This window comes from Pinus tabuliformis, chromosome 9 (assembly GCF_031772625.1).
Source record: "Pinus tabuliformis cultivar Carrire ecotype Pingquan chromosome 9, CPIR1, whole genome shotgun sequence".
Taxonomy (NCBI): domain Eukaryota; kingdom Viridiplantae; phylum Streptophyta; class Pinopsida; order Pinales; family Pinaceae; genus Pinus; species Pinus tabuliformis.
This window is the reverse complement of record NC_142307.1, coordinates 1,599,754,723-1,599,826,811: the sequence shown is the minus strand read 5'-3', so window position 1 is coordinate 1,599,826,811 and position 72,089 is coordinate 1,599,754,723. Positions and strand designations below refer to the sequence as shown.

Here is a 72,089-nt window from a genome sequence, read left to right as displayed (position 1 = left end):
ACTTGGCTCTGATACCACCTGATATGAAAATGGGGCTCTTAAGGCTTCCTGTCTAACTTACACAAACCTCTCCCACTTCCAAAGCTTTAAATTTTCCAAAGTCTTCATGATTAACCAATGCAGAATTAAAAATGTGCTTGAAATAGGTGTATGTTTGTGTTTAATTTTTACTGTTAAGTGCTATAATTACTATTGCTTATGCTGATATTTTAAATACAAAGAATAGTAAAATGCAGCAAGTAAAACACACACATAACAACAATATTAATTTGGAGTTCACCCAAAACTCTTGGGCTATGTCTCCGTGAGCTCTAGTCAACTCAACTAGGCTCTCTGGGATTATGGTAGCAGTTCTTTTACAAGTATTTGACTCAACTCCATCGGTTTACACAGAACACGATGGGCTTACTTTACCATCTCATCCCTAGCTCTGAAGTTCTCGGCTTTCTGTCTCTGGCTTTCGCTTTGGCTCTTGGCTTTGGCTCTAGATTTTGGCTCTGACTCTGGCTCTGGCTCTTTCTCTCTGGCTCCGGTTCTGGCTCTCGGCTCTTGCTCTGGTTCTTCTGCTCTGGCTATGACTTGTGGCTCTCTGCTCTAGCTTCTTGGCCCTCTGCAACCTTCAGCTCTCTAGCTTTTCGGTGCTCTAGTTCTCGGGCTCCCTGTCCCTTCACTTGCTCTCCAGCCTTCCATGCTCTCATGGCTCTCTATAGCTCGATCATTCAGGTTCTTTGTCCCTTCCTCATCCCGAGGAAACATCCTTGGGAAATTTTCCTCCAACCTCTAGTGGCTTCTCTTTGCCTCTATCAGCTCTGTGGCTATGGGATGTTACAACGTGAGCTCTCGGGCTCCATTGTCTGTCCAGCACTGCCGACTACTACATTTTTGCCAACGCCTTTGCATCTCAACACTACCTTTATTTTGGCCCTCTGGCTTTGGATCTCTCTGCAACTTCTGTAGCTCAAACTCCGCAGGCTCCCAAAACCGTCTCCCTCCTTGCCTTGCATGGCCCTCTCACTTTTGAGGCAGTCTTTCAGCTCTGCGGCTTCCTATATGTTCCTCTTCTTGCAATCATGAGGAATCATTCTTTTGGCGGCTCTGCATCTCTTCGACTGACCCTCTATCTTCCTCTCTATGCAATCATCCCTATGTCTCTGTGTCTCTTTGACTGGCCCTCTGGCTCACTAGCTCTGTGGCTCTGCGCGTTACATAATGCATTCCTATTCAACATGCATCATTGTTTCACAATGCTCATTTACAGCGTGGCGCAAGGGATGGAGGCCGTTACAAAGAAAATACATAGGAAAAACACTATCAGGCATGAAATCCAGACATGAAGGTCCATTAAATCGCCCCTCAAATCCCTATCGGGTCCGCCTTCCATAGCACATCGTAATCGCTTCGGCGGCATGGCCAATGGCCAAGAATCCATTAAACGGGAAATATATTGAAAAGTCTAAATTTTGGGATTTCAGAAATTATGAAATCGGGCTTATGGTCCCTATCGGGTCTGGCCTTTATCGCTAGTAGTGAGTCGCACTGCCCAACGACCAAGTGTATAGGGGACCACTAATCTCCCGATCGCCAATCACCTCGATTTCTGATCGCTGATATCGCAATCGCTAATCGCTATGGCATTGTCGCAGGGGTCTGGGTTCTGGTGCTTTTCTCCTCCGATCGTCGATCGCTTTAATCGCTCATTTCAAGTCACATTGGCATAAGGTATGGTGCTTTACCCATGGATTTGTGCGATGCGATAAACACAATCGCTCATCCCAATTCCTTCATAGCTGCGCTTTAAGTCCTTCCCTTTGGAATAATTACGATGCGATATTTCCATTGCTCCATTGGAAAAAGGTTGCCAATGCGATTTCTTTAAGGAACTTACATTAAAAACATATTCTCCCTTAAAGACCAATTTAATAATAAAATGCCTCCTTTTCTAAGGAACAAAGGGGAACTTCTTTTTATGATAACTCCTTCATCTGAAGTCCGTTTTCGCCCATTCAAGTTGCGTTGGATTCAAAATAAGGAGATCTTTGCAATGAGACTATTTCTGAGAGCATCCTGCGACTTTCATTTTCCTCTTATTTACAAAGGATGTGTGCCATTTGGCACATTTCACCTCTTATATGAAGTCTTTTAGACTTAGAGGTTTATCCAAGATCCATTTTTTGATCATCAATATTGGGTATGACCCCACTAATGTTAAAGTTGTAGAGGACATCATCAAGAAAAATAATGCAGACATTACAATGCTTAGGAAGGAGCTCAAGTTACCTTCTATAGAGGATCCTCAAACCAAGGAGATAGAAGAAAGCGAGCAACATAAAAAACAAATTATCAAACCAATCATTGAGCAGAATATACAAATAAAGAATATGGAGGAGCAGATAGAAAGCTTGTTCAAGGAAAAGGAAGTGTCTACACAAGTGGCCATAGCTCCAATCACAACTATACCCATCACAGTTGCAGGGTCAGCATGAGAATCAACATCAGCAACAACATAGTCTACATCAACAATAGGTGATCTAAATAAAGTCATACAGGAATTGTCTCCCTAGAGAAAGGAAAATGGAAAACTTCGAAAAAAATTCAAAAATATGGAGGCACAAAAATAAACAATGACACTCTTTATTTAGAGGAGATGCATAAGACCCACAGACTGACCAGGAAGATTGAAGAGTTGGAAAATGAGTCATTGATGACTCGGACCTTAGCCCAAGCCAAGGAAAACATTTGGGCAGATATAATTCAAGCAATAACTGAAGTTTGGCCCTCAATACAAATGATTTTTGAACAGGAAGAGCTTATTACTAAATGCCAGACAACTATTGAAGAAGTCATATCAACACTTAAACAAAATCCATATGAAGCCACAGATATGATTAAAATGCTGAATTCAAAAACCAGAGCTGAATTAGAAGGGATTCATATTGTAGACAGAACATAAACCATTTTAGAGAATAAGAAAGTTTTGCAAAAGAAGAATCTTATGACTTAGTTGGATACAAAGTGCCAGACTCTGAGCACTGTTGCCCAGAGATTTTATTTTAAGTTCAACTTGCTTAATTAAAGAGGATTGCCAGGACTAGTAGCATGAAATGACAGATTGATCAGTTTGGAGGAATATTGCAAAAAGATTTATACAATTGTAGCGGACAAAGCCAAATTTGCAGATATCAAAGGTCACCTTACAGGGAAGGCTTTCTTAGAGGCTTTAAACTTTGATCTAATTATCAAGCATGAAATTAAACATATCTTTGTAAATAAGCCTACTTTTGAAAAGTATACAAAGTTGGATGAAGTTTATAGAAAATTAATTAATCTTTCTATACCAAGTGAAGAAAGATGGGATCACTTGTGTGAAATCATTGGGTAACTTTTACCTCCAACTGGAAAACAGCGAGGCAACATGACCCAGATCATCAACAACTTCCTTCAATACAGTGCCAACAAATCAACAGTTTTTTTGGATTCCTATATTTTTTACTATTTTTGTAATTTGTTAAGGATGTTTATAGAAAATCAAGTGTTTTTGTATAAATAAGACCTGATTCAAGTTATTAACAATTGAACACTTGGATGAGCTTTTCAAAGCAGAATTGTAATCAAACTGGAGATTTGCTTCGAATTAATCAAAGGATTATGGATTTTCCTCAAACAGTTTGTCTCCTTGTGAATATTTCTCATGTTTTCATTTCATTATGTTATTCTTCATGTATTTAAGTTTTAATGAAGAACTATGGGTAGCATTAAATTGAACATCAGTCTATCTTAAATCCCCTGTGAAGTTATAATTAATATTAGAGATTAGTTTGTAAGACTATCTATTATTATAAACTCCTCTACATTTATAAATTGTGACACCCATCTTCATAGAATTAAATACATTTTGTTTGGGTTGTAAACATCGTTTACCTGCATCCTATCTCTTATAATTAGCTAAATACTCAATTTGAATATTTAGTGAGTTATAACTTTTTCAACTCTGCCATTCATGCAATTATAAATCAATTTATTGTTTAGAGACAAAGAATCAACCCTTTCATTATATTCAGCATTGTTAAGGTTTAAGCACCTGTCTTTAACTGTTCATAACATTGGTCATTCAAAAAACCTTAAAAGAACAAAACATTTTAGATGCTCTGGCATGATTAATTAACCTAGAATTATCTCAGAGGACAACAAGGCCAACAAGGGGTTTAAACTTTTGGGCTAAATATTTTGCTAGAAGATATGTTGGCCCTCCTAAAGTGTTGACAATTGGTCTCATGGGAGCTCCCTCCTTATGGATCTTGGGAAGCCCATAGATCCTAGAAGTGATAGCGCTACTCTTGATGAGTTTATGGGTAAAGGAACCAACAATGCTGCTGGATTTTATGGCAAGAGCAATTGTTCTGGAGATCTTCTTTAAGAGATCCTTATTAAGCTTCCTGTCTTCTTCTCTGTTTTAGACTTAGAGGTTTATCCAAGATCCATTTTTTGGATCACGCCTTCCCACTAAAAGAACTTTTGGTCTCCAAAAGACTGACATATTGATCTGAACAATACACGAGAGTAACTTACCCTCTTCTTTTAGCCTCCCTACACTTGCCTTTGCATAGTGCCTCTAAACCAAAGTTTCTGACCACTTCCCTTCTTGGATGGGTTAGTCTTCCTGGGACGAACTATCTTCCTCCTTGCCTTCCTGCAGAACTTCTGCTAAAATGGTCATAGAAGGTGGTTTGAACTTCTTTGCCTTGATCGTTGATCCAAGGTGGCTCAAACAAATATGAAGTTCATCTTCTCCACAAAACTTTCATTTGTACCTGTTTGAAAGGATGCCAACAACAACTGTTAACAACAACAGGCATACAAACAACAACTGGATGGACTAACTCTACTTCAACAAAAGAAACAGGTTTCACATCTTTTGAACACCTCCATGTCTTACATCTGCATACAAATGATGGACTAGATAACAAGCCCACAAATCATGGCTTTAAACAAATGACCCTTCAAGTCAAGCATGTAGAAAAAGGCCATTAGGACTCTTTTTCAAAAGATGAAACTTTCATCATCATCTCCAACTTGGAGACCAAGTTAACTTCACCTGAGTCAACATTGCATTACATGCATGTCAAAGCAATCAACCCTGCAAGTTAATTACACATACATGTTCAAATACAGGAAATCATTGACATCCCTATGTTCATGCATCTCAGGCTCATGCATGTATTTCATCCCTCAACTTCCACTTAAGCACACTGCACTTTTGAAGCTGAAATGAAATATAATGTTTCATCCTTCAACTTTCACTTAAGTACACTGTACTTTTGAAGTTGAAATGAACATAATGTTGCAGCAACAAAGTGAGTCTTCTACTCAAGCTTTTTCCATTCACCAACTTGGTAAAATCCTACAACTTGCATTCCATCAATAAGACAACCAATCCTTCACTACCCAAACACCTTTCAAACAAGCAATCTTTGCTCTGTCCATCAAGCATGCTGTTATAACCTTCTTTTGAAGGTGGGGTTAACCAAACCTGGCTCTGATACCACCTAATCTGAAAATGGGGCTCTTAAGGCTTCTTGTCTAACTTACAAGAATCTCTCCCGCTTCCAAAGCTTTAAATTTTCCCAAGTCTTCATGATTAACCACTGCGGAATTAAAAATGTGCTTGAAATAGGTGTATGTTTGTGTTTATTTTTTACTGTTAAGTGTTGTAATTACCGTTGCTTATGTTGATATTTTAAATACAAAGAACAATAAATAATGCAGCAAGTAAAACACACACATAACATCAATATTAACTTGGAGTTCACCCAAAACTCTTGGGCTATGTCTCCGTGAGCTCCAGTCAACTCAACTAGGCTCTCTGGGATTATGGCAGTAGTTCTTTTACAAGTCTTTGACTCAACTCCATCGGTTTACACAGAACACGATGGGCTTACTTTACCATCTCATCCCTGGCTCTGAAGCTCTCGGCTTTCTAGCCCTGGCTTTCGCTTTGGCTCTTGGCTCTGGCTCTAGCTTTCGGCTCTGACTCTGGCTCTAGCTCTTTCGCTCTGGATCCGGTTCTAGCTCTCGGCTCTTGCTTTGGTTCTTCGGCTCTGGCTGTGACTCGTGGCTCTCTACTTTGACTTCTTGGCCCTCTGCAACCTTCAACTCTCTAGCTTTTCGGTGCTCAAGTTCTCAGGCTCCCTGTCCCTTCGCTTGTTATCTAGCCTTCCACACTCTCGTGGCTCTCTGTAGCTCGATCATTCTGGCTCTTTGTCCCTTCCTCATCCTGAGGAAACATCCCTGGGAAATTCGCCTCCAACCTTTAGTGGCTTCTCTTTGCCTCTATCAGCTTTGTCGCTATGGGATGTTACAAAATGAGCTCTTGGGCTCTGGTCTCTGTCCAACACTGCTGGCTACTACATTTTTTCCAGTGCCTTTGCGTCCCAACATTGCCTTTCTTTTGGCCCTCTGGCTTTGGAGCTCTCTGCAACTTCTACAGCTCAAACTTCGCGGGCTCCCAAAACCATCTCCCTCCTCGCCTTGCGTGGCCCTCTAGCTTTTGAGGCAACCTTCCGGCTCTGCAGATTCCTGTATGTTCCTCTTCTTGCAATCATGAGGAATCATTCTTTTGGCGGCTCTGCGTCTCTTCGACTGGCCCTCTGTCTTCTTCTCTTGGCAATCATCCATATGTCTTTGTGTCTCTTCGACTGGCCCTCTAGCTCACTGGCTCTGTGGCTCTGTGGCTCTGTGGCTCTGTGGCTCACAATGCTCGCTTACAGCGTGGTGCAAGGGATGGAGGCCGTTACAAAGAAAATACATAGGAAAAACACTATCAGGCATGAAATATGGACGTGAAAGTCCATTAAATCGCTCCTAAAATCCCTATCGGGTTCGCCTTCCATAGCACATCATAATCACTTCGGCGGCATGGCCAATGGCCAAGAATCCATTAAACGGGAAATATATTGAAAAGTCTGAATTTTGGGACTTCAAAAATTATGAAATTGGGCTTATGATCACTATCGGGTCTAGCCTTTATCGCTAGTGGTGAGTCGCACTGCCCAGCGACAAAGTGTATTGGGGACCACTGATCTCCTGATTGCCGATCACCCTGATTTCTGATCGCCAAATCGCCGATATCGCAATCGCTAATCTCTATGGCATTGTCGCAGGGGTCTGGGTTCTAGCGCTTTGCTCCTTTGATCGCCGATTGCCTTAATCGCTCATCGCATGTCACATTGGCATAAGGTATGGTGCTTTACCCATGGATTTGTGCAATGCAATAAACACAATCGCTCATCGCAATTCCTTCATACCTGCGCTTTAAGTCCTTCCCTTTCGAATAATTGCGATGAGATATTTTCATTGCTCCATTGGAAAAAGGTTGCCGATGCGATTTCTTTAAGGAACTTACGTTAAAAACATATTCTCCCTTAAAGACCAATTTAATAAGAAAATGCCTCCTTTTCTAAGGAACAAAGGGGAACTTATTTTTATGATAACTCCTTCATTTGAAGTCTGTTTTCGGCCATTTAAGTTTCGTTGGATTCAAAATAAGGAGATCTCTGCAATGAGACTATTTCTTAGAGCATCCTGCGACTTTCATTTTCCTTTGGTTTACAAAGGATGTGTGCCATTTGGCACATTTCACCTCTTATATGAAGTCTTTTGGACTTAGAGGTTTATCCAGGATCCATTTTTGGATCATCAATATTGGGTATGATCCCACTAATGTTAAAGTTGTAGAGGAAATCATCAAGAAAAATAATGCAGACATTACAATGCTTAGGAAGGAGCTCAAGTTACCTTCTATAGAGGATCCTCAAACCAAGGAGATAGAAGAAAGTGAGCAACATAAAGAACAAATTATCAAACCAATCATTGAGTAAAATATACAAATAAAGAATATGGAGGAGTAGATAGAAAGCTTGTTCAAGGAAAAGGAAGTGTCTACACAAGTGGCCATAGCTCCAATCACAACTATACCCATCACAGTTGCAGGGTTAGCAGGAGAATCAACATCAACAACAACAGAGTCTACATCAACAATAGGTGATCTAAATAAAGTCATATAGGAATTTTCTCTCTAGAGAAAGGAAAATGGAAAACCTCGCAAAAAATTCAAAAATCTGGAGGCACAAAAAATAAACAATGACACTCTTTATTTAGAAGAGATGCAGAAGACCCACAGACTGACCAGGAAGATTGAAGAGTTGGAAAATGAGTCATTGATGGCTCAGACCTTGGCCCAAGCCAAGGAAAACATTTGGGCAGATATAATTCAAGCAATAACTGAAGTTTGGCCCTCAATACAAATTAATTTTGAACAGGAAGAGCTTATTACTAAATGCCAGACAACTATTGAAGAAGTCAGATCAACACTTAAACAAAAGCCAGATGAAGCCACAAAATGTTGAATTCAAAAACCAGAGCTGAATTAGAAGGGATTCATATTGTAGACAGAACATAAACCATTTTAAAGATTAAGAAAGTTTTGCAAAAGAAGAATCTTATGACTCAGTTGGATACAAAGTGCCAGACTCTGAGCACTGTTGCCCAGAGATTTTATTTTAAGTTCAACTTGCTTAATTAAAGAGGATTGCCAGGGCTAGTAGCACGAAATGACAGATTGATTAGTTTGGAGGAATATTTCAAAAATATTTATACAATTGCAACGAACAAAGCCAAATTTGCAGATATCAAAGGTCACCTTACAGGGAAGGCTTTCTTAGAGGTATTAAACTTTGATCTAATGATCAAGCATGAAATTAAACATATCTTTGTCAATAAGCCTACTTTTGAAAAGTATACAAAGGTGGATGCAGTTTATAGAAAATTAATTAATATTTCTATACCAAGTGAAGAAGGATGGGATCACTTGTGTGAAATCATTGAGTAACTTTTACCTCCAACAGACAAACAGCAAGGCAACACATTTTGGGCTCAGATCATCAACAACTTCCTTGAATACAGTGCCAACAACTCAGCAGTTTTTTTTGGATTCCTATATTTTTTACTATTTTTGTAATTTGTTAAGGATGTTTATAGAAAATGAAGTGTTTTTGTATAAATAAGACCTGATTCGAGTTATTGACGATTGAACACTTGGATGAGCTTTTCAAAGCATAATTGTAATCAAACTGGAGATTTGCTTCGAATTAATGAAAGGATTATGGATTTGCGTCAAACAGTTTGTCTCCTTGTGAATATTTCTCATGTTTTCATTTCATTATGTTATTCTTCATGTATTTAAGTTTTAATGAAGAACTATGGGTAACATTAAATTGAATATCAGTCTATCTTAAATCCCCTGTGAAGTCATAATTAATATTAGAGATTAGTTTGTAAGACTGTCTATTATTATAAACTCCTCTACATTTATAAACTGTGACACCCATCTTCATAGAATTAAATACATTTTGTTTGGGTTGTAAACATCGTTTACCTGCATCCTTTCTCTTATAATTAGCTAAATACTCAGTTTGAATATTTAGTGAGTTATAACTTTTTCAACACTACTATTCATGCAATTATAAATCAATTTATTGTTTAGAGACAAAGAAACAACCCTTTCATTATATTCAGCATTGTTAAGGTTTAAGCACCTATCTTTAACTATTCATAACATTGGTAATCCAAAAACCTTAAAACAACAAAACATTTTAGATGCTCTCGCATGATTAATTAACCTAGAATTATCTTAGAAGACAACAAGGCCAACAAGGGGTTTTAACTTTTGGGCTAAATATTTTGCTAGAAGATATGTTGGCCCTCCTAAAATGTTGACAATTGGTCTCAGGGGATCTCCCTCCTTATGGATCTTGGGAAGCCCATAGATCCTAGAAGTGATAGGGCTACTCTTGATGAGTTTATGGGTAAAGGAAACAACAATGCTGCTGGATTTTATAGCAAGATAATTTGTTCTGGAGATCTTCTTTAAGAGATCCTTATTAAGTTTCCTATAGCTCCCGTTGTTACAAAGGTGATCTAACATCTTTCTCTGGTAATCCTCCTTATCAAGGACAACTACAACCCCACCTTTGTTTGCTTTAAGAACAACGATGTCATGATTCTTGTTCAAAGATTTAAGGGCATCAAACTCTTGCTTGCTAATATTGTTCTTGGGATTTTTGCCTTTCTTAAAATCACAACATAAGGTTGTCTAACAATATCCTTAGTGTTATCGAGTAAACCCCTAATCCCATATTCAATATCACAAATAATCTCTTCTTAACCATTAATCCTATAATTATATGATGGATTTAATACTATTGAATTTTAAATTTGCATTATCCACTCACACAATTTGAAGCAAAAACTACATTTTCAAATTATAAAATATCTTAAGTTGATTAGATAACTACAACCCCACCTTTATTTGCTTTTGAGAACAACGATGTCATGATTCTTGTTCAAATATTTAAGGGCATCAAACTCTTGCTTGCTAATATTGTTCTTGGGGGTTTTTTCCTTTCTTAAAATCACAACATAATGTTGTCTAACGATATCCTTAGTGTTATCGAGTAAGCCCCTAGTCCCATATTAAATATCACAAATAATATCTTCTTAACTATTAATCCTATAATTATATCATAGATTTAATACCATTGAATTTTAAATTTGCATTATCCACTCACACAATTTGAAGCAAAAACTACATTTTCAAATTATAAAATATCTTAAGTTGATTAGATTAAATATTTACAAAGTAATTTAATTATTAAAAGTGTTTTTTTTTTTAAATATATCTCCCTATTAATTTTATTTAAAACAATTAAAAAAAACTGAAACGCATTGGTAATATTGCCTTTCAATGCCTCTGCACTTTTCGGCCGAGTACCACGCCGAAAAACCTCTCACCAGTTGAACTGTCGCTCAATTTAATTAAGGCTCGTTATATGTCGGTTCGTGTGATAAATGTCGCTATTTTGTCTTCACATATAGAAAAATCCAACAATCTAACAATCCCCGGTTGTGCAGAAACTTGGACGTCTTATAAAAACAACAAAATAAGGGTCCAAGACAAGATGCCCTTCCAAGACAGGATGCGGGATGGGCGAGGCCGCATGACATTTATGACCGAATAATAAAAATATCTCATGCTTGACCCGACTCAGGCCTGGAATTTCAAATTTTTTTTGCCTGTCAAATTAAAATTTGATGACGTTTTTGTATTTTTTTTACCCTTCTTTTTACGTTTTAACTAAATATGTGAGTGTCACAGAAAATTCTATTTTAATAATTTTTGTAAATTTATTCCACAACACATAATAAGTCATCAAATGGACGATGATAATCACTGTTGTTTATAATGTTTCTTGTTAGATTGAAATTACAGATTTGCAGTTTATCATATTTATAGCTCAGATTTATGGTGGGGCCATTTAAACAATAAAATCTTTGCAAAAAACTTACAATCCACGGACTATAAATAAATTATCTAGTGAAATTATAAATAAATCTTGGACTATAAATAAATCATCTAGAGAAAATACAGAAAAGTTATGTAATAATAAACAGTTATTATACTTCATTAAAAGTCAAACTTTATAGAGAAACTACAAATTTTTTTATCAATAGGAATATTTCAATACATAGATCCTCCCTTAAACATAAACTTGAAGAATTTTCAAAGGTCAAGAATCCAAGGATATGCATACCGGTTCAAAAACGGTTTCAATGTCGGTGTCGATACTAGTTTCATCCGCGTTTGAATCTAGCTCCCCTGCAGTTTATCCCCTGCAGTTTAAAATGGGGATTGAGATATAAAATATTTCGACTTTAATGGCTTTCAGCAATGAAACATTGGAAGTTGGAACAAGGATCGTTGACAGAGAAAATACATACAGGTAACCATGGTTGCCTCCAGAGAAGCCAAGTGCTCTACAGAAAGGTTGATGGGGATCTTAACACTTCGTTTGTGGCTGCTTCTGTTCCCAGTACGTTTCCCTTACGCTTGAAACACACAAAAGGTCAGACAGTATATTGATAAAGAAACATGCAGAAAATAATTTTCTTGTGGGTTTCCGAAAGTTTCAATATCGTGAATGATTGATTAAACCAGAGAAGCTTCAATCATGGGTTATTATATTTCCGCTGAGAAATAATGAAAATATTAAGGGATACTCATCATGCATGCATTCCCTTCTGAGACTAAAACTGACCTCGTTGTAGCTTCGATAGTCCCCTTGCTCAGTCCTGATAATTTTACTTCCCTTCGCTGATTTGGGCATGTTGTAACATAGAAGACGAAAGCGATTAATATAGCACTCACCTGTCCAAATTCCACGACTCTTCGTGGCATTGAAATCCTCAAGGCTCCTGTCAATTAGCACGCATTATAGCAGGTTTAGTGGGAAATAATTCAATACCATTTGGCAGCGGTGAAATTTTCGATGCGCCTGATGCGCCTGTCAACTACCACTAACCTGTCTGAACCTGCTGCAATTGCCACGAATTATTCTCCTTTGCCTGCAGTTGCAACGAATTAGAAATTCCAAGATAAAGCGCTATTAAATGATGGCTCACATGTCAAAACTCTTCTCACGCGGAATCGACAACCCTTATCCCTATTGCAGAGTCGTTGAAACTTGAACCTGTTGCCAGGGCTGTTCGATCCCACCATCTCTGTCACCGTTTATATTGAAGGACGTTTGGTTTATTACCGGAATTGTTTATGGTCAGAAACTCCGAAAATCTCAACTGTACCATCATCAGACCCATACTCCCGGTGGTGAACGTAATCCAGACCCATACTCCCGGTTACAGATATTATAAATATTTACGTTTTCTTTATGAAAGTGGACGTCAAAATGACGGATTGGAAAAGTATATCGCACGTCAGGTTTGACGTGGAAGATTTTTTTGCTGCCGTCAAATACGTCCTAAAATCAAAAATACGTCCCACAGGACGTCAAATTCCAGGCCTGACCCGACTCATTTCCATAATTGTGTGCGTGCCGTGGATTCCTGCAAACTAGCGCCCGCCAATTTCCGTCAACACCACTACCGCGCACACGTTCGTAAGCGGCGGCCAGGAAATATCGTCTGATTCAGACATCGGAAATTGCAATGGAAAATACTGTTAAACATGCAGCGGATGTTATGCGATTGGGATTATAAATATTACCCACCTCGCTCCCTATTTCTGAGTGTAGAGAGTCGGGGAAGAGTGCCTACATTGCTCAGCTTTATTTGTTCAAAACAAAAAAAAATTGTCGGAGATCCTTCCCTAATTCTCATTCCACTATAATGCATACTATGGTTTCTGCGAAAGCAAATATGGACACAGAAATTAGAAAAAAAATTGGAGATGAAATGGATTGTTCCATTGATGCATCCACGTGTGCTACTGCTAAACTTGTTGGAGTTGGGTCCGCAAACAAGTTCATGAACGGTAATAGCTATACCAAATCAAACCAAAAGCCATCTGATGCTTTGCTACTACCTATGGGAATGACGAACAAGTTGTTCTTCATCATGTTTTTCACTGCCTCCTATTTTCTGATGAGGAGATGGAGGGAGAAGACGACAACTTCGATGCCTCTTCTTCATGTGATGAGTCTTGGGGAGATGTTGGCCATTTGTTGGAAGAATCACCACACCTCTATAGAATCCGTAATTTCCACCCTGGGGATCCTAGTTACTGGCTTGTAATGTTTACCAATACCTGCGGGTTTTGGTGTAACGTCAAACCTCCACATGGTATCAGAGCACAGGGATTTGTAATCAGTGCACAAGCAATTTTATTTGCAGGTTCAAAAGATTGAAGCAACAACAAAGAATGGAGTTTAAATTGGAGTTTCCACAATCGCCAATTCTCACTCCATATAATCATTTCGAATGGAAGCCAAATATTCAACTTCATCTCAGAAGGATTATCCACAAATCATGCCTTTAAACAAATGACCCTTCAAGTCAAGCATGTAGAAAAAGGCCATTAGGACTCTTTTTCAAAAGATGAAACTTTCATCATCATCTCCAACTTGGAGACCAAGTTAACTTCTCGTGAGTCAACATTGCATTACATGCATGTCAAAGCAATCAACCCTGCAAGTTAATTGAACATACATGTTCAAATACAAGGAAACCATTGACATCCCTGTGTTCATGCATCTCAAGCTCATGCATGTATTTCATCCCTCAACTTCCGCTTAAGCACACTGCACTTTTGAAGCTGAAATGAAATATAATGTTTCATCCTTCAACTTTCACATAAGTACACTGTACTTTTGAAGCTGAAATGAACATAATGTTGCAGCAACAAAGTGAGTCTTCTACTCAAGCTTTTTCCATTCACCAACTTGGTAAAATCCTGCAACTTGCATTCCATCAATCAGACAACCAATCCTTCACTGCCCAAACACCTTTCAGACAAGCAATCTTTGCTCTGTCCATCAAGCATGCTGTTATAACCTTCTTTTGAAGGTGGGGTTAACCAAACTTGGCTCTGATACCACCTGATCTGAAAATGGGGCTCTTAAGGCTTCTTGTCTAACTTACAAGAATCTCTCCCACTTCCAAAGCTTTAAATTTTACCAAGTCTTCATGATTAACCAATGTAGAATTAAAAATGTGCTTGAAATAGGTGTATATTTGTGTTTATTTTTTATTGTTAAGTGTTGTAATTACTGTTTCTTATGCTGATATTTTAAATATAAAGAACAATAAATAATGCAGCAAGTAAAACATAACATCAATATTAATTTGGAGTTCACCCAAAACTCTTGGGCTATGTCTCCGTGAGCTCCAGTCAACTCAATTAGGCTCTCTAGGATTATGGCAATAGTTCTTTTACAAGTCTTTGACTCAACTCCATCGGTTTACACAGAACACGATGGGCTTACTTTACCATCTCATCCCTGGCTCTGAAGCTCTCAACTTTTTGGCTCTGGATTTCGCTTTGGCTCTTGGCTCTGGCTCTACCTCTGGCTCTAGCTTTCGGCTTTGACTCTGGCTCTAGCTCTTTCGCTCTAGCTCTGGTTATGGCTCTCGTCTCTTGCTCTGGTTCTTCGGCTCTGGCTATGAGTCATAACTCTCTGCTCTGGCTTCTTGGCCCTCTGCAACTTTCAGCTCTCTAGTTTTTCGGTGCTCAAGTTCTCAGGCTCCCTGTCCCTTCGCTTGCTATCCAGCCTTCCACACTCTCGTGGCTCTCCGTAGCTCGATCATTCGGGCTCTCTGTCCCTTCCTCATCCCGAGGAAACATCCCTGGGCAATTCGCCTCTAACCTCTAGTGGCTTCTCTTTGCCTCTATTAGCTCTGTCACTATGGGATGTTACAACGTGAGCTCTCGGGCTCTGGTCTCTGTCCAACATTGCTGGCTACTACATTTTTGCCAGCGCCTTTGTGTCGCAACATTGCCTTTCTTTTAGCCCTCTGGCTTTGGAGCTCTCTGCAACTTCTGCAGCTCAAACTTTGCGGGCTCCCAAAATCGTCTCCCTCCTCGCCCTGCGTGGCCCTTTGGCTTTTGAAGCAGTCTTCCAGCTCTGCGGCTTCCTATATGTTCCTCTTCTTGCAATCACGAGGAATCATTCTTTTGGCGGCTCTGTGTCTCTTCGGCTAGCCCTCTGTCTTCTTCTCTGTGCAATCATCCCTATGTCTCTGTGTCTCTTCGACTGGCCCTCTAGCTCATTGGCTCTGTGGCTCTGTGGCTCTGTGCGTTACATAATGCATTCCTATTCAAAACGCATCATTGTTTCACAATGCTCACTTACAGCATGGCGCAAGGGATGGAGGCCATTACAAAGAAAATACACAGGAAAAACACTATCAGGCATGAAATTTGGACGTGAAAGTCCATTAAATCACACCTAAAATCCATATTGGGTCCGCCTTCCATAGCACATCGTAATCACTTCGGCGGCATGGCCAATGGCCAAGAATCCATTAAACGGGAAATATATTGAAAACTCTGAATTTTGGTACTTCAAAAATTATGAAATCGGGCTTATGATCCCTATCAGGTCTGGCCTTTATTGCTAGTAGTGAGTCGCAGTGCCCAACGACCAAGTGTATTGGGGACCATTGATCCCCTGATTACCGATTGCCGATCGCCGGATCGCCCCGATTGCCGATATCACAATCGCTAATCGCTATGGCATTGTCGCAGGGGTCTGGGTTCTGGCGCTTTGCTCCTCTGATCGTTGATTGCTTTAATCGCTCATCGCATGTCACATTGGCATAAGGTATGGTGCTTTACCCATGGATTTGTGCGATGCAATAAACACAATCGCTCATCGCAATTCCTTCATACCTGCGCTTTAAGTCCTTCCCTTTGGAATAATTGCGATGTGATATTTCCATTGCTCCATTGGAAAAAGTTTGTTGATGCGATTTCTTTAAGGAACTTACGTTAAAAACATATTCTCCCTTAAAGACCAATTTAATAAGAAAATGCCTCCTTTTCTAAGGAACAAACGGGAACTTCTTTTTATGATAACTCCTTCATTTGAAGTCCATTTTCACCCATTCAAGTTGTGTTGGATTTAGAATAAGGAGATCTCTGCAATGAGACTATTTCTGAGAGCATCCTGCAACTTTCATTTTCCTTTGGTTTACAAAGGATGTGTGCCATTTGGCACATTTCACCTCTTATATGAAGTCTTTTAGACTTAGAGGTTTATCCAGGATCCATTTTTGGATCATCAATATTGGGTATGATCCCACTAATGTTAAAGTTGTAGAGGAAATCATCAAGAAAAATAATGCAGACATTACAATGCTTAGGAAGGAGCTCAAGTTACTTTCTATAGAGGATCCTCAAACCAAGGAGATAGAAGAAAGCGAGCAACATAAAGAACAAATGATCGAACCAATCGTTGAGCAGAATATACAAATAAAGAATATGGAGGAGCAGATAGAAAGCTTGTTCAAGGAAAAGGAAGTGTCTACACAAGTGGCCATAGCTCCAATCACAACTATACCCATCACAGTTGCAGGGTCAGCATGAGAATCAACATCAACAACAACAGATTCTACATCAACAATAGGTGATCTAAATAAAGTCATACAGGAATTGTCTCTCTAGAGAAAGGAAAATGGAAAACTTTGAAAACAATTGAAAAATCTGGAGGCACAAAAAATAAACAACGACACTCTTTATTTAGAAGAGATGCAGAAGACCGACAGACTGACCAGGAAGATTGAAGAGTTGGAAAATTAGTCATTGATGACTTAGACCTTAGCCCAAGCCAAGGAAAACATTTGGGCAGATATAATTCAAGCAATAACTGAAGTTTGGCCCTCAATACAAATGATTTTTGAATAGGAAGAGCTTATTACTAAATTCCAGACAACTATTGAAGAAGTTAGATCAACACTTAAACAAAAGCCAGATTAAGCCACAGATATGATTAAAATTTTGAATTCAAAAACGAGAGCTGAATTAGAAGGGATTCATATTGTAGACAAAACATAAATCATTTTAGAGATTAAGAAAGTTTTGCAAAAGAAGAATCTTATGACTCAGTTAGATACAAAGTGCCAGACTCTGAGCACTGTTGCCCAGAGATTTTATTTTAAGTTCAACTTGCTTAATTAAAGAGGATTACGAGGACTAGTAGCACGAAATAATAGATTGATCAGTTTGGAGGAATATTGCAAAAAGATTTATACAATTGCAGCGGACAAAGCCAAATTTGCAGATATCAAAGGTCACCTTATAAGGAAGGCTTTCTTAGAGGCTTTAATCTTTGATCTAATGCTCAAGCATGAAATTAAACATATCTTTGTCAATAAGCCTACTTTTAAAAAGTATACAAAGGTGGATGAAGTTTATAGAAAATTAATTAATCTTTCTATACCAAGTGAAGAAAGATGGGATCACTTATGTGAAATCATTGAGTAACTTTTACCTCCAACTGACAAACAGCGAGGCAACACATTTTGGACCCAGATCATCAATAAATTCCTTGAATACAGTGCCAACAACTCAACAGTTTTTTTTTGGATTCCTATTTTTGTAATTTGTTAAGGATGTTTATAGAAAATCAAGTATTTTTGTATAAATAAGACCTGATTCGAGTTATTAATGATTGAACACTTGGATGAGATTTTCAAAGCAGAATTGTAATCAAACTGGAGATTTGCTTCGAATTAATGAAAGGATTATGGATTTGCCTCAAACAGTTTGTCTCCTTGTGAATATTTCTCATGTTTTCATTTCATTATGTTATTCTTCATGTATTTAAGTTTTAATGAAGAACTATGGGTAACATTAAATTGAATATCAGTCTATCTTAAATCCCCTGTGAAGTTATAATTAATATTAGAGATTAGTTTATAAGACTGTCTATTATTATAAACTCCTCTACATTTATAAATTGTCACACCCATCTTCATAGAATTAAATACATTTTGTTTGGGTTGTAAACATCGTTTACCTACATTCTGTCTCTTATAATTAGCTAAATACTCAGTTTGAATATTTAGTGAGTTATAACTTTTTCAACTCTGCTATTCATGCAATTATAAATCAATTTATTGTTTAGAGACAAAGAATCAACCCTTTCATTATATTCAACATTGTTAAGGTTTAAGCACCTGTCTTTAACTGTTCATAACATTGGTCATCCAAAAAACCTTAAAACAACAAAACATTTTAGATGCTCTGGCATGATTAATTAACCTAGAATTATCTCAGAGGACAACAAGGCCAACAAGGGGTTTTAACTTTTGGGCTAAATGTTTTGCTAGAAGATATGTTGGCCCTCCTAAAGTGTTGACAATTGGCCTCAATGGAGCTCCCTCCTTATGGATATTGGGAAGCCCATAGATCCTAGAAGTGATAGGGCTACTCTTGATGAGTTTATGGGTAAATGAACCAACAATGTTGCTGGATTTTATAGCAAGAGCAATTGTTCTGGAGATCTTCTTTAAGAGATCCTTATTAAGTTTCCTATAGCTCCCGCTGTTACAAAGGTGATCTAACATCTTTCTCTGGTAATCCTCCTTATCAAGGATAACTACAACCCCACCTTTGTTTGCTTTTGAGAACAACGATGTCATGATTCTTGTTCAAAGATTTAAGGGCATCAAACTTTTGCTGTCTAATATTGTTCTTGGGAGTTTTTGCCTTTCTTAAAATCACAACATAATGTTGTCTAACAATATCCTTAGTGTTATCGAGTAAACCCCTAATCCCATATTCAATATCACAAATAATCTCTTCTTAACCATTAAGCCTATAATTATATGATGGATTTAATACTATTGAATTTTAAATTTGCATTATCCACTCACACAATTTGAAGCAAAAACTACATTTTCAAATTATAAAATATCTTAAGTTGATTAGATTAAATATTTACAAAGTAATTTAATTATTAAAAGTGTGTTTTTTTAAATATATCTCCCTATTAATTTTATTTAAAACCATTAAAAAAAAACGAAAACGCATTGGTAATATTTCCTTTGAACGCCTCTGCACTTTTCAGCCGAGTACCGCGCCGAAAAACGTCTCACCAGTTGAACTGTCGCTCAATTTAATTAAGGCTCGTTATATGTCGCTTCGTTTGAGAAATGTCGCTATTTTGTCTTCACATATAGAAAAATCCAACAATCTAACCATCCCCGGTTGTGCAGATACTTCGATGTCTTATAAAACAACAAAATAAGGGTCCATTAATAAAACAAACTTATAATATTAATTATTTTTATTTTTATTATTTTTTAATTGATTTAATACTTAAATGTTTAAGTTCATTTACAATTATTTCACGGCATTATAATTAATTCACATTTAAATAATTACACTCATTTACAATCACTATACCATCTTACAATATTTTTCCACATATTTTTTACACTGAAAAAATATGATTTTAGCCATTAATCAGTAAATAAATGTGATTTTAGCCATTAATCAGTAAATAAATGTGAAAATTAATCAGTAAACAAATGTGAAAATTCATAGTGGGAAAACGGATTGGTGTGAATGGTTGCAAAACTTAGGATTGAATCCTGCGCGCACCGAGTGGTGTAGCCTTAGTTATGCCCTTGTGATGCAGTAAGTTTACAATTTAATTAAATCACATTATATTCCATGAGAAAACCCTAGGAAGTGTAGAGTAATGGGCATTGATATGTCGAGAGGAAATATACATACAACTTATTGATTGAATATCTCATTCCCCATAATGGTTTTTCCTGCTCAATTGGTTAAATGACAATTTTCTATTTATCTCTTACAAGTTAGGGGAGAGATGTCTATTGTTTGAAGGGACCAGTGATTGTCATAGCATTGGTCTCACAAACCACTCGATATATTACTAATATTTAAATAAAAATAAATAACATTAAGTGCAAATATATTTTAAATTATGTTCAAAATTTGTTCATATGTTGACTAGTCCTACAACTTTCCATAAATTCTCTTTTTAATATTAATAGTACAAAACATCTTGTCCCAAGGAAAAAACAAATAAAACTATAAATTATCCCAAAATGGTCTAATCTACCAATACAAGTTACCTATCACTTCAACTCCCACTGAACTGAATTGGAGCTAAGTATCCCAAAGCACATTCCTACCTACAATATACAAAGTTGATAGATATTAGCCATAAATGTTGGGTTATTCAAAAATTTGACCCACTAAATTCAATAAATGACACCCAACCCATTAAATTATCCATTAAACAGATCAAAGCACAAGGGTCAATCATAAAGAATTCCTAGTTATTAGATCACATCAAAATCAATCGAGAACATATATTCAAATTTGAGAGATCACAATCCATATTAATTCTTGTTATAAATCAAATTCAATAGCAAATAACTATAAAATAACTTCAACCTTTGTTGAATTTGGATTTTAAACATTGAAACTATTATTGACCCTGGAAACATACCATGAGAGAGAGTGCACATTATATTCAGGTTATTTATTTTAGTTTTTGCACAATATAAATAGGTTATTTATCACAATATTTATTTCAATTTTTCATAGTGATTGATCTCTGTTCATACTGATTGAAGCGTAACAATATTTATTTCAGTTTTCCATATTGATTGATATTTGTTCAAGTCATTTACTATTACTCTTCTTATAGGTTTTTTTCCCAAGAAAACCTATATAGTATAAACGCACAAAATGTCACAGGAAGCCATGAAATCCACACAAAACATTGAACTGTAGAAAACGTTTATTGTTGCAGGTTGGAATAGTTAAGAGGAGAACAACTTAATAGATTAAGAGGAGAATCAATCAATTGACCATAATGCAGAAATATAGGACCTAAATTTAATAAGTCAAGTGAAAAAAATAATATTATCATAATTTATCTAGATATCTACTTATAATTAAATATGGCATTGGGATTATAAACATTACCCACCTTGCTCCTATGGCATTGGGATTATAAACATTACCCACCTCGCTCCCATTTCTGAGTCTAGAGAGTTAGGGAAGAGTGCATATATTGATCATCTTTCTTTGTTCAAAACAAAAATGTTTTGTTGTTGCTTCTTCCCTATTTCTCACTTAACTGTAATGGATACTATGGTTTCAACGAAAGTAAACATGGGCATAGAAAATAGAAAAAATAATGGAGATGAAATGAATTTTGCATTGATGCATCCACATGTGCAACTGTTAAACTTGTTGGAGTTAGACCTGCAAACAAGTTCATGAATGGTAATAGTTATACCAAATCAAACCCAAAGCCATCTGATGCTTTGCTACTGCCCATGGGAATGATAAAGAAGGTGTTCTTTATCATGTTTTTCAGTGCCTCCTATTTTCTCATGAGGAGATGGAGGGAGAAGAGGACAACTTCTATGCCATTGGGGAGATGCTAGCCATTGTTGCTCAACTTGGGGAGACGCTGGCCATTGTTTCTCAACTTGCCTCCTTCATATACTTAATCATATTTTTTGGCATTGATTATGTCCAGAATTTTATCACCACCTCCAAGACCAATGACAGTGAGGGTTCAGCTATTTGGGATGAGGAGTTTGATAAGGTGAGGAAGGAGGAGGTGGATGAGCCCATGAGCCCTATTCCCTATCTGCAACTAATTTCTAATGAAGAATTGGGTGTTGATGTTATGAAGCCTTACCAGTCTCCTCCTTCTAAAGTGCAACAACAACCAAAAGGGGGATGGAGAGATATTAAGATCATCGTTGGGTGATAATGAGGATGAAGATATTGTTGAAATATGGCAACAGGAATATTCTAATTTAATTTGTCCTTGAATTAAATTGTGAATTAAAATCGAATTTAGTCTTAACAGCTACTTGGAAATAATTGATTAATGTATTTTAAATTAATTAGTTGGAGAAATTCAAGTTAAAATTCTTTCTGAAGTCATGCAAGAGTTATCCCTTAAATTAAGGAGATAAGATTGAGCTATATTTGAGTTGTAATTAGTTAACTCAGTTTACTGAGTTAAGTCCAGTTAAATTAGTTCCAAACTGTTTGAGGAACCAATGGTGAGTTAACAGTCAGTTGATGCATTAATGCACTCAACTAGTGCTACTCAAGTTAACTGAAGATTCCCTCATCAGAAACTCATGCATGTCTATTCTGAGAAAGACCCAATTGAGATTAATGTTCAAGGACATTTTACTATCAATTGTATGTGTTTTATCATGGAGAAAACTCATGCATGCAGTCAAGGATTCATCCTTGAGGATTGCACAGTTTTGAAGGCTTGTTTTTCCACTTGGTAATAGGCTAATCATCCAAAAAGAACATCACAAGGAAATAGGAGCTTGGAGGGTAGAGAGGAAGGCTGGAGAGAAGCCAAGATTGTTTGTGAGCATCTGAGGATTGTACTGAGAGCTGGCAAGCTATGAGAGCTAAGGCTTTGTATAATTCCTATGTATTTCCACCATGTATGATAATACAATAGTGTGGGGTTTTTATCTGAGACTTTCCCCAAAGTATTTTCATGTGTATTGTGCCATTGATTCTTCTTCTTCTGGTTATATTGTTCAGCTTGATTTTTAAGCTTCCGCAAACTGATAGTAGAAGTAGGTTATAGTGTTCTGATTTGATTTATATTGCATTATCGGGTTAACCTATCACATATTTTCTACATGGTATTAGAGTTGTGAATAGTATACTAAGAAGAGAATTCGAAGTTTGAAGTTCGGGGTTGCAAGTGCAAATCGAATTCATATCATAGTTCAAGGTTGGCCAATGGCATTCTATGGCTTGAGACTCGAGTATGCCTTGGAAGGTAGCTCGAATTACATAGCATGGAAAGATAGAACGAATGTTGTATTGGAAGGCAATGGCTTAAAGGAATTCACTGATCAAGAAATACCAAAGCCAGCTTCAACTAATGCACAAGAGTTGGCTGAGTGGAATAAGTGTGTGGCTAAGGTGAGACAGATCATCCTTGAGGGAGTTTGAGACCATATTGTCTCGAGTCTCCATGGGAAGGATACTCCATTTTCAATGTGGAAGACATTGAAGGACCTCTACCAGAACAGTAGTGACCAGAGGAAATTGGCGCTCAAGGATAAGCTTTGAAGAATCAAGATGGAGAAGGGCGATACTATTTCCACATACTTGAACAAGCTCACCACTTGCGGAGATGAGCTTGGCAGTGTGGGAATAACTACTGCCGATGATGATATGGTAAGCCTCGCTCTCCTTGGCCTTCCAAAGAGTTGGAATAGCTACCAGGACGTTACCCTCATTGCATGCATGGTGTCATCGATGATGGGTTGTGTCTGGTATCTTGAAAATATAGCCTCATTCCACATGACCGGTGATAAAAAATTATTCAGTGCCTTAGAGGAGAAAGACCTCAAGATGCGCATAAAGATGGGTGACGATGGAAGGTATAGTGTTTCAGGAGTGGGCACGGTTGCTTTTCAGTGGGAGCATGGAGCTCCTCTCACCTTGACAGATGTGATGTATGTGCCTGGACAGAAGAAGAACTTGGTATCGGTCGCAATGTTGGAGGAAAAATGCTATGATGTTGTCTTCAGTAAAGGAAAGGCGTTTCTAAGACACATAGCCATGGGTCAGACCAAGAGGATAAGGATTCAGGTGAAGAATATTTATAAAATAAAGGTAGATGATTGTGCAACATTGAGTACAAAAGCAGAATTGGTGCAAAGCCAAGACATTGGCAAGTTGTGGCCCAAGCGGTTGGGCCATTTGCATCATGGGGCTTTGAAGATAATGCACCAGATATGTATAGGACTTCCCAAAGGTAAACTTGAGCAAGTTGACACATGCAAAGGTTGTACCTTGAGAAAGTACACCAAGTCTTCCTTTCATGATCATGAAGGTTGAGTAGAGGCTATCTTAGAGCGAGTTCATACTGATTTGTGTGGACCATTCTCGACGACATCCACAACGAAGAAACGGTATTATGTGATTTTCATTGATGACTATTCTCTTAAATGCTGGATTTATTTCATGCAGAAGAAGGACCAAACTTTCACAAAGTTTTGTGAGTTCAAAGCTTTGGTCGAGAAAGAGTCAGGGAAGAAGATCAAGGCCTTGAGAAGCAACAATGGTGGAGAATATGTCTCTCAAGAGTTTAAGGACTTTTGTCCAGCAGAAGGAATAAAACAAGAGTTGACAGCACCTCATAACCCACAGCAGAATGGGGTGGTCAAGAGGAAGAACAAAACTATTGTAGGGGCAGCACCAAAAATGCTGCATGACCAAGGCCTACCACTTCACTTGTGGGCTAAGGCATGCAACACAGCAGTCTATTTGCAGAATAGAAGCCTGCATTACATAGTTGGGATGAAGACACTAGAGGAAGCTTTCTTCAGTAAGAATCTAGATGTGGGTCACTTCAGGATCTTTGGCTCATCAGTATATTTCCATGTGACAAAGGATGCACAGAAGAAGCTTGAGCCGAAAACAAAGTTGGGGATATTTGTGGGGTACACTGATACACCTCACAACTATCGGGTGTACTTGCCTACCAGTCAGAGGATAGTGGTTCACAGAGATCTCAAGTTTGATGAGTAGAAGGCCATGTGAGTTTCCCTTTAGAGGGAGCTCCAACTACAGGTTGTGGAGGAACTGTTGGTTCCTAAGGAGGAGGAGCCTCAGACTGATGTAGAGTAGCTACATGCAAAGGTTCCAGGAGTGGAGGCATGCACTCAAGAAGAGTCTTCCAGAGATGGATGGAAGCACATAAGAGAAGCTGACAAATTGTTGGAGGATGCGAGAGACAATGTGGGAGCACCATCTTCTCAGCGCAAACAGAGGAGGTTACCTAAGAGTACACTAGATACATGGCCCTTGCTGGGGAATGTGTTGAGACCGAGCCATCTTCCTTTAAGGAAGAAGTGCAGCAACAAATTTAGGTTGATGCTATGGTGGAGGAGTATGACTCCATAATTCATAACAGTGTTTGGGACATGGTTCCCAGACCGGAGAACAAGTCAGTTGTGAGTTCCTGTTGGCTTTACAAGGTAAAGCAAACTACAGGTGGTAGTGTGGAGAAGAATAAGGCAAGAGTTATTTCCCATGGCTTTTCAAAGGTTGAGGGGATTGACTATGATGAGACTTTTTCTCCTGTCGCAAGGTACTCATCTATCAGATCTATGTTGGCACTATCAACATAGATGGGTTGGAAGATCCATCAGATGGATGTGAAGACTGCATTCTTGAATGGCCAAATTGAGGAAGAGGTGTACAAAGAGTAGCCGGAAGGTTTCGAGACCTTCGATCGTGAGTCACATGTGTGCCGACTCAAGAGAGCATTGTACGGGATGAAGCAAGCATCTCGTGCTTGGTACACCAGGATAGACAACTACTTCACCAGGTTGGGCTTCACAAAGAGTGAAGCGGATGCGAACTTGTACCACATCATGGTGAAAGGTAAGTTGTTGATCATCGTACTTTATGTTGATGATCTTATATTGAATAGTGATGATTAGTTGATCGTGTCTTGCAAGGATTAGTTGATCGTGTCTTGCAAGGAGGACCTTGCAAGAGAATTCGAGATGAAAGACATGTGTCTCGTGTATTACTTCCTTCGCATGGAAGTGTGGCAGAAGGATGGGGAGTTGTTTGTGTCTCAGGGCAAGTATGCTAATGAGATACTCAGGAGATTCCACATGGAGAAGTGCAAGCCCATGCAGACTCCTCTAGCAGGTAACTAGAGGAAGGAGGTTGCTACTTCAAGAGAAGTGGTAGAGGCTACTGTGTACAGGCAGCTTGTGGGTTCATTGATGTACTTAATAAACACAGGAATAGATTTGTGCTATGCGGTGAACCAGCTGAGTCAAGCGATGGTTTAGCCTACCAAGATGTTTTGGAAGGTGGCAAAGCATGTATTGAGATACCTCAGAGGCACATCTCAGTATGGATTATGGTACAGACGGATAGAGGGAGTGAAGCTACAGGGCTTCACTGATGCATATTGGGCAGGGAGTCCATCAGATCGGAAGAGCACATCAGGAGGGATTTTCAACCTTGGGTCAGTGGTAGTTTCTTGGTACAACATGAAACAGAGGTCGGTTGCACTCAACTCAACCGAGGAAAAATACATGGCTGCAAGTCAGGTAGCATGTGAGGCCATCTGGAAGCGGAAAATCCTAGTTGGTTTGTTTGATCAGAGGATGGATCCAACTATGATCTATTGTGATAACTAGAGTTGTATCAAACTATCTGAGAATCTAGTATTTCATGATAGGTCCAAGCACATCGACATCCGATATCATCATCTCAATGACTGTGTAGCAAGGAGGATCATATTGCTGTAGTATATTTCGATAGAGGAACAAGATGTTGACATTTTGACAAAGGTATTGTCAAAGTGTAAATTCGAGTTCCATAGAGACAGGATCAGGGTGGCAGATAATCCCTTTCTTGTTGAGAGGGAGTGTTGAAATATGGCAACAAGAATATTCCAATTTAATTTGTCCTTGAATTAAATTATGAATTAAAATCGAATTTAGTCTTAACTACTTGGAAATAATTAATTAAGTTATGTTAAATTAATTGGTTGGAGAAATTCAAGTTAGAAGTCTTTCTGAAGTCATGCAAGAGTTACCCCTTAAATTAAGGAGATAATATTGAGTTATATTTGAGTTGTAATTAGTTAACTAAGTTTACTGAGTTAAGTCTAGTTAAATTAGTTCCAAACTGTTTGAGCAACTAATAGTGAGTTAACATTCAGTTGATGCATTAATGCACTTAACTAGTGCTACTCCAGTTAACTGAAGATTCCCTCATCAGAAACTCATGCATGTCTATTCTGAGAAAGACCCAATTGAGAATAATGTTCAAGGATAGTGTACTATCAGTTGCATGTGTTTTCTCATGGAGAAAACTCATGCATGTAGTCAAGGATTCATCCTTGAGGATTGCATAGTTTTGAAGGCTTGTTTTTCCACTTGGTAATAGGCTAATCATCCACAAGGAACAACGCAAGGAAATAGGAGCTTGGAGGTCAGAGAGGAAGGATGAAGAGAAGCCAAGATTGTCTGTGAGCATCTGTGAGGATTGTACGGAGAGATGGCTAGCTGCGAGAGCTAAGGCTTTGTATAATTCCTATGTATTTCCACCATGTATGATAATACAATAGTGTGGGGTTTTTATCTAAGACTTTCCACAAAGTATTTTCATGTGTATTGTGCCATTGATTCTTTTTCTTCTGGTTATATTGTTCAACTCGATCTTTAAGCTTCCAAAAAATGATAGTAGAAGTAGGTTATAGTATTCTGCTTTGATTTATATTGCATTATCAGGTTAACTTATCAGAGATTTTCTATAGATATTGTAGTTGTTGTGAGTTGTGGCAAAGTGGCTTCTTATTCCCTGGAATCGACTCTTGGGGGAGACTGTAGGAGAGTTGCTTCGGTGAGAAGAAGGGCTTTGGAGATGGAAACTAGGAGATGTGTAGATGAGATTCCCTTGGATGGATTTGATTATGGATCCATCCTTGGCCAATATTATGAACTACTTATTGGGTATGTGTGGATTCATGTGGGTGTTGGACAACCTCTTATTCTCAATGGCTTTGAAAACATGGTTCACATGGCCACTACCGAGGGTTACTTGGTGGCGAGCACCAACAGAGGTTGTAAGGCCATTCTTTTTTTGGTGGTGCTACAAGTGTTATTCTTAGAAATGGCATGACTAGGGATACTGTCATTCAATTCCCCACATCTAGGAGAGTTGCACAACTCAACTTTTACTTGGAACATCCCAATAACTAAAAAATCTTGTATCTAATATTCAATAGGTATGGTGATTAGATTTATTTTTTGTTATTTTGGATAACATGCGTATACACTCTAGTAGTTTTATCAATCCAAAATCCCTTAATGCTATATATGCTTAATCTATCAATTATTCAAGAGAATCATATTGTTGTATACGAGAAAGTAACCATTTTGTGAGTAATATAAATTGACTCTTTCTCGTTGATCTGATGTTCTTATGAATATAATAACAACACCAATGAATCAAGTGAGCAATTGTAAGAAGCAATTACAACATGAGGTTTTGTTGTTCCACTAGAGATGCCATGGGGATGAATATGGTGTCCAAGGGCATGTAGAATGTTTTAGATTTCCTTCAGAAGGAGTTTCTTGTATGGATGTTATAATTGTTTCTGGAAAGTCTCTCTAGGCCATGCAAGTCTCAATGATTCTGATTGAAATTCGAGTTTTGGGTCATCCCTATTTCCACTGGTTCTATGGACTCGTAGTTCACAACACTTTTTGTTATTGCCTTTTTTTCCATTTTTTTGTTTAATGAAATTTGTTTTGGCTATTCATCGGGTATTTTTTGCGCAATTTATGTGCAGACAAGAAACCCACAATTGTGAATTGGATTGAACGGTGTGGGAAATCAGTAATGTGTAAGGTTGTCATTATCAAGGTAGTTGTTAGCAAGGTCTTGAAGACCGCTATTCCAGGTTTGTTAGAACTAAACATGCTTAAGAACTTAATTGGATCTGCAGTGGCTAGTGCCATGGAGGCCTTCAATACCCATGCATCTAATATTGTCTCTATTGTATTTATTTAATGCCCATGCATTATGGATTGATCGAGCTATTTTTTCCTATTAAATTTCTCGTTGGTGGTGTATGTGCAACATTTTCACAGACTGCAAGACATTTTAGACCTTGACTGAGAGTGTTTTAATAGCTTGACCAAGAGTATTGGATATTGGAGAGCTCGACCCAATGTTTGAATAGCTCGATCGAGAATTTTTACTTTAGTGTAATGGATACTATGGTTTTAGCGAAAGAAAAGATGGGCATAGAAATTAGAAAAAAATTGGAGATGAAATGGATTGTTCCATTGATGCATTGACTTAGGATACTACTAAACTTGTTAGAGTTGGGCCTGCAAAAAAGTTCATGAATGGTAATAGTTATACCAAATCAAAGCAAAAGTCATCTGATGCTTTGCTACTGCCCATGGGAATGATGAATAAGGTGCTCTTTGTCATGTTTTTCGCTCCCTCCTATTTTGTCATGAGGAGATGGAGGGAGAAGATAACAACTTTGACGCCTCTTTTCATGTGATGAGCCTTGGGGAGATGTTGGCCATTGTCGCTCAACTTGCCTTCTTCATATACTTGAGCGGATTCTTTGCCATTGATTATTTCTAGAATTTTATCACCACCTCCAAGGAAAATGGCGGTGAGGGGTCAACTACTTGTGATGAGGAGTTTGATTAGCTGTGGAAGGAGGAGGTGGAAGATCTCCTGATGAGCCCTCTTCCCTTTTTGCAACCAAATTCTAATGAAGAATTGTGTGTTCCTATTATGAAGCCTTACCGACCTCCTCCGCCTCAAGTGAAACAACAACTAAAGGGGAATGGTGATCCGGATTTAAGCAGGAACGCAATAGATTACAGAGATAACCATATATACAGAGATGCGATAACCATAAAAACAGAGATGCAGCGGAAATAATACTTCATTTCATTAATGGAGAATACTGAAATATGCTTACAAATAGAAATAACCCAGCTAGGGCAATGGTAGCTTATCTCTGAGAAGATATGTGTCGGCTACATGCCTCTAAACTGTTTCGAACTGTGTTTACAATGAGGCTCGAAGGCCTATTTATTATTGATAAACAATGGAAAAAAACCCTTCACATTCGAAAACCTAACCCTAGAAGATGAAACGCCAAATTGTGGGCCCCGTTTTGGGGTGAGTTGGACAGCCAACTTCCCAGGGTCGCGAATTGGTCGTATTATCTCCGTTTGAAGCGCATGATAGCCCGTTGGAAATATCTCTCCGAGGACTACGACGGAAAAGATGATTTTTTTTCAAAAGAAATCGCTGGCGGTGGTTTTCCCAAAAAACGTCGTTTAGGGCCTCAAAACGGCTCCGGAAGTTTAGGACCCGAAAAACTGCTAAAAATAGTAAACTGTGCTATAATTAAGGAAACTGAAAAACTGAAAGAGACAGCTGTGGGGGTCCAAATGGGATAGGTGGGTGGCCACCAACATCCACCTGGATCAAATGGAGTGATATTAACATCATCGTTGGGGGATAATGAGGATGAAGATATTGCAAATGCTATGAGCTATGGCAAACTAGCTTCAATGCCCATGCATTCAATATTGTATCTGCTGTATTTATCGCAACGGGACAAGATCCTGCCGAGAACATTGAGATCTCTCATTGCATTACAATGATGGAGGCATCTGGCAAGGATCTGCATGTTTCAGTCACAATGCCTTGTATTGAGGTAAGAAAAATTACACTCAGTAATGTTTTTTTAATACTTTCTTTGCGTCAGAATGTCTATTTTAATTTGGGCTGATTTAATTTGTAATTTCTCTGCTTGGTTGCAGGTGGGAACAGTAGGAGGCGGGACACAGTTGGCTTCGCAAGCTGCTTGCCTGAATATGCTTGGAGTGAAAGGAACTAACGTGGAATCTCCTGGGGCGAATGCTCAGACGCTGGCAAGAATTGTGGCAGGGGCAGTTTTGGCTGGAGAGCTGTCTCTCATGTCTGCTTTGGCTGCGGGTCAGCTGGTGAAGAGCCATATGAAGTACAATAGAAGTTCAGACAAAGAAAGCAAAACAACAACCACCCCACCATGTAATCAGTGACATCTGCATACTCTTAATCTATGCAAAGCCAATCCAACAAACTCACCACATTTCTTCATATTTTATTCATTTCATTTTCAGGGTTGCCTGTCTGTCAGAGATTAGCATGTATGCAAAGATTCCATCCCTGCCCCTTCACAGTCGATCTGAAAATACCATGCAACGATGGAAATTAAGAGTTCTTTCCGGTTGTTCCATGATCAAAATAATTAAAAGTTGATTACTGAATGCTATGGCGTCTGATTATGCAGTATCGTGAAATACGAAAAACTCTCTCTTTCCGAAGTTGAAAATATTTTATTGGTTGTTAAAAAAATTTCTGGCGTGTGCTTATTCTCCTGGTTTTACGGAAGACAATTTAATTACCTTAAAAATTAATGCAGGGCGACTATCCAAATGTATTTTTTTTTTTTTTTTACATTTATAGAGTGGGGAAATTTATCTTAATTTAATTGTTATTAGTTAATTTGGCTGTTATTAGTGAATGCAAGCTGACTTATCACTTTTATTCAAAGAAGACAAGGCCACCTGGAATAACCTTTTAGTGATCCTTAATGGAGCAAACTTTCACCCTACAAGATGGCTCTGGATTTTGGGCAGTTATCCTATTCCAAGCAAAAGCAATTTTAGAAAATACTCCAAAAACAGTTTTGAAGCATACTCAAGGGCCTATTGACATATCCTCTTACTCTCTTTTTTTTTTTTTTTTTCTTTTTCTCTTAATTTAAAAAAAAATATATCTATTTATTATATTATTCATTCATTGATCGTTCTAATGGTTTAGTTTGGTTTCTTTTCTTTTTCTTTTTACTTTAATTTAATTTATTATATTTTTCTTTAATGATTTTAATTGTGAGTATAGATTTATCTCATGTTCTTATCTATTGAGTATTAAGAAAAATGCGATATTTTATTTTTTAAAAATTTAAAAAAAAATTACACATCAAGATATTTATTATTCATTCTTATTGAAACTTGGTTGATCAGAAATTAAGATAAATCTATATTAATTTATCATTACAAATATAAATCATTATTTTAATTTATTTAGTCAAATGAATGCTAATTTATTTTGCTTTATTTATAATGATAAAATTTTGTTTATAATTTTACTAATAAAAATAAAATTCCAATATAATCAATTCAATTAGTCAATCTATTATTTCTATTACTTACATTTTATTATTTTTTTAATTAAGCTTATATTATTTATTATTATTAGTATTAGTATTTTGATCTAATATTTCATTTTGTGGAAACTGCAATATTTGTTTCATATTGGCATGTAGAGTGTCTCTCAACCTAATTATTAATTTTTACTCTCAATTATTTTATTTCTATATAAAGTTGATGTAAATTTAAGTCAAGAATTGAAGTATTTTATTTATGGCCAACATTGATTTTTTTGTTGCATTTAGATGCCTTCTACAACCTTATATGAGTGAGATGTTGTCAAATTACATTTAAAAATAATAAAATCATATTTACATTAACAAAATAACAATGTTAATCATATATAAAATACTTCAATTTCAAGTTTAATCCTACATCAAATTTATATATGCCAAAGATAACATAAATTTGATTTATTTTCTTCCCATGGCCAGTAAAGAAAAGATAACAGGGTGGAGATTTTTATGGCCAAAAATAATTCATATTGAGTACTCAAAAATGGTGCTCATTGTAAGGAAGTGACTATGACAAGATAGTGATTTTGATGACATAGATATCTGATTTCTTTCTAAAAATATAGTGATTTTGATGACATAGATGTCTAATTTCTTTCTAAAAATGATTCATATTAAATACTAAAAAATGGTGCGCAGCTAGACTCTTTCAGGAAAACTTGAGCAACTAAGTGACCCAGGTAAGAAGTTTGCTTCTTTTGTTCTACTCCATTCGCATTCCTATTATCACTATTTGATTGCACATAAGTAGTCTGGTAGCTAAGGCAAGCTCAACAAGCAAAGCTAGTTATGTTCTCCTTAATTGAATTTAGAAGTTTATAAGAGGGGTAGAGAGGTTAGCTTTCCTATTATCACTATTTGATTGTACATAAGTAGTCTGGTAGATAAGGCAAGTTCAAGAAAAGTAAAGCTAGTTATGTTCTCCTTAATTGAATTTAGAAGTTTATAAGAGGGGTAGAGAGGTTAGTGCAAGTTCAAGAAAAGTAAAGCTAGTTATGTTCTCCTTAATTGAATTTAGAAGTTTATAAGAGGGGTAGAGAGGTTAGTTGTGCCAATTATCTGAGGACTTACATAAAGTAGAAAATAAGAAATAATTAATTCTTTCACCACTTAAAATGAAGTTAATAGACTAATATAGATCCATCTTAAGTATGGATCTAACATGAGTCGAGAGGGATCAAATTTCTTCATGTCTAAACTTCTTTAGAGTGCAAAATATAATATGTTTTAAAAGTTTAATTCTTTCATGATATATACATAAAAATTTTAAAATGATATATAATATATAATTAATTTACATAAAAAAATTTTACATCACATGTATATCCAGACATGAATATTTTTCATATACATCATTAAAGTGTTTTATTTAACAATTTTTTCTTCTATATATTATTATTATTATTATTATCGAATTTTAAGGTCGTGACCAAGCCAGACACCACATAGGTGTATGAGACCCCCTTGTTTGGGTCATGACCAAGCCAGACACCACATAGGTGTATGAGACCCCCTTGTTTGTGGGACGAGGGACCCACCTTGCCCAGTGAGTCGACGAAGTTGATATATATGAAGTTGATATAATTAGTTAACATAGATTTTCAAATAGTTTATTTAAATCTCTTTTAAAATATTTTTTAAAAGTATAAGATTTCAACATATTACTCATACATTTTTTTACTTCTATTCATTTTTTTTTATTCTATCCGATGCTATTTTTCTATTTAGAACATAATTTTTCATTTTTCGTTTTATTTTAAAAGAGACACATGGATTGACAAACTTACATAAATTAGCAAACAAGAAATAATTAATTCCTTCACCACTTAATATGAAGTTAACATATAATATGTAAAAATAATATGTTTGATCTTATATGATGTGTAATCCATTGTAAGTTCAAATCACATGTAATATTTGAAACAAAAATATATAAATAACCAAGATATTGATGTCAATTATAAATTAAATATTTTAATGTCCATATTAATAAACATAATTTTATGTCAATTTTATAGAGAGAAAAATAAATAAATAATTTTTTTTTTTTTTTTTTTTTTATATTTTCACTTTGGAAGATGTGTAATTTATTTAATTCTTATTGACCTTATATGATGTGTAACCCATTGTAAGTTCAAATCACATGTAATATTTGAACCAAAAATATATAAATAACCAAGATATTGGTGTCAATTATACACTAAATATTTTAATGTCCATATTAACAAACATAATTTTATATCAATTTTATAGAGAGCAAAATAAATAAATCAATTTAAATTTAAATTTTCTTATATTTTCACTTTGGAAGATGTGTAATTTATTTAATCCTTTATATGAAGTAGATTAAAAAAAAAACGGTTTAATGTGGATCATAAATTAAATATTTCAATATGTATGTTGAGGAAAATATTTTAACATCAAATATGTATAGATATAGAAGGAGTGAGTGTGTTGTTATTTCATTATTTCTTTCGAATTCAAGGAATGAGGTAGATTTGTGATTCGGTTAATGTATAATATTGAGTTGACATGTAACATTTAAAATATTATTAATAACAAAAATAATTCAATGTGTGTATCTTATGAATATGAATATATGTTATCGGAATATAGAGAACGTGAATCATAAACAAAATATTTCAATGTCAACTATATAGATATTGTATAAATCTAGTATATAAAAAAATCATATAGTTAAAACATTTTATTACTGTTTTGGTCAAAAAGAATATAGCTCCATCTTATCTTTAAATAGTCGTCAAAAATCAAATTTCTCGAGGTACAAATCCTTCCTCAAATTTATGCATTCAAAAAAATTTGCATGTTGAGAGATTTGATCCTTTCAAGACTTTGATCTAAATTGATTAATAAAAAATATTATTTAATAACATGACTTACTAATCATGGTTATGAATATAAATCATTATTATTTAAATTTATTATTTTATATATATAATTTTATTAATAAAACAAACTTATAATATTAATTATTTTTATTTTTATTATTTTTAATGGATTCAATACTTAAATGTTTAAATTCATTTACAATTAATTATTTCAGGGCATCATAATTAATTCACATTTAAGTAGTTACACTCATTTACAATCACTATACCATCTTACAATATTTTTCCACATATTTTTACACATTTCAGTAAATAAATGTGAAAATTCAGAGTGGGAAAACGGATTGGTGTGAATGGTTGCGAAACTTAGGATTGAATCTTGCGCGCACCGAGTGGTGTAGCCTTAGTTATGCCCTTGTGATGTGGTAAGTTTACAATTTAATTGAATCACATTATATGCCATGAGAAAACCCTAGGAAGTGTAGAGTAAGGGGGCATTGATATTATTATTATTATTATTATTATTATTATTATTATTATTATTTATTTTTAGTTTTATTTATTTATTTTATATATTTTTTGCCTTATTTATCATTATTATTATTGTTTATTGATTTATTTTAAACTGTGTGTTTATTTATTTAAACTTGATTTAATTATAAATTTACTAATATTAATTTTGAATTAATTAATTAATTTAAACTAAATTAATTAATTTAAACTATTAGTTGTTTTTAATTTGTTGGTTTTTTTTTGTGAACTCTTTGTCTGTTAATTTTATTTTTAATTTACATAAATTAATTTTAAAATTAATCTATTTTATATTTTAAAACTAATTTAATTTTTAATATTATAGTATTTCTTTTTAACTCTTAGGCGAATATTTATAAAAATATATATATTTTAATAAATATAATTTACTCTATTTTTGATATTTATAACTAACTAATATTTTCAAAGTAAACTCTTTGTCTATTAATTTTATTTTACATAAATTAATTTTAGAATTAATCTATTTTGTAATTTAAAACTATTATACTATTTTAATTTTTAATATTATAATATTTATTTTTAACTCTTTAGCGAATATTTATAAAAATATATATTTTAATAAATATAATTAACTATTACTCTAATTTTGGTATTTATAACTAACTATTATTTTTGAAATTAATTTATTTTACATAATTTTTAATTTAATTCATTTTAATTTATATTCACCAAAATATATATATATATATATATATATATATATATATATATATTTATAATTTACTTATTCTAGCATTCTCCTTTACATTTTAATTTTAATATCAATAACAAAAAAAAACTTCTTATTAAAATTAATTATAATAATAAATTAAATAAAAATTTATATATATATATTAATATTATTTTATCTTTTATCAAAGTCAAACTAGCCGTTCTCTAGTCAATTCTAGCTGTTGGTTGTTACCTGTTAAGTCATGGGATTCTCTGCCCTATCTATTTAATGTGCTAAGTGAGAACTGCTCATTCAACTTGTCCTGACGATGAACCACACTGGCTGGTTCTGATTTTCGTCGAAGATTCCTTGATAAAATTTTGTTTATAATTTTACTAATAAAAATAAAATTCCAATATAATCAATTCAATTAAGTCAATCTATTATTCCTATTACTTACATTTTATTATTTTTTTAATTAAGCTTATATTATTTATTATTATTAGTATTAGTATTTTGATCTAATATTTCATTTTGTGGAAACTACAACATTTGCTTCATATTGGCATGTATAGTGTCTCTCAACCTAATTATTAATTTTTACTCTCAATTATTTTATTTCTATATAAAGTTGATGTAAATTTAAGTCAGGAATTGAAGTATTTTATTTATGGCCAACATTGATTTTTTTGTTGCATTTAGATGCCTTCTACAACCTTATATGAGTGAGATGTTGTCAAATTACATTTAAAAATAATAAAATCATACTTACATTAACAAAATAACAATGTTAATCATATATAAAATACTTCAATTTCAAGTTTAATCCTACATCAAATTTATATATGCCAAAAATAACATAAATTTGATTTATTTTTTTCCCATGGCCAGTAAAGAAAAGATAACCGGGTGGAGATTTTGATGGCATAGATGCCCCTCTATTGGAGACTTCTTGTTTCTTTCTAAAAATAATTCATATTGAGTACTCAAAAATGGTGCTCATTGTAAGGAAGCGACTATGAAAAGATGGTGATTTTGATGACATAGATATCTAATTTCTTTCTAAAAATATAGTGATTTTGATGATATAGATGTCTCATTTCTTTCTAAAAATTATTCATATTAAATACTCAAAAATGGTGCTCATGGTAAGGAAGCAGCTAGACTCTTTCGGGAAAACTTGACCAACTAAGTGACCCAGGTAGGAAGTTTGCTTCTTTTGTTCTACTCCGTTCGCATTCCTATTATCACTATTTGATTGTACATAAGTAGTCTGGTAGGTAAGGCAAGCTCAACAAGCAAAGCTAGTTATGTTCTCCTTAATTGAATTTAGAAGTTTATAAGAGGGGTAGAGAGGTTAGCTTTCCTATTATCACTATTTGATTGTACATAAGTAGTCTTGTAGGTAAGGCAAGCTCAATAAAAGTAAAGCTAGTTATGTTCTCCTTAATTGAATTTAGAAGTTTATAAGAGGGGTAGAGAGGTTAGCTGTGCCAGTTATCTGAGGACTTACATAAAGTAGAAAATAAGAAATAATTAATTCTTTCACCACTTAAAATGAAGTTAATAGACTAATATAGATCCATCTTAAGTATGGATCTAACATGAGTGGAGAGGGATCAAATTTCTTCATTTCTAAACTTCTTTAGAGTGCAAAATATAATGTGTTTTAAAAGTTTAATTCTTTCATGATATATACATAAATTTTTTCAAATGATATATAATATATAACTAATTTACATTATTTTTTTTTTACATCACATGTATATCCAGACATGAATATTTTTCATATACATCATTAAAGTGTTTTATTCAACAAATTTTTTTTTTCTATTTTAACAATTTTTCTTATATATATTATTATTATTATTATTATTATTATCGAATTTTAAGGTCATGACCAAGCCAGACACCACATAGGTGTATAAGACCGCCTTGTTTGTGGGACAAGGGACCCACCTTGCCCAGTGAGTCTACGAAGTTGATATATATGAAGTTGATATAATTAGTTAACATAGATTTTCAAATAGTTTATTTAAATCTCTTTTAAAATAATTTTTAAAAGTATAAGATTTCAACATCTTACTCATACATTTTTTTACTTCTATTCATTTTTTTTATTGTAGCCGATGTTATTTTTCTATTTAGAACATAAATTTTCATTTTTCATTTTATTTTAAAAGAGACGCATGGACTGACAAACTTACATAAAGTAGCAAACAAGAAATAATTAATTCCTTCACCACTTAATATGAAGTTAACATATGATATGTAAAAATAATATGATTGATCTTATATGATGTGTAATCCATTGTAAGTTCAAATCACATGTAATATTTGAAACAAAAATATATAAATAACCAAGATATTGATGTCAATTATAAATTAAATATTTTAATGTCCATATTAATAAACATAATTTTATGTCAATTTTATAGAGAGAAGAAATAAATCAATTTAAATTTAAATTTTCTTATATTTTCACTTTGGAAGATGTGTAATTTATTTAATTCTTATTGACCTTACATGATGTGTAACCCATTGTAAGTTCAAATCACATGTAATATTTAAACCAAAAATATATAAATAACCAAGATATTGGTGTCAATTATACATTAAATATTTTAATGTCCATATTAACAAACATAATTTTATATCAATTTTATAGAGAGAAAAATAAATAAATCAATTTAAATTTAAATTTTCTTATATTTTCACTTTGGAAGATGTGTAATTTATTTAATTCATTATATGAAGTAGATTAAAAAAAAACGGTTTAATGTGGATCATGAATTAAATATTTCAATATGTATGTTGAGAAAAATATTTTAACATCAAATATGTATAGATATAGAAGGAGTGAGTGAGTTGTTATTCCATTATGTCTTTCGAATTCAAGGAATGAGGTAGATTTGTAATTCGGTTAATGTATAATGTTGAGTTGACATGTAACATTTAAAATATTATTAATAACAAAAATGATTCAATGTGTGTATCTTATGAATATGACTATATGTTATCGGAATATAGAGAACGTGAATCATAAACAAAATATTTCAATGTCAACTATGTAGATATTGTATAAATTTAGTATATAAAAAAATCATATAGTTAAAACATTTTATTACTGTTTTGGTCAAAAGGAATATAGCTCCATCTTATCTTTAAATAGTTGTGAGGAATCAAATTTCTCCAGGTGCAAATCCTTCCTCAAATTTATGCATTCAAAAAAAAATTGCATGTTGAGAGATTTGATCCTTTCAAATTTTGATTTAAGTTGATTAATAAAAAATATTATTTAATAACATGACTTACTAATCATGATTATAAATATAAATCATTATTATTTAAATTTATTATTTTATATATATAATTTTATTAATAAAACAAACTTATAATATTAATTATTTTTATTTTTATTATTTTTTAATTGATTTAATACTTAAATTTTTAAGTTCATTTACAATTATTTCACGGCATCATAATTAATTCACATTTACACTCATTTACAATCACTATACCATCTTACAATATTTTTCCACATATTTTTTACACTGGAAAAATATGATTTTAGCCATTAATCAGTAAATAAATGTGAAAATTAATCAGTAAACAAATGTGAAAATTCATAGTGGGAAAACGGATTGGTGTGAATGGTTGCGAAATTTAGGATTGAATCTTGCGCGCACCGAGTGGTGTAGCCTTAGTTATGTCCTTGTGATGCGGTAAGTTTACAATTTAATTAAATCACATTATATGCCATGAGAAAACCCTAGGAAGTGTAGAGTAATGGGCATTGATATGTCGAGAGGAAATATAAATACAACTTAGTGATTGAATATTTCATTCCCCATAATTGTTTTTCCCGTTGAATTGGTTAAATGATAATTCTCTATTTATCTCTTACAAGTTAGGGGAGAGATGTCTATTGTTTTGAAGGGACTAGTGATTGTCATAGCATTGGTCTCACAAATCACTCGATATATTACTAATATTTAAATAAAAATAAATAACATTAAGTGTAAATATATTTTAAATTATGTTTAAAATTTGTCTATATGTTGACTAGTCCTACAACTTTCCATAAATTCTCTTTTTAATATTAATAGTACAAAACATCTTGTCCCAAGTAAAAAACAAATAAAACTATAAATTATTCCAAAATGGTCTAATCTACCAATACAAGGCAGCCATCACTTAAACTCCCACTGAACTGAATTGGAGCTAAGTATCCCAATTCACATTCCTACCTACAAGTATACAAAGTTGATAGATATTAGCCATAAATGTTGGGTTATTCAAAAATTTGATCCACTAAATTCAATAAATGACACCCAACCCATTAAATTATCCATTAAACAAATCAAAGCACAAGGGTCAATCATAAAAAATTCCTAGTTATTAGATCACATCAAAATCAATCGAGAACATATATTCAAATTTGAGATATCACAATTCATATTAATTCTTGTTATAAATCAAATTCAATAGCAAATAACTATAAAATAACTTCAACCTTTGTTGAATTTGCATTTTAAACATTGAAACTATTATTGACCCTGGAAACATACCATGAGAGAGAGTGCACATTATATTCAGGTTATTTATTTTAGTTTTTGCACAATATAAATAGGTTATTTATCACAATATTTATTTCAATTTTTCATAGTGATTGATCTTTGTTCATACTGATTGAAGCGTAACAATATTTATTTCAGTTTTCCATATTGATTGATATTTGTTCAAGTCATTTACTATTACTCTTCTTATAGGTTTTTTTCCCAAGAAAACCTATATAGTATAAACGCACAAAATGTCACGGGAAGCCATGAAATCCACACAAAACATTGAACTGTAGAAAACATTTATTGTTGCAGGTTGGAATAGTTAAGAGGAGAACAACTTAATAGATTAAGAGGAGAATCAATCAATTGACCATAATGCAGAAATATAGGACCTAAATTTAATAAGTCAAGTGAAAAAAATAATATTATCATAATTTATCTAGATATCTACTTATAATTAAATATGGCATTAGGATTATAAACATTACCCACCTTGCTCCTATGGCATTGGGATTATAAACATTACCCACCTCGCTCCTATTTCTGAGTCTAGAGAGTTAGTGAAGAGTGCATATATTGATCATCTTTCTTTGTTCAAAACAAAAATGTTTTGTTGTTGCTTCTTCCCTATTTCTCACTTAAGTGTAATGGATACTATGGTTTCAACGAAAGTAAACATGGGCATAGAAAATAGAAAAAATAATGGAGATGAAATGAATTTTTTCATTGATGCATCCACATGTGCAACTGTTAAACTTGTTGGAGTTAGGCCTGCAAACAAGTTCATGAATGGTAATAGTTATACCAAATCAAACCCAAAGCCATCAGATGCTTTGCTACTGCCCATGGGAATGATAAACAAGGTGTTATTTATCATGTCTTTCAGTGCCTCCTATTTTCTCATGAGGAGATGGAGGGAGAAGAGGACAACTTCTATGCCATTGGGGAGATGCTAGCCATTGTCGCTCAACTTGGGGAGACGCTGGCCATTGTTTCTCAACTTGCCTCCTTCATATACTTAATCAGATTTTTTGGCATTAATTATGTCCAGAATTTTATCACCACCTCCAAGACCAATGACGGTGAGGGTTCAGCTATTTGGGATGAGGAGTTTGATAAGGTGAGGAAGGAGGAGGTGGAGGAGCCCATGAGCCCTATTCCCTATCTGCAACTAATTTCTAATGAAGAATTGGGTGTTGATGTTGTGACACCTTACCAGTCTCCTCCTTCTCAAGTGTAACAACAACCAAAAGGGGGATGGAGCGATATTAACATCATCATTGGGTGATAATGAGGATGAAGATATTGTTGAAATATGGCAACAGGAATATTCTAATTTAATTTGTCCTTGAATTAAATTGTGAATTAAAATCGAATTTAGTCTTAACAGCTACTTGGAAATAATTGATTAATGTATTTTAAATTAATTAGTTGGAGAAATTCGAGTTAAAATTCTTTCTGAAGTCATGCAAGAGTTATCCCTTAAATTAAGGAGATAAGATTGAGTTATACTTGAGTTGTAATTAGTTAAATCAGTTTACCGAGTTAAGTCCAGTTAAATTAGTTCCAAACTATTTGAGGAACCAATAGTGAGTTAACAGTAAGTTGATGCATTAATGCACTCAACTAGTGCTACTCGAGTTAACTGAAGATTCCCTCATCAGAAACTCATGCATGTCTATTATGAGAAAGACCCAGTTGAGATTAATGTTCAAGGACATTGTACTATCAGTTGTATGTGTTTTATCATGGAGAAAACTCATGCATGCAGTCAAGGATTCATCCTTGAGGATTGCGCAGGTTTGAAGGCTTGTTTTTCCACTTGGTAATAGGCTAATCATCCACAAAGAACATCACAAGGAAATAGGAGGTTGAAGGGCAGAGAGGAAGGCTGGAGAGAAGCCAAGATTGTTTGTGAGCATCTGTGAGGATTGTACTGAGAGCTGGCAAGCTATGAGAGCTAAGGCTTTGTATAATTCCAATGTATTTCCACCATGTATGGTAATACAATAGTGTGGGGTTTTTATCTGAGACTTTCCCCAAAGTATTTTCATGTGTATTGTTCCATTGATTCTTCTTCTTTTGGTTATATTGTTCAGCTTGATTTTTAAGCTTCGGCAAACTGATAGTAGAAGTAGGTTATAGTGTTCTGATTTGATTTATATTTCATTATCGGGTTAACCTATCACATATTTTCTACATGGTATTAGAGTTGTGAACAGTATACTAAGAAGAGAATTCGAAATTTGAAGTTCGGGGTTGCAAGTGCAAATCGAATTCATATCATACTTCAAGGTTGGCCAATGGCATTCTATGGCTTGAGACTCGAGTATGCCTTGGAAGGTAGCTCGAATTACATAGCATGGAAAGATAGTACGGATGTTGTATTAGAAGACAATGGCTTAAAGGAATTCACTGATCAAGAAATACCAAAGCCAGCTTCAACTAATGCACAAGAGTTGGCTGAGTGGAATAAGTGTGTGGCTAAGGTGAGACAGATCATCCTTGAGGGAGTTCGAGACCATATTGTCTCGAGTCTCCATGGGAAGGATACTCCATTTTCAATGTGGAAGACATTGAAGGACCTCTACCAGAACAGTAGTGACCAAAGGAAATTGGCGCTCAAGGATAAGCTTTGAAGAATCAAGATGGAGAAGGGTGATACTATTTCCACATATTTGAACAAGCTCACCACTTGCAGAGATGAGCTTGGCAGTGTGGGAATAACTACTGCCGATGATGATATGGTGAGCCTCGCTCTCCTTGGCCTTCTAAAGAGTTGGAATAGCTACCAGGAATCTGTGAATGAAAGGGAGAAACTATCGGATAAGGAACGACTGTGGTCAGATCTTATGCAGGAGGATATCAGGAGGAGCACATGAGATGGTTCTTCATCCAAGAATGATGATGAAGAAAATCTGGCCTTAGCAAGTAAGGCAAGGAAAGGGAAGGGGAAGGCTTCCCATTTCAAATCGAATTCTTCTCATGGAGGGAATAAGGGTGACATGTCTAAAGTAAGATGCTTTAATTGTCACAAGATGGGACATTATGCGACTAATTTCCCATCAAAGAAGTCTAAGAAGGGATCCTCAGAAGGATCAAAAGGTGAGGCATTAGGCTCTCAATTCAAAATGGACGTTACCCTCATTGCATGCATGGTGTCATCGATGATGGGTTGTGTCTGGTATCTTGACAATATAGCCTCATTCCACATGACCGGTGACAAAAATTTGTTTAGTGCCTTAGAGGAGAAAGACCTCAATATGCGCATAAAGATGGGTGACGATGGAAGGTATAGTGTTTCAGGAGTGGGCACGGTTGCTTTTCAGTGGGAGCATGGAGCTCCTCTCACCTTGACAGATGTGATGTATGTGCCTGGACAAAAGAAGAACTTGGTATCGGTCGCAATGTTGGAGGAAAAAGGCTATGACGTTGTCTTCAGTAAAGGAAAGGCGTTTCTAAGACACATAGCCATGGGTCAGACCAAGAGGATAGGGATTCAGGTGAATAATCTTTATAAAATAGGGGTAGATGATTGTGCAACATTGAGTACAAAAGCAGAATTGGTGCAAAGCCAAGACATTGGCAAGTTGTGGCCCAAGCAGTTGGGCCATTTGCATCATGGGGCTTTGAAGATAATGTAACAGATATCTATAAGACTTCCCAAAGGTAAACTTGAGCAAGTTGACACATGCAAAGGTTGTACCTTGAGAAAGTACACCAAGTCTTCCTTTCATGATCGAGACAGTCAAGTAGAGGCTATCTTAGAGCGAGTTCATATTGATTTGTGTGGACCATTCTCGACGACTTCCACAACGAAGCAATGGTATTATGTGATTTTCATTGATGACTATTCTCGTAAATGCTGGATTTATTTCATGCAGAAGAAGGACCAAACTTTCACAAAGTTTTGTGAGTTCAAAGCTTTGGTCGAAAAAGAGTCAGGGAAGAAGATCAAGGCCTTGAGAAGCGACAATGGTGGAGAATATGTCTCTCAAGAGTTTAAGGACTTTTGTGCAGCATAAGGAATAAAACAAGAGTTGACGGCACCTCATAACCCACAGCAGAATGGGGTGGTCAAGAGGAAGAACAAAACTATTGTAGGGGCAGCACCAGAAATGTTGCATGACCAAGGCCTACCACTTCACTTGTGGGTTGATGCATGCAACACAGCAGTCTATTTGCAGAATAGAAGCCTGCATTACATAGTTGGGATGAAGACACTAGAGGAAGCTTTCTTCAGTAAGAATCTAGATGTGGGTCACTTCAGGATCTTTGGCTCATCCGTATATTTCCATGTGACAAAGGATGCACAGAAGAAGCTTGAGCTGACAACAAAGTTGGGGATATTTGTGGGGTACACTGATACACCTCACAACTATCGAGTGTACTTGCCTACCAGTCGGAGGACAGTGGTTCACAGAGATCTCAAGTTTGATGAGTAGAAGGCCATGTGAGTTTCCCTTGAGAGGGAGCTCCAACTACAGGTTGTGGAGGAACTGTTGGTTCCTAAGGAGGAGGAGCCTCAGACTGATGCAGAGTAGCTACATGCAGAGGTTCCAGGAGTGGAGACATGCACCCAAGAAGAGTCTTCCAGAGACGGATGGAAGCACATAAGAGAAGCTGACAAATTGTTGGAGGATGCGAGAGACAATGTGGGAGCACCATCTTCTCAGCGCAAACAGAGGAGGTTACATAAGAGTGCACTGGATACATGGCCATTGCTGGGGAGTGTGTTGAGACCGAGCCATCTTCCTTTAAGGAAGTAGTGCAACAACAAATTTAGGTTGATGCTATGGTGGAGGAGTATGACTCCATAGTTCGTAACAGTGTTTGGGACATGGTTCCGAGACTGGAGAACAAGTCAGTTGTGAGTTCCCATTGGCTTTACAAGGTAAAGCAAACTACAGGTGGTAGTGTGGAGAAGAATAAGGCAAGATTTATTTCCCATGGCTTTTCAAAGGTTGAGGGGATTGACTATGATGAGACTTTTTCTCCTGTCGCAAGGTACTCATCTATCAGATCTATGTTGGCACTATCAACATAGATGGGTTGGAAGATCCATCAGATGGATGTGAAGACTACATTCTTGAATGGCCAATTTGAGGAAGAGGTGTACAAAGAGTAGCCGGAAGGTTTTGAGACCTTCAATCGTGAGTCACATGTATGCCGACTCAAGAGAGCATTGTACGGGCTGAAGCAAGCACCTCGTTCTTGTTACACCAGGATAGACAACTACTTCACCGGGTTGGGCTTCACAAAGAGTGAAGCGGATGCGAACTTGTACCACATCGTGGTGAAAGGTAAGTTGTTGATCATCGTACTTTATGTTGATGATCTTATATTGACTAGTGATGATCAGTTGATCGTGTCTTGCAAGGAGGACCTTGCAAGAGAATTCAAGATGAAAGACATGTGTCTCATGTGTTACTTCCTTGGCATGGAAGTGTGGCAGAAGGATGGGGAGTTGTTTGTGTCTCAGGGCAAGTATGCCAATGAGATACTTAGGAGATTCCACATGGAGGAGTGCAAGCCCATGCAAACTCCTCTAGCAGGTAACTAGAAGAAGGAGGTTGCTACTTCAAGAGAAGTGGTAGAGGCTACTGTGTACAGGCAGCTTGTGGGTTCACTGATGTACTTAATGAACACAAGACTAGATTTGTGCTATGCGGTGAACCAGATGAGTCAAGCAATGGTTTAGCCTACCAAGATGTTTTGGAAGGTGGCAAAGCATGCATTGAGATAGCTCAGAGGCACATCTCAGTATGGATTATGGTACAGATGGATTGAGGGATTGAAGCTACAGGGCTTCACTGATGCATATTGGGCAGGGAGTCCATCAGATCGGAAGAGCACATCAGGAGGGATTTTCAACCTTGGGTCAGCGGTAGTTTCTTGGTACAACATGAAACAGAGGTCGGTTGCACTCAACTCAACCGAGGAAAAATACATGGCTGCAAGTCAGGTAGCATGTGAGGCCATCTGGAAGCGGAAAATCCTAGTTGGTTTGTTTGATCAGAGGATGGATCCAACTATGATCTATTGTGATAACCATAGTTGTATCAAACTATCTGAGAATCTAGTATTTCATGATAGGTCCAAGCACATTGACATCTGGTATCATCATCTCAATGACTGTGTAGCGAGGAGTATCATGTTGTTGTAGTATATTTCGATAGAGGAACAAGATGTTGACATTTTGACAAAGGCATTGTCAAAGTGTAAATTCGAGTTCCATAAAGACAGGATCAGGGTGGCAAATAATCCCTTTCTTGTTGAGAGGGAGTGTTGAAATATGGCAACAAGAATATTCCAATTTAATTTGTCCTTGAATTAAATTATGAATTAAAATCGAATTTAGTCTTAACAACTACTTGGAAATAATTAATTAAGTTATCCTAAATTAATTGGTTGGATAAATTCAAGTTAGAAGTCTTTCTGAAGTCATGCAAGAGTTATCCCTTAAATTAAGGAGATAATATTGAGTTATATTTGAGTTGTAATTAGTTAACTAAGTTTACTGAGTTAAGTCTAGTTAAATTAGTTCCAAACTGTTTGAGGAACTAATAGTGAGTTAACATTCAGTTGATGCATTAATGCACTTAACTAGTGCTACTCCAGTTAACTGAGGATTCCCTCATCAGAAACTCATGCATGTCTATTCTGAGAAAGACCCAATTGAGAATAATGTTCAAGTATAGTGTACTATCAGTTGCATGTGTTTTCTCATGGAGAAAACTCATGCATGTAGTCAAGGATTCATCCTTGAGGATTGCATAGTTTTGAAGGCTTGTTTTTCCACTTGGTAATAGGCTAATCATCCACAAGGAACAATGCAAGGAAATAGGAGCTTGGAGGTCAAAGAGGAAGGATGAAGAGAAGCCAAGATTGTTTGTGAGCATCTGTGAGGATTGTACGGAGAGATGGCTAGCTGCGAGAGCTAAGGCTTTGTATAATTCCTATGTATTTCCACCATGTATGATAATACAATAGTGTGGGGTTTTTATCTGAGACTTTCCACAAAGTATTTTCATGTGTATTGTGCCATTGATTCTTCTTCTTTTGGTTATATTGTTCAACTCGATCTTTAAGCTTCCAAAAAATGATAGTAGAAGTAGGTTATAGTATTCTGCTTTGATTTATATTGCATTATCGGGTTAACTTATCACAGATTTTCTATAGATATTGTAGTTTTTGTGAGTTGTGGCAAAGTGGCTTCTTATTCCCTGGAATCGACTCTTGGGGGAGACTGTAGGAGAGTTGTTTCGGTGAGAAGAATGGTTTTGGAGATGGAAATTAGGAGATGTGTAGATGAGATTCCCTTGGATGGATTTGATTATGGATCCATCCTTGGCCAATATTATGAACTACTTATTGGGTATGTGTAGATTCATGTGGGTGTTGGACAACCTCTTATTCTCAATGGCTTTGAAAACATGGTTCCCATGGCCACTACCGAGGGTTACTTGGTGGCGAGCACCAACAGAGGTTGTAAGGCCATTCTTTTTTTGGTGGTGCTACAAGTGTTATTCTTAGAAATGGCATGACTAGGGATCCTGTCATTCAATTCCCCACATCTAGGAGAGCTGCACAACTCAACTTTTACTATGAACATCCCAATAACTAAAAAATCTTGTATCTAATATTCAATAGGTATGGTGATTATATTTATTTTTTGTTATTTTGGATAACATGCGTATACACTCTAGTAGTTTTATCACTCCAAAATCCCTTAATGCTATATATGCTCAATCTATCAATTATTCAAGAGAATCATATTGTTGTATAAGAGAAAGTAACCATTTTGTGAGTAATATAAATTGACTCTTTCTCGTTGATCTAATGTTCTTATGAATATAATAACAACACCAATGAATCAAGTGAGCAATTGTAAGAAGCAATTATAACATGAGGTTTTGTTGTTCCACTAGAGATGCCATGGGGATGAATATGGTGTCCAAGGGCATGTAGAATGTTTTAGATTTCCTTTAGAAGGAGTTTCTTGTATGGATGTTATCATTGTTTCTGGAAAGTTTCTCTAGGCCATGCAAGTCTCAATGATTCTGATTGAAATTCGGGTTTTGGGTCATCCCTATTTCCAGTGGTTCTATGGACTCTTAGTTCACAACACTTTTTGTTATTGCCTTTTTTTTTTCCATTTTTTTGTTTAATGAAATTTGTTTTGGCTATTCATTGGGTAATTTTTGCGCAATTTATGTGCAGACAAGAAACCCGCAATTGTGAATTGGATTGAACGATGTGGGAAATCAGTAATGTGTAAGGTTGTCATTATCAAGGTAGCTGTTAGCAAGGTCTTGAAGACCGTTATTCCAGGTTTGTTAGAACTAAACATGCTTAAGAACTTAATTGGATCTGCAGTGGCTAGTGCCATGGAGGCCTTCAATACCCATGCATCTAATATTGTCTCTATTGTATTTATTTAATGCCCATGCATTATGGATTGATCGAGCTATTTTTTCCTATTAAATTTCTCGTTGGTGGTGTATGTGCAACATTTTCACAGACTGCAATACATTTTAGAGCTTGACTAAGAGTGTTTTAATAGCTTGAACAAGAGTATTGGACATTGGAGAGCTCGACCCAATGTTTGAATAGCTCGATCGAGAATTTTTACTTTAGTGTAATGGATACTATGGTTTTAGCGAAAGAAAAGATGGACATAGAAATTAGAAAAAAATGGAGATGAAATGGATTGTTCCATTGATGCATTGACTTAGGATACTGCTAAACTTGTTAGAGTTGGGCCTGCAAAAAAGTTCATGAATGGTAATAGTTATACCAAATCAAAGCAAAAGTCATCTGATGCTTTGCTACTGCCCATGGGAATGATGAATAAGGTGTTCTTTGTCATGTTTTTCGCTCCCTCCTATTTTGTCATGAGGAGATGGAGGGAGAAGATAACAACTTTGACGCCTCTTTTCATGTGATGAGCCTTGGGGAGATGTTGGCCATTGTCGCTCAACTTGCCTCCTTCATATACTTGAGCGGATTCTTTTCCATTGATTATTTCTAGAATTTTATCACCACCTCCAAGTAAAATGGCGGTGAGGGGTCAACTACTTGTGAGGAGTTTGATCAGCTGTGGAAGGAGGAGGTGGAAGATCTCATGATGAGCCCTCTTCCCTTTTTGCAACCAAATTCTAATGAAGAATTGTGTGATCCTATTATGAAGCCTTACCGACCTCCTCCGCCTCAAGTGAAACAACAACTAAAGGGGAATGGGGTGTATTAGCATCATTGTTGGGGGATAATGAGGATGAAGATATTGCAAATGCTATGAGCTATGGTAAACTAGCTTCTTATTCCTTGGAATCGTCTCTTGGGGGAGACTGTAGGACAATTGCTTCGGTGAGAAGAAGAAATTTGGAGATGATAAATAGGAGATGTATGGATGGGTTTCCCTTGGATGGATTTGATTATGGATCCATCCTTGGCCAATGTTATGAACTTCCTGTTGGGTATGTGTAGATTCTTGTGGGTATTGCAAGGCCTATTTTACTTGATGGCATTGAAAACATGGTTTCCATGGCCACTGCCGAGGGCTTCCTGGTGGTCAGCACCAACAAAGATTGTAAGGTCATTCATATGCCCGGGGGTGCTACAAGCGTTCTTCTTAGAGATGGCATGACCAGGGCTCATGTCATTCGATTCTCCACTATTAGGAGAGCTGCACAACTTATGTTTTACTTGGAAAGTCCCAATAACTGCGAAAGATTCTCTCTCATCTTCTCTGAGTATGGTGATAATTTTTTTTTTTAGATCACATGCGTACACACTCTAGTATTTTTATCTCTCTAAAATCCCTTAATGCTATGATCAATCATTCAAGAGAATCAGATTGTTGTATATGAGAAAGTAACCATTTTGTGAGTAATATAAACTGACTCCTTCTCATTGATCTGATGTTCTTATGCATAGAATAACAACACCAACAAGTTTTCCAGGTTGCAAGGAATCAAGTGAGCAATTGCAGGAAGCAATCTATACATGAGGTTTTGTTGTTCCACTAGAGATGTCATGGGGATGAATATGGTCTCCAAGGGTGTGCATAATGTTTTAGATTTCCGTTAGAAGGAGTTTCCTGATATGGATGTTATAAATGTTTCTGGTGAGTCTCTTTAGGCCACACAAGTCTAAGTGATTATGATTGAAATTTGGGTTTTGGGCCATCCCTCGTTCCACTAGTTCTATGGACTCTTGGTTCACTGCACTTTTTTTTTTATTTCCTTTTTTATCGTGGTTTTGTTTAAATTATTTTTGTTTAATGAAATTTGTTTTGGCCAGTCATCAAGTAATTTCTGTGCGGACAAGAAACCCACAACTGTGAACAATATTTAAGGGAACGAGAAATTATTTATATGTGAGGTAGTCATTACTAAGGAAGTTGTTAGCAAATTCTTGAAGATCATTGTTCCAGCTTTGTTAGAATTGAACATGCTTAAGAACTTATATGCACTGGACGGTGCCATGGGGGGCTTCAATTCCCATGCATCCAATATTGTATCTGATGTATTTACCTTAACGGGCCAAGATCCTACCTAGAACATTGAGAGCTCTCATTACATTACAATGATGAAGGCATCTGGAAAGGATCTGCATGTTTCAGTCACAACGCCTTGTATTGAGATAATTGGAAAAATTACACCCAGTAATGTTTTTTTAATACTATCTTTGGGTCGGGGTGTCTATTTCAATTTGGGTTTTGATTAGAATAGTAGACGCATTATATGATTTAATTTGTAATTTCTTTGCTTGGTTGTAGGTGGGAACAGTATGAGGGGGAACAAAATTGGATTCGCAATTGCTTGCTTGAATATGATCAGAGTGAAAGGAGCTAATGTGGAATCTCTTGGGGTGAATTCTTAGAGGTTGGCGATAATTGTGGTAGGAGCGTTTTTGGCTAGAGAGTTGCTTTTCATGTCTTCTTTGGCTGCAAGTTAGCTGGTGAAGATCCATATGAAGTACAATATAAGTTCAAACAGAGAAACCAAAAAAGAAACCACCATTTGATCATTGACATCAACATACTCATAATCTGTACAAAAACCAATAATTTCACCACATTTCTTGATATTTTGTTCATTTCATTTCAAAGTTGGCTCTTTGTCATGGGCTAATGAATATGAAAAGATTCCATCCCTCCTTCCATAGTTAGGCATGAAAATTCCATACAACGATGGAAATTAGAGTTGATAAAAAATGCTATGGAATGTTATAAATTGTCCTCCTTGTCCAGTGAAGTGAAATACAAAAACTACATTTAATTAAGGTGAATTTGAAGTTTAGATTCGATCTCAAGATTGAATTTAAGAATTCCCTTTCCCAAGTTGAATATATTTTATCGCTGGTTGACAAATTTACATTCCTTAACAAAGAAAGTTTACATTTGCATGAATCTATAAGATCATAATGAGTAATTGACTTTGAAATCTCCAAATCAACACATCAAAAATGGAAGTTTGTCCACATGACTATTCCTCTACAAGAGAAGATATAGAAAGCAAGAAAAATGGGGGAATATGCAAGGTTCACAACCCAAATGAACAACGCCAAAAAAGTAAACCAAAAAAACAACATTTGATATGAGAACTAAATCTCAAACAAACGTATTCCACAACTACTTCCATCAGTGAACTTTTCAAAAATCATAAATCCCAGATAGAGGGAGAGTCCGAGTTCGGAGAGAGCATCAACCTCCATGTTTTACTCCCGATAGACATGTTGGAAGGAGACAACCAAGAAAGAAGGGATACTATTCCTAATCACTTAATTCCAATTTTAGGGAACTGGAACCACAAGAGAGAAACGACCCTGAATCCAATTTATCATAACTAGGGAGTCACCAATAATAAGAATATTTTCAATGCCCAACCAAGAAGAGCACTAAAGAGAACTCCACAATGCAAACAACTCGGCTCTACAATTTCCCCCTGTTATAGACATTTTTGGGAACTGTAACCCCAATCATATATGTCCATAAACCAAGGGCTCCTAAGTCCATAAAAGGGTTGTTCCATACCCTAAGAGAAGAAGGTCAACTGATTACATCATCTACCAGAAGTTCTCCATGAAAAGTTCCTCAGAACTGGTCAAAACTGGACCGTCTCACCTTCTCCATGGTCAAAGTGTGATGCATCCCACCTAATGCACACGGGAGGTGTGATGCATACTAAAAAGCCCTTCTATGGGGTCCGATGGACGAGAATAGACAAGTGGCGGAGACAGTTTGTGAGGTGGATGATCATGGAATCTTCCAGAAACTTCTCCTGTGACACTTGCCTCTCAGAATCGCCCAAGGATGAGTAAGAGATCAATGAGATATCCAAGTGGAATTAAGAACTATCAGAGAGAAGACACTAATAAAAAACCCAGAGCTGACTCACACCTCTACAAATATCTATATATAGATCTCTCATCCAAGAGATCCAGAGGTTGGAGGCTAGAATTTTGTATCTTGTAAGGAAGTGCTGCTGGTTTCTTGGTGTAACATCATAGTGTTGGGTGATCTAAGCTTTTCATGAGGTGAAGAAGGGCTTTCTTGCTAAGAGGATGACGTTGGGTCAGAACAATTGGTTGTAATACTCTTTGCTATTCTTGATTATTAATAAAGCTATTCAAGTTTTCCTCCACATTCTTATATGATTGATGGTATATGCATTTGTGTGGTCAATATATATCTGGTCCTATATTGTTTATGATAGTAGATCTCTGTTCTTGTATAGTGTTATGCTGCTTTGATTCCACAGGTGCTCTTTGAAGCTGGGTAGACAAGGAAGCGAGTGGCAAAGACTTATCAGAAGGGAGAGGAATCAAGCAAGGAACCAAGCGCAAGACAGAGGTTGGTCTCCTTTTTCCCCCTCTTATCTACTTCTCATAAAGGAAAACAAAAGTGGTTTTAGTTTGTTTGTTTCTGAGGTAGCTACCAGCCTTAGTGGGACTAGCAGCTCTGCATAGACACTAGATTTCCCGATAACAAAATGGCGACTCCGCTGGGGAGTGAATAGATCGTTTGTTTGTCTATATTTGTTTTCTTTATAAACTTACAGATGGAGCCTGAAGTCAAGCCAGCTAGCCTTCGAACTGCATTTTCTATGCAAGTGCAAAGTAGATCAATGCTGCTTCAGTCTATCTCCGGGTTTTGTTTATGAACTGAAAAATCGATTTACAAGCTCTTTAATTGCCCTTGTGGTGGCTCTAGTAACCTCCTTAGATCTACCCCTATGATTTATTTACTGATTATCACTTGCTCGGCCTAAATCCCTGAACTGTACTGCAAACTGTGATCAAGAACTGGATCAAAAGTCTTGCATTGTACCATCACACCCTCTCTTCAAAGATATCAGTATGCATCGCACTTCCCGTGTGCTGTAGCTGGGATGCATACTGGAATCCCTGTGTAACAGGTGCGCTGATCAGAAAAGGCTAATTTTGCCTCCAGACTTTGGTTTTTCTTCACTCTTTTCAGCTCTATTTAGGAGTTTTGCTATCTGTAGTCAGTATACCTCTGTTGGAAACCACCTTCCTTGCCATTATTCCACCTCCATTTTGCAAAGAACTGTAAATGTTTTTATGTATTGTGAGCCATTTTCAGTTCTCTTTTACAAAGAAGTAGCGTAATTGAACTGCCGTTTCTTGATTTGGAAGTGTCGCAAGTGTCGTTTTCAGTCATAGAAGAGAATCCGATTGTTCTTGATAGTTGATTACACGGTTACTCTTGTATTTGATTTGAATTAGTAGTTTTTCAAGTGTCGAAAGCAAGTTTTCCATTCCAAATCTCAAAGTGTCGTCATTGTCTTCATTTTGTCTTGAAAAGAAGCTTGTTAGTAATGTCGCTTTGAAAAATAATTCAGATTTGCGCTTAGCTTTCTTTCTATCATTCACACATTAAGAAGGCTGAAAACAAATACATGCATTTGCATTTTCATTTAGACTGTTTGTTGGTTTGGTTTAGGACAGTGATATAGTGTGTGCTCTCTGCTCTATGTTGAAAGAATATCATCTCTCTTTCTTTAGTAGCTAGGATTTTCATTGCAAAAAGAAGATTAAACAATTGTTTATCATCTTAGATTGCATTTTAGGAATTGTGTATCTACATCACGCGGTGAACCTGAAAGGCAAACTTCTTAAACAAGATCAACTATAAAATAAATTTAATGAATCTAAAAATGCTTTGGAACCTAATGCACAACATTTAGAAGTCTAGGCTAGAGACGTATTCCGGCGTCGTAAAGCCTGGTAACTATTGTTTTCATTGCTGGTTGGGTGATTCCTCCACTTTGAGACAACAAGTGCCAGTACGGACCTGTGCTCCCACGTACCATCGAGTATATATTGGGAGACCACAATAGGCTATATCCTTTATCCATAGGAATCCGTGTCTGTCGCCCTATCGATCGCAATGCACTAAACACAGCATTCGAGAAGATTGATTGCCGTACCGTAAAAAGTATTCTGCAGTTTTGCGATTGGTTTGGTAATCCCTCTGTCTAGACTTCCAGAGTAGTCTCTTTCGTTCCTTTTCAGACTCCTTAAAGGAAAAGTTCCATCTGAGCACTTGTCACTTCAAGCTCATTAAAAATCGAAGGCGACTAGATTCATCTTTTGTTTTTTCTCGACTCTTAAAAATTGAAAAAAGAAGTTGTGTCAAAGCGTCTAAATTTTATTTTAATCAGAATAACGTCATTGTTCCCTCGTTGGTCTTAGAAGTTAGTCTCCCTTCATCGCAAGTTCTTGTAGAATCGCTAGGAAATCTTTTGGATAGACTAGATATGTCTAAACAACCATCGACATCTAGGACTGTGTCATCTGATGCAGCAACAGCAGAACCTCCTGCTGCTACTCCAACAATGTTTGCTAGTGTACCATCTGTCCTGACAAGTTATCAACAACAACCCGGAGTCTAATTAGGGACTGTTTCGATGACATGGTCAGTTCCTATTTCTTCATCCGGATTATCATCTGGTATTTATTATGTTGAAACTCAACAAATTGATCCAATGTGTCTTCAAAGGCCAATCTACCCTTTAAGTACTGGATTGCCACCATATGGGGGGCAATACGCCTTTTCATTGTTCCCTCCCGGAGAACAACCATGTGGGACTTTACAACAAAGTTCAGGTCAAACTGGAATTACATCCGGCGGTTGGGTACCAATACTGCCTCAGCAACCAAGGGTTGTATATTCAATGCAACCAGTCCACCCTGTGTTGAATATTCCAACTATACCTGCTATGGTGACTGCATCGCAAGTACAAGCGCTACCTGTTGTATGTCAACCCCAAGTTTCTCAGGTTGCAATACAACAGCCTCTCGTCTCAGCAATTCAATCACAACCTCAGGTTAGTGCCTCCGTATCTGGAGTGACTCAGGCTCAAACACTATGACTCCTCATCTTGGTCAATCATTCAGTATTGGACAACAGTAAATGGTTCAACAACCATGGCTGGTTCAACTCAACAACCACAATTCCAGCAATCATATCAAGGACCTGAGCAACAAGTCTTTGTAAGTAATTGGCAACCGCATTTCCAAAGCGGTTATCAACAACCATACTATAATGGTATGCCCATCAACCTTATCAAAGTTACCAGCATCAAATACATTATGCTGGTATGCAAAGACCCACTGCTCAAGCGATTCCATCTTATCCTGGGTATGCTTCGCCTAACCTGAATCAATAGTTTTCCTTTGTAGCAACTCTAGAATTGCCAGATTTAAACCGGCTAATGAATGATCCAATTGCTTACGCCCCTTGGTGGACGGCGATTCCACATAAACTTCCATCAGATATTCCTAAATTTAATGGAAATCTGGGTGAAGACCTGTCGAATCATGTGATGACCTTTCATCTGTGGTGTTCATCTAACACTCTAAACGATGATTCAATTAGGCTTCACCTTTTCCAGCGAATGTTAACTGGTCCGGCAGCAAAATGGTATATTGAATTGCCTAGAGCTTCATTCGATAACTTCAGTACCCTAGCCACAACCTTTTTAACCCATTTTCAGTTACCCATAAGGTACGAAATGGGAATAAAACTTCTTACCAATTTCAAGCAGACAATGGCCACTCACATATCTGATCATATTCATGAGTGGCAACGTTGTCATAGAATCGTAAAAACGTACGTTCCTGATGAGCTTTTAGTTGAATGGTTTATTAAGTCATTATTACCTTGTATTACGGAAGATGTGGCAAAAGGAGGAGTCGTCACTGAAGAGCAAGTCATTGCTCGTGCGCAATATCTAGACTTGATATATACTCAGTCTGGCACACTCTACGATAAAATCCCTGATGCTCCTAGACCGGAATTCTCCGTTCCTCCTCCTCCTAAATCAAACAAATACTCTCATGTTGGCGATGGCGTGATAGGTACGACAAGCATGAAATCGAAAAAGGCTACATTTAAGAAAGCCCGTAAGATTTCTGATCAAAATGAAAATGAAGAACTTCTCGCCTCGGAGGTAAATGCCATGTCGACCGACAAGGGCAAACAACTGAAGCAAATAGGGGGCAAGAAGAAAAAGAAAGGGAGAAAAAAGCAGCAAGATGAGTCATCTCCTGAAAAACCTTCTGCAAACCCTTCTGGGCAAAGGAAACCCCCTGCGGGGTGTCAGATATGCGATGAGGATCATCAGACGAGAGATTGTCCACATAAAGCGGAAGTTAAGAAAATCTTTAAGAGTTCAAAAACCTCAGCAGTATTGACTGATCCGTTTCCAAACCCGAGAACCAAACTGGTTGCTAATCAAAATGATTCCTGATCCCAAGTGCTTATGTTGTCTATCTCAAAGCAGCAAAATGATGCTTTGACAAGGAAAAAATATTATGGGAATCCACAGCTGTCAAATAACAAGGCTAATGAACAACCTAGTAGTTCGACAACAACTTTGACCGAAGTTGTGCCACCCATCATTCCTGAGCCAATGATAAAGCCGCCACAGGGAGTAGTACACAAATCAACATTTAATCCTCGTGCCAAAGTAGCACAGAATTATAATATAATAGAGGACCTAGCCCAATCGTCGTCCGCTATGTCGACACTTGAGGTACCGCAAAATTTCCTCTCCCAAAATCAGGATATATTATCAGTAATAGGTGGGATTGACCCAACGGATTCCAATCTTGTATCCTTTAATCACAAAGGATATGAACCTCAGTTACCAGCTCAACTAGCTTTCCTTATTCAAGTGAAAGCCCTCAACAAAACTGTTCATCGGACAATTATTGATGAGGGGGCATCTACATGTATTATGTCGATGAGTTGCTAGAAAAATTTAGGCTCACCACCCTTGTTGCGATCGTCAACGATGTTAAAAGCATTTGATGGACGATCATACACTCCATACGGGATTTTAAGTAACTTGCAAGTTGAACTAGGGGGCAAAACAGTAGAAATTGATGTTGAAGTAATTGACGGAAACCTTGATTACAATATCCTACTGGGAAGGCCCTGGATATATGCCATGGCCGCAGTTGTGTCGCCCTACTTCAGGAAGATTGAATTTCCCTTTCAAGGAGGAATTACAATCATCGACCAACAAACATATCTCCCCAAAAGTTCACAAGTTACGAGAAGCATTCCAATGATCCATGGAAGCAATCATTCGCTTCAAAATATCGGAGTAGGCCTCCTAAAAGACCCTGCCTTAATGGGTACTTTTGCCCTACCGCCTCCGAGTAATCTGGCGGAAGTGGCCAGAGTGGAAACCTGCAATATGAAATCTACTATATCTAATGGATTCGGAAGATTCCTAAACATTTTGTCAGCATGGATCATCGCCATTTTAGAAATATTGTAGCAATCAATTTTCATGGCCTGGGGGGCAAACCCAAATCAACGCTCATCGATTGTTTGGATAGATAGGTCTAAGGAATATGGCACCTCTTCAGATCCTTGGGCGCATGTACATTCTACAAACGAAGGAATCATTCAATCAATGATGATAGGAGAGGCACCATGGGAAAATCACCACCATCGTTCCCGTCTTCCGGATTACCACGAAGATTATTCCAGCAACCTTAATGATCCTTCAGTTTTTGATTTTCTATCAAATACTGTAAATACGGTGGATTTCGAGGATGGTTCTTATCTCATGTTGACCTTGTTAAAAAATGAAACAAGGAGTCATGAGGATAGTTCTTTTACTATGTCAACCTCATTAAAAAATGAAACGACTCCCCTTCCAAATCGAGTCTTTGATTATGATCTCGTAAAATCAAAGTCAAGTTTTTCGAAGATCTAGAAGGTAAACCTTCATTCCAACCACCGAGATGAATGCAATGAAGCTTGAGGGGCATGCACCTCGATTTGCGTTATTATGCTGGGGGCATGCAAATTTATCATGAGCAGTGTTACCGTAGGGTTCAAGCTCATTAAAAAATAAACCTGCCATGAGCAGTGTTACCGCAGGATTAAAGCTCGTTAAAAAATAAACCCGCCACAAGCAGTTTTTATGTGAAGTTCAAGCTCGTTAAAAATTAAACCTAAGCAATGAGCAAATGTTTCCCCCAGAGTTCAAGCTCATTAAAAAATGAACCAATTTCCGGTAAATAACCATTATGAATGCATTATCATCAACTTTTTGAGCCCTGGTCATGTTCTTACCATCACCTCCAATCTGTTTTAGCCGATCATTCACCTCCATTTGATTGTTTACCCTTTTGAGGAACAGCTGTGAAGAGTTATCCTATTAGCCATCCTTGTGACACTGCCGTGATTGGAAAATTCCAAACCTTACCTAGACTTAGCTGCTACCCGAATTTATCACTCGTTCCTCGAAAGATGAGTCTCCTTTAAGCTCTTTTCAAATGACTCGTAAAATATGAAAATATTGCTGAGCGATTGGCCTCTCCAGCTCGTTAAAGTGACCGGAAGTGCTATCCCCCTTTTAGATTTTAATCTTTTTTGGACCTGAGGGATTATTACACAAAAAGATCGAGCGCTTGTTTTGTTCGGCTCGTTAAAATTACCGAAAATTCATCCCTTCTGTATTGTTTTATACTTTTTCGGACTTAAGGGGTTATATGACGAAAAAAGATTGTCGGAGTTTTCTTTACGTCCCTTTTCAGACTCTCTAAAATTGAAACGGACCGAGTTATCTTTGTCGTTAAACTCGTTAAAACCGAATAGCGACAAACTTGTCCATATAGACAAGAACGAGTTTCACTATCGCTAGGCTCGTTAAAACATAGCGATGGATTTGCCCGAAGGTAAAATTATAGAACAAGCATATGTTACCCTCCTCAAGCTTGACAAAAATAAAGAGGTACTGGTTAGCAATGACTGGGGAAAAATTGGGAAGATAACTTGAAGAAACTTTATTGGTAGCAAGTCGCTCTTGAACATGACACTTTCACTCCGCATCCGAGTCGGGTTGGGTTTTTCCGTTCACTGGTCATATCACCATTGGTCCATCACACCATCCACTTTTGGGGTTAACGCTACCACTCCATCATGTCAGTGTCGCCGGTATGTTCAAGAGAAGTCGCTCAGAGAATTCACCTGTGTCTCATCCACTACAATACATTCACGCTCCATTCTTTCATGACCAACACCCTGAACCCTGTATCATCAGATCGTTTTCACCTCCAAAATCATTTACTCCGTTTCGTGCTGTAGATGTGGGATTCATTAAGGCCCTCCTACGGCGGGTCGCTTCTTATCGACATCAGCTCATTATCCAAGAAGTCGACTTAGGGACAACCCTTTCATTACTTTGAAGCTTGCATGCCTCAATGGCAAGTTTCTCACTTCCGGCGACAGGTTTACATCAGTGGCCTTCGACCGAAAGATTTTGCGTGGTGTTCGACGCCAAGTCCCTTATTCACACCACGTGAATTGTACTGTAGTACCTTGAGGGTCATCATCATTATCGGTGATTCCTCTCGTGCCTGTTAACAGCTTACATCATTGGCTGGTAATCAGGCGATGTCTTTCCATGTTCGACTCCAGAGCATCTCTCACATGGATCGACTTGTACTTTGAGTGAATATCGAACGAGATTGAAGACCCCAGATCTAGTTTCATCCATCCGAGTTGCGATATATATTCAGGAAAATAAAGACATCAAATGTACATCATTGCTGCACAGATAATCATCCAATCTAAGGGATGATGGCTCTACCAGAATCATCGGCCTGCACGCAGACGATTGTCTGTCTTATGTACATGAAAATGAATTTATAAAGTTGAGCATGGGAATGCCCACCTCAGCTAGATCATGAAAATATTATGAAGATAATGTATTGTATTGTATCTTATTACAGGTCGCCTTCCAGCTCGGAAAAACTTCGGATCCTCATGATAAAGCATTTCACCCGACATCAAAAGATTAACGACCTCATGCTTTAGGGGGCAACTGTTATACACATTTTTGGGCACTGCGACCCCAATCATATATGTCCATAAACCAAGGGCTCCTAAGTCCCTAAAAGTGTTGTTCCATACCCTAAAAGAACAAGGTCAGCTGATTACATCATCTCCCAGAAGTTCTCCATGAAAAGCTGCTCAGAACTGGTCAAAACTGGACCATCTCACCTTCTCCATGGTCAAAGTGCGATGCATCCCACCTAATTCACATGGGAGGTGCGATGCATACTGAAAAGCCCTTCTATGGGGTGCGATGGACGAGAATAGACAAGTGGCGGAGACAGTTTGCGAGGTGGATGATCATGGAATCTTCCAGAAACTTCTCCTGTGACACTTGCCTCTCAGAATCGCCCAAGGATGAGTAAGAGATCAATGAGATCTCCAAGTGGAATCAAGAACTATCAGAGAGAAGACACTAATCAAAAACCAAGAGCTGACTCACACCTCTACAAATATCTATATATAGATCTCTCATCCAAGAGATCTAGAGGTTGGAGGCTGGAATTTTGTATCTTGTAAGGAAGTGTTGTTGGTTTCTTGGTGCAACATCATAGTGTTGGGTGATCTAAGCTTTTCATGAGGTGAAGAAGGGCTTTCTTACTGAGAGGATGACGTTGGGTCAGAACAATTGGTTGTAATCCTCTTTGCTATTCTTGATTATTAATAAAGCTATTCAAGTTTTCCTCCACATTCTTGTATGATTGATGGTATATGCATTTGTGTGGTCAATATATATCTGGTCCTATATTGTTTATGATAGTAGATCTATGTTCTTGTATAGTGTTATGCTGCTTTGATTCCATAAGTGCTCTTTGAAGCTGGGTAGACGAGGAAGCAAGTGGTAAAGACCTATCAGAAGGGAGAGGAATCAAGCAAGGAACCAAGCGCAAGACAGAGGTTGGTCTCCTTTTTTCCCCTCTTATCTACTTCTCATAAAGGAAAACGAAAGTGGTTTTAGTTTGTTTGTTTCTAAGGTAGCTACCAGCCTCAGTGGGACTAGCAGCTCTGCATAGACACTAGATTTCCCGATAACACCCCCCTACCACCATACCAGAAAAAATGATAATGAACAGAAGGGTCCAAGTGAAGCGAGACACCACATTCAAAAACCCCTTCAAAAGAGGCTCCATCAAAGGAACAAATAGGAAAAATTCCAGCCAAATCGACATTTAAGACAGGACAATGGGATGCATTTTGAATCCAAGGACCAATTTCCTGGAAAATATCCACAATGGCAAGAGTAATAGCCTTAATCACAGGGAGTTTATGATAAAAATTAAAGCATTCTTGGCTCTCCATATCCCCCAAAGGACATAGAGGGGGACAGTCCTATGGGATTTAGCTCTTGTATTCCATACACTGAAACATTGATGGATGGAGGAGGCATCATTGATATGAGGGACACCCAATATAGAGGCCATCTCCACCCATATCTTGATAGTGAAGGGGAACATAGAAAAACATGAATGTTGTTCTCAGATTCCTGTCTACATGGACAACACCAGCTAGTACCCAGAAAATGTTTTTTATATAAATTGTCCCATGTTAGAATACAGTTATGAATGGATAACCATGAGAAACACTTGATCTTCAAGGGAGATTCCCACTTCCATAGCAGAGAGGTAGTATTTGAGAAAGATAGTGATTGGGATGTCGATGTGATGTGATCATAAGCTTATTTGACCAGGATCCTATCATTCCCAATGTGTTTTCCCCACACAAGAACATTAGACCTTTGTGAGATGTTAATTCCCACCATGCATAGGAGATTGTGATAAATTTCCAATTCCATCCAACATATCCTCTGATAAACTGATATGTTATGCATGTGGCCAAGTATGAGAAGCATAGCATTGCCTGGACCACTGTCATAAGCTAGCAAGAGTATCCAACCCCCGAGACTTGAGTTCATTAATGATAGAAATAGGGAGTAGATGACTACCATTGAGACCTTTAATGGCATCCAGACCCACTTTAATTCTCAACCCATCACTGACCCTCCATCATAGATTGTTGCAAAGCCATGGAATGGAAAGCCTGAGACTGCTCCATATTTCTAAAGGTCTACATGCCGATGGCACGCCCATTGCGATCCACTCCTCCATGCTTGACTGCTTAATATATTTTCCAAACATAATATTTTTCCACGACCCTTCTTAAGAATAGTGTAACACCCTCCTCCCACAGTTACCTACGTTATAACATTTTCAACTCTGATATTCATGCAATTGTAAATCAATTTATTGTTTAGAGACAAAGAATCAACCCTTTCATTATATTCAGCATTGTTAATGTTTAAGCACCTGTCTTTAACTGTTCATAACATTGGTCATCCAAAAAACCTTAAAACAACAAAACATTTTAGATGCTCTGGCATGATTAATTAACCTAGAATTATCTCAAAGGACAACAAGGCCAACAAGGGGTTTTAACTTTTGGGCTAAATATTTTGCTAGAAGATATGTTGGCCCTCCTAAAGTGTTGACAATTGGTCTCAGGGGAGCCCCCTCCTTATGGATCTTGGGAAGCCCATAGATCCTAGAAGTGATAGGGCTACTCTTGACGAGTTTATGGGTAAAGGAAACAACAATGCCGCTAGATTTTATAGCAAGAGAAATTGTTCTGGAGATCTTCTTTAAGAGATCCTTATTAAGTTTCCTATAGCTCCCGCTGTTACAAAGGTCATCTAACATCTTTCTCTGGTAATCCTCCTTATCAAGGATAACTACAACCCCACCTTTGTTTGCTTTGAGAACAATGATGTCATGTCTTGTTCAAAGATTTAAGGGCATCAAACTCTTGCTTGCTAATATTTTTCTTGGGGGTTTTTGCCTTTCTTAAAATCACAACATAATGTTGTCTAACAATATCCTTAGTGTTATCTAATAAACCCCTAATCCCATATTCAATATCACAAATAATCTCTTCTTAACTATTAATCATAATCCTATAATTATATGATGGATTTAATACTATTGAATTTTAAATTTGCATTATCCACTCACACAATTTGAAGCAAAAACTACATTTTCAAATTATAAAATATCTTAAGTTTATTTGATTAAATATTTACGAAGTAATTTAATTATTAGAAGTGTTTTTTTTTAAATATATCTCCCTATTAATTTTATTTAAAACAATTAAAAAAAAAACCGAAAACGCATTGGTAATATTTCCTTTGAACGCCTCTGCACTTTTCGGCCGAGTACCGCGCCGAAAAACCTCTCACCAGTTGAACTGTCGCTCAATTTAATTAAGGCTCGTTATATGTCGCTTCGTGTGAGAATTTCGCTATTTTGTCTTCGACGTCTTATAAAACAACAATCCCCGGTTGTGCAGAAACTTCGACGTCTTATAAAACAACAAAATAAGGGTCCATTGCGACTCTATGCCCTTCCAAGACAGGATGCGGGATGGGTGAGGCCGCATGACATTTATGACCCGACTCATTTCCATAATTGTCTGCGTGCCGTGGATTGCTGCAAACTAGCGCCCGCCAATCGTAAGCGGCGGCCAGGAAATATCGTCTGATTCAGACATCGGAAATTGCAATGGAAATACTGTTAAACATGCAGCGGATATTATGCGATTGGGATTATAAATATTACCCACCTCGCTCCCTATTTCTGAGTGTAGAGAGTCGGGGAAGAGTGCCTACATTGCTCAGCTTTATTTGTTCAAAGCAAAAAAATTCTGTCGGAGATCCTTCCCTAATTCTCATTCCATATAATGGATACTATGGTTTCTGCGAAAGCAAAGATGGGCACAGAAATTAGAAAAAAAATTGGAGATGAAATGGATTGTTCCATTGATGCATCCACGTGTGCTACTGCTAAACTTGTTGGAGTGGGGTCCGCAAACAAGTTCATGAATGGTAATAGTTATACCAAATCAAACCAAAAGCCATCTGATGCTTTGCTACTGCCCATGGGAATGACGAACAAATTGTTCTTCGTCATGTTTTTCACTGCCTCCTATTTTCTGATGAGGAGATGGAGGGAGAAGACGACAACTTCGACGCCTCTTCTTCATGTGATGAGTCTTGGGGAGATGCTTTGGCTGCGGGTCAGCTGGTGAAGAGCCATATGAAGTACAATAGAAGTTCAGACAAAGAAAGCAAAACAACAACCACCCCACCATGTAATCAGTGACATCTGCATACTCTTAATCTATGCAAAGCCAATCCAACAAAGTCACCACATTTCTTCATTCTTTATTCATTTCATTTTCAGGGTTGCCTGTCTGTCAGAGATTAGCATGTATGCAAAGATTCCATCCCTGCCCCTTCACAGTCGATCTGAAAATACCATGCAACGATGGAAATTAAGAGTTCTTTCCGGTTGTTCCATGATCAAAATAATTAAAAGTTGATTAATGAATGCTATGGCGTCTGATTATGCAGTATCGTGAAATACGAAAAACGCTCTCTTTCCGAAGTTGAAAATATTTTATTAGTTGTTAAAAAAATTTCTGGTGTGCGCTTATCCTCCAGGTTTTACATATCCTCCTGGTTTTACGGAAGACAATTTAATTACCTTAAAAATTAATGCAGGGCGACTATTCAACGGTTATTGATGTATTTTTTTTTACATTTATACAGGGGAAAAGCTATCTTAATTTAATTGTTATGAGTGAATGTGGCTGTTATCAAATTTATCTTAATTTAATTGTTATGAGTGAATGTGGCTGTTATCAGTGAATGTAAGCTGACTCATCACCTTTATTCAAAGAAAACCAGGTCACCTGGAATAACTTTTTGGTGATCCTTAAGGGAGCAAACTTTCACTCCTACAAGATGGCTCTGGATTTTGGGCAGTTAATCTATTCCAAGCCAAAGCAGTTTTACGGAATACTCCAAAAACGGTTTTAAAGCATACTCAAGGGCCTATTGACATATCCTCTTACTCTTTTTTTTTTCCTTTTTCCCTTAATTTAAAAAAATATATATCTATTTATTATATTATTCATCCATTGATAGTTCTAATGGTTTAGTTTCGTTTCTTTCCTTTTTACTTTAATTTTATTTATTATATTTTTCTTTAATGATTTTAATTGTGAGTATAGATTCATCTCATGTTCTTATCTATTGAATATTAAGAAAAATGCGATATTTTATTTTTTGAAAAATTTAATAAAAAATTACACAGCAAGATATTTACTATTCATTCTTATTGAAACTTGGTTGATCAGAAATTAAGATAAATCTATATTGATTTATCATTACAAATATAAATCATTATTTTAATTTATTTAGTCAAATGAATGCTAATTTATTTTGCTTTATTTATAATGATAAAATTTTGTTTATAATTTTACTAATAAAAATAAAATTCCAATATAATCAATTCAATTAAGTTAATATATTATTTCTATTACTTACATTTTATTATTTTTTTAATTAAGCTTATATTATTTATTATTATTAGTATTTTGATCTAATATTTCATTTTGTGGAAACTACAACATTTGCTTCATATTGGCATGTAGAGTGTCTCTCAACCTAATTATTAATTTTGACTCTCAATTATTTTATTTCTATATAAAGTTGATGTAAATTTAAGTCAAGAATTGAAGTATTTTATTTATGGCCAACATTGATTTTTTTGTTGCATTTAGATGCCTTCTACAACCTTATATGAGTGAGATCTTGTCCAATTACATTTAAAAATAATAAAATCATACTTACATTAACAAAATAACAATGTTAATCATATATAAAATACTTCAATTTCAAGTTTAATCCTACATCAAATTTATATATGCTAAAAATAACATAAATTTGATTTTTTTTTTTTTCCCATGGCCAGTAAAGAAAAGATAATAGGGTGGATATTTTGATGGCATAGATGCCCCTCTATTGGAGACTTCTTGTTTCTTTCTAAAAATAATTCATATTGAGTACTCAAAAATGGTGCTCATTGTAAGGAAGTGACTATGACAAGATGGTGATTTTGATGACATAGATATCTGATTTCTTTCTAAAAATATAGTGATTTTGATGACATAGATGTCTAATTTCTTTCTAAAAATAATTCATATTAAGTACTCAAAAATGATACTGGAAGTGTCTAGACTCTTTCAGGAAAACTTGAGCAACTAAGTGACCCAGTAAGAAGTTTCCTTCTTTTGTTCTACTCCATTCGCATTCCTATTATCACTATTTGATTGTACATAAGTAGTCTGGTAGCTAAGGCAAGCTCAACCAGCAAAGCTAGTTATGTTCTCCTTAATTGAATTTAGAAGTTTATAAGAGGGGTAGAGAGGTTAGCTTTCCTATTATCACTATTTGATTGTACATAAGTAGTATGATAGGTAAGGCAAGTTCAAGAAAAGTAGAGCTAGTTATGTTCTCCTTAATTGAATTTAGAAGTTTATAAGAGGGGTAGAGAGGTTAGCTGTGCCAATTATCTGAGGACTTACATAAAGTAGAAAATAAGAAATAATTAATTCTTTCACCACTTAAAATGAAGTTAATAGACTAATATAGATTCATCTTAAGTATGGATCTAGCATGAGTCGAGAGGGATCAAATTTCTTCATGTCTAAACTTCTTTAGAGTGCAAAATATAATATGTTTTAAAAGTTTAATTCTTTCATGATATATACATAATTTTTTTTAAATGATATATAATATATAATTAATTTACATAATTTGTTTTACATCACATGTATATCAAAACATGAATATTTTTCATATACATCATTAAAGTGTTTTATTTAACAATTTTTTTTCTATTTTAACAATTTTTTCTTCTATATATTATTATTATTCTTATTATCGAATTTTAAGGTCATGACCAAGCCAGACACCACATAGGTGTATGAGACCCCCTTGTTTGGGTCATGACCAAGCCAGACACCACATAGGTGTATGAGACCCCCTTGTTTGTGGGACAAGGGACCCACCTTGCCCAGTGAGTCTACGAAGTTGATAATTCATTTTTTTTTTATTGCAGCCGATGCTATTTTTCTATTTAGAACATAATTTTTCATTTTTCATTTTATTTTAGAAGAGTCACATGGACGGACAAACTTACATAAATTAGCAAACAAGAAATAATTAATTCCTTCACCACTTAATATGAAGTTAACATATGATATGTAAAAATAATATGATTGATCTTGTATGATGTGTAATCCATTGTAAGTTCAAATCACATGTAATATTTGAAACAAAAATATATAAATAACCAAGATATTGATGCCAATTATAAATTAAATATTTTAATGTCCATATTAACAAACATAATTTTATGTCAATTTTATAGAGAGAAAAATAAATAAATCAATTTAAATTTAAATTTTCTTATATTTTCACTTTGGAAGATGTGTAATTTATTTAATTCTTATTGACCTTATATGATGTGTAATCCATTGTAAGTTCAAATCACATGTAATATTTGAACCAAAAATATATAAATAACCAAGATATTGGTGTCAATTATACATTAAATATTTTAATGTCCATATTAACAAACATAATTTTATATCAATTTTATAGAGAGAAAAATAAATAAATCAATTTAAATTTAAATTTTCTTATATTTTCACTTTGGAAGATGTGTAATTTATTTAATTCTTTATATGAAGTAGATTAAAAAAAAATGGTTTAATGTGGATCATAAATTAAATATTTCAATATGTATGTTGAGGAAAATATTTTAACATCAAATATGTATAGATATAGAAGGAGTGAGTGAGCTGTTATTCCATTATTTTTTTCTAATTCAAGGCATGAGGTAGATTTGTAATTCTGTTAGTGTATAATATTGAGTTGACATGTAACATTTAAAATATTATTAATAACAAAAATAATTCAATGTGTGTATCTTATGAATATGAACATATGTTATCAGAATATAGAGAACGTGAATCATAAATAAAATATTTCAATGTCAACTATGTAGATATTGTATAAATCTAGTATATAAAAAAATCATATAGTTAAATCATTTTATTACTGTTTTGGTCAAAAGGAATATAGCTCCATCTTATCTTTAAATAGTTGTCAGGAATCAAATTTCTGCAAATCCTTCCTCAAATTTATGCATTCAAAAAAAATTTGCATGTTGAGAGATTTGATCCTTTCAAGACTTTGATCTAAATTAATTAATAAAAAATATTATTTAATAACATGATCTACTAATCATAGTTATGAATATGAATCATTATTATTTAAATTTATTATTTCATATATATAATTTTATTAATAAAACAATTTATAATATTAATTATTTTTATTTTTATTATTTTTTAATTGATTCAATATTTTAAACATATAATTTTATTAATAAAACAAACTTATAATATTAATTATTTTCATTTATATTATTTTTTAATTGATTCAATACTTAAATGTTTAAGTTCATTTACAATTATTTCACGACATCATAATTAATTCACATTTAAATAGTTACACTCATTTACAATCACTATACCATCTTACAATATTTTTCCACATATTTTTACACTGGAAAAATATGATTTTAGCCATTAATCAATAAATAAATGTGAAAAATTCATAGTGGGAAAACGGATTGGTGTGAATGTTTGCGAAACTTAGGATTGAATCTTGCGCGCACCGAGTGGTGTAGCCTTAGTTATGCCCTTGTGATGCGGTAAGTTTACAATTTAATTGAATCACATTATATGCCGTGAGAAAACCCTAGGAAGTGTAGAGTAAGGGACATTGATATGTCGAAGGAAATATACATACAACTTATTGATTGAATATCTCATTCCCCAAATTATTTTTCCCGCTCAATTGGTTAAATCACAATTCTCTATTTATCTCTTACAAGTTAGGGGAGAGATGTTTGGACCAGTGATTGTCATAGCGTTGGTCTCACAAATCATTCAAACTTGACACATATATTACTAATATATAAATAAAAATAAATAACATTAATTGCAAATATATTTTAAATTATGTTCAAAATTTGTCCATATGTTGACTAGTCCTACAATTATCTATAAATACTATTTTTAATATTAATAGTACAAAACATCTTGTCCCAAGTAAAAAACAAATAAAACTATAAATTATCCTAAAATGGTCTAATCTACCAATACAAGGTACCCATCACTTCAACCCCCACTGAACTGAATTGGAGCTAAGTATCCCAATGCACATTCATACCTACAAGTATACAAAGTTGATAGACATTAGCCATAACTGTTGGGTTATTCAAAAATTTAACCCACTAAATTCAATAAATGACACCCAACCCATTAACTTATCCATTAAATAGATCAAAGCACAAGGGCTAATCATAAAAAAATCCTAGTTATTAGATCACATCAAAATCAATCGAGAACACATATTCAAATTTGAGAGATCACAATCCATATTAATTCTTGTTATAAATCAAATTCAATAGCAAATAACTATAAAATAACTTCAACCTTTGTTGAATTTTCATTGTAAGCATTGAAACTATTATTGACCTTCGAAACATACCATGAGAGAGAGTGCACATTATATTCAGGTTATTCATTTTAGTTTTTGCACAATATAAATAGGTTATTTATCACAATGTTTATTTCAATTTTTCATAGTGATTGACCTCTGTTCATACTGATTGAAGCGTAACAATATTTATTTCAGTTTTCCATATTGATTGATATTTGTTCAAGTCATTTACTATTACTCTTCTTATAGGTTTTTTTTCCAAGACAACCTATATAGTATAAATGCACAAAACGTCACAGGAAGCCATGAAATCCACACAAAACATTGAATTGTAGAAAACATTTATTGTTGCAGGTTGGAATAGTTAAGAGGAGAACAACTTAATAGATTAAGAGGAGAATCAATCAATTGACCATAATGCAGAAATATAGGACCTAAATTTAATAAGTTAAGTGAAAAAAATAATATTATCATAATTTATCTAGATATCTACTTATAATTAAATATGGCATTGGGATTATAAACATTATCCACCTCACTCCTATTTCTGAGTCTAGAGAGTTAGGGAAGAGTGCATATATTTATCATCTTTCTTTGTTCAAAACAAAAATGTTTTGTTGTTGCTTCTTCCCTATTTCTCACTTAAGTGTAACAGATACTATGGTTTCAACGAAAGTAAACATGGGCATAGAAAATAGAAAAAATAATGGAGATGAAATGAATTTTTGCATTGATGCATCCACATGTGCAAATATTAAACTTGTTGGAGTTAGGCCTGCAAACAAGTTCATGAATGGTAATAGTTATACCAAATCAAACCCAAATCCATCTGATGCTTTGCTACTGCCCATGGGAATGATAAACAAGGTGTTCTTTATCATGTTTTTCAGTGCCTCCTATTTTCTCATGAGGAGATGGAGGGAGAAGAGGACAACTTCTATGCCATTGGGGAAATGCTGGCCATTGTCGCTCAACTTGGGGAGACACTAGCCATTGTTTCTCAACTTGCCTCCTTCATATACTTAATTAGATTTTTTGGCATTGATTATGTCCAGAATTTTATCACCACCTCCAAGACCAATGACGGTGAGGGTTCAGCTATTTGGGATGAGGAGTTTGATAAGGTGAGGAAGGAGGAGGTGGAGGAGCCCATGAGCCCTATTCCCTATCTGCAACTAATTTCTAATGAAGAACTGGGTGTTGATGTTGTGAAGCCTTACTAGTCTCCTCCTCCTCAAGTGCAGCAACAACCAAAAGGGGGATGGAGCGATATTAACATCATCGTTGGGTGATAATGAGGATGAAGATATTGTTGAAATATGGCAACAAGAATATTCTAATTTAATTTTTCCTTGAATTAAATTGTGAATTAAAATCGAATTTAGTCTTAATAGCTACTTGGAAATAATTGATTAATTTATTTTAAATTAATTAGTTGGAGAAATTCAAGTTAAAAGTCTTTCTGAAGTCATGCAAGATTT

The 72,089-nt window shown here is 35.9% G+C and overlaps 2 pseudogenes; both read left to right on the top strand.

Moving 5' to 3' along the window:
- The first annotated feature begins 21,737 nt into the window (after positions 1–21,737).
- Positions 21,738–31,316, top strand: LOC149154881 (3-hydroxy-3-methylglutaryl coenzyme A reductase 1-like; annotated as a pseudogene).
- A 10,398-nt stretch (positions 31,317–41,714) lies between these two features.
- LOC149154880 (3-hydroxy-3-methylglutaryl coenzyme A reductase 1-like) lies at positions 41,715–51,835 on the top strand (annotated as a pseudogene).
- The last annotated feature ends 20,254 nt before the right edge of the window (positions 51,836–72,089 follow it).